The 71,458-nt window shown below is 41.3% G+C and overlaps 4 protein-coding genes across 5 annotated transcripts; 3 read left to right on the forward strand and 1 right to left on the reverse strand.

Annotated features, from left to right (window-relative positions):
- The first annotated feature begins 1,377 nt into the window (after positions 1–1,377).
- On the forward strand, positions 1,378–9,288 carry hmgn3 (high mobility group nucleosomal binding domain 3). Its single transcript, XM_061091726.1, has 6 exons — positions 1,378–1,548; positions 3,578–3,625; positions 3,897–3,920; positions 5,567–5,617; positions 6,017–6,112; positions 8,488–9,288. Exons 1-6 carry the CDS (start codon positions 1,534–1,536, stop codon positions 8,527–8,529), a joined length of 276 nt encoding a protein of 91 aa, XP_060947709.1. The 5' UTR covers positions 1,378–1,533; the 3' UTR covers positions 8,530–9,288.
- A 4,720-nt stretch (positions 9,289–14,008) lies between these two features.
- On the forward strand, positions 14,009–53,166 carry phip (pleckstrin homology domain interacting protein). Its single transcript, XM_061091505.1, has 40 exons — positions 14,009–14,138; positions 14,261–14,319; positions 14,403–14,432; positions 14,596–14,655; positions 17,922–18,072; positions 18,325–18,423; positions 18,714–18,874; positions 24,507–24,728; positions 26,263–26,363; positions 26,782–26,852; positions 27,368–27,468; positions 29,331–29,371; positions 29,836–29,934; positions 31,142–31,298; positions 31,746–31,880; positions 34,437–34,565; positions 34,734–34,959; positions 36,230–36,376; positions 37,848–38,031; positions 38,154–38,256; positions 38,632–38,769; positions 38,935–39,032; positions 39,163–39,370; positions 40,058–40,168; positions 40,448–40,555; positions 42,919–43,043; positions 44,142–44,224; positions 44,374–44,485; positions 45,851–45,912; positions 46,031–46,186; positions 46,977–47,097; positions 47,210–47,335; positions 47,575–47,650; positions 48,645–48,707; positions 48,801–48,953; positions 49,265–49,417; positions 49,873–50,081; positions 50,173–50,405; positions 50,558–50,704; positions 50,817–53,166. The coding sequence occupies exons 1-40, from the start codon at positions 14,099–14,101 to the stop codon at positions 51,527–51,529; spliced, it is 5,511 nt and encodes a 1,836-aa protein (XP_060947488.1). The 5' UTR covers positions 14,009–14,098; the 3' UTR covers positions 51,530–53,166.
- Positions 53,167–56,086: 2,920 nt separating this feature from the next.
- si:dkey-261l7.2 (uncharacterized protein LOC569751 homolog) lies at positions 56,087–58,579 on the forward strand. Of its 2 annotated transcripts, none has more exons than XM_061091292.1 (7): positions 56,087–56,212; positions 56,314–56,556; positions 56,700–56,789; positions 57,063–57,151; positions 57,653–57,813; positions 57,949–58,065; positions 58,164–58,579. In XM_061091292.1, exons 2-7 carry the CDS (start codon positions 56,432–56,434, stop codon positions 58,272–58,274), a joined length of 693 nt encoding a protein of 230 aa, XP_060947275.1. In that variant the 5' UTR covers positions 56,087–56,212; positions 56,314–56,431; the 3' UTR covers positions 58,275–58,579. The 2 variants fall into 2 exon arrangements, with proteins under 2 accessions (XP_060947275.1, XP_060947276.1); XM_061091293.1 differs by having other exon boundaries at positions 56,317–56,556.
- A 41-nt stretch (positions 58,580–58,620) lies between these two features.
- Positions 58,621–61,160, reverse strand: irak1bp1 (interleukin-1 receptor-associated kinase 1 binding protein 1). Its single transcript, XM_061090944.1, has 4 exons — positions 60,886–61,160; positions 60,049–60,130; positions 59,776–59,906; positions 58,621–58,858 (listed from the first exon to the last, which is right to left on the reverse strand). The coding sequence occupies exons 1-4, from the start codon at positions 61,158–61,160 to the stop codon at positions 58,621–58,623; spliced, it is 726 nt and encodes a 241-aa protein (XP_060946927.1).
- Positions 61,161–71,458: the final 10,298 nt, after the last annotated feature.

Here is a 71,458-nt window from a genome sequence, read left to right on the forward strand (position 1 = left end):
ATGTATTACCGCCAGTTGGTGTTAACTGATGTTAGGGACATATCTTCAGTTGTGTACCTTGGCGTCTCTTCTAAAACAGGGGCCAGAACAGGTTGATCAGGCCTGGGTGCATGTTCCTAGCATCTTGTGGCCCAGTTGGGATCTTTCCTCCTGATCCAGAGCCATTAGCTGCAGCCTTCTGCCCTGAGGGATGTTTCTTTTATGGTCTGGTGCAGGACTTGTCTGTGGATCCCACAGATCTTTGAGCAGCCTTATGGTGGATGTTGAAATGAAACCCCTGCAGCCAACCTCCATAAGGAAGACTATGTCTTTCCAACCACGTTGCCCTGCCTCAAATGCTATGTCTGCATACAGCTTGCCAAGGTAATAGTAGTAACATAATTTTTATAATAAAATCTGATTATTATCCATGTATCATCCATGTCAAATTTGACCTAAATAAGTGGTTTAAATTGGGGAAAGCATGATCACAAACTTGCAGATATTCTACTTTGAGTATATAAACCAGATCAAAACCACACCTATATAAACTTCCTCTCCAGTTCCAACACACCAGTTAAACGAAGTTCAAACATGTCATCATGTGGAGAAGTGGTTCGGCCATTGTGCTGATTATTGTTTTTTTTGCATTTTTTCTTTTTCTCTGTCCAATCTCACTAATGTTGTCATGTGTATGTATGATTTAAATTGTTTGTGTTTTGTGCATTTCATGTGCTATGTGCATGTACTGTGTGTTATTAACCATCAACCTGTCGGGGACTGCATGCTGAAAACTTGCCTGTGTGGCTAAATCTGTCACATTTAAATTTTGGACTTGTGTAGGCATATATATATATATAAAATACAAAATAATAAATATAAAGATAAAGTGTATTGATTGTATTGTTTTATTTATGTATCATGTTAATACTAGGACACTTGCCATCGATGCAGGCCTATGTGTATTCTGTGCAAATCATTATGAGTGTGTCATTACTGTAGTTCTTTGTGACAGAGAAACTTTACAGATACAATGGTTTTCTGGAGCTGCTCTCTGGCTGACATTGTGCCATTATGCCTGCTTTTCTGGTTCTTTGTGTTTTATTTAACAACATTCCTTCTTTCTCTCGTTCTGTCTGTCACAGTCTCTTCCTACATTACCCAGATCCACCGAGAGTCGGCCCTGGCTTCCATTGGCCCGTTTCCACTTTCCCTCTCAGCCATCCCAGCCTAGAGAGATCTGCGCACAAAGAGCGCGGAGCCAATCACGAGAAGCCTCTGACAAATCGCAACCAATAGCCGCGAAGCTTTCATTTACATAGTCGCGGGGAGAGCCAATGGGGAGTCAGCACAGGAGAGGATTTTGACTCCTCTACCCAATGGCTGTGGGAGGAATAGAGTTTTGGGGGAGTGCATATAATCAACATATTATCGAAGGTGCTTAGATATTGATCCTGTATTTCGAGGTAGTTCAAATTCACGTCTCTTGGACCTTCCGGCATCACCTTCAATTCTTCCCCCCCGCGACTGGTGGAGAATAATTCACGCGTAAAAATGCCGAAGAGAAAGGTGAGTGTGGCTTGTGCCATTTCTACTTAACTGTAGTTTTGTCCTGCTCTTGCATTTGAGGGGGAAATTTGCTGTGCGCGATTTTTATGGCGACGTCGAGGCAGGTGAGGTGACGCCAAAGTTTGAGGAAGCGTCTCTGGGTGCGCAGCGGCTCGGGCGGGTTTTACGCGTCGTTGCGCGCCTGTGAGATGTTTTATCAGAGACATTTCACCCGTTTCACATGATACTCGTCCCCGTGCTCGTGTCAATGGCCGTTCATGTTGTCGTTTCATCTGTCACTTCCCTATCCACCGTGCGCACTGGTGAAAGTCAGGGCGCCCCGCCGGACGGATGGATGCGTAAAGCTCGGAGGAGACGTGCGCAAAGCTATTCCTGCTGTGCGCCATCCACCCAGGCTCATATGAGATTTACACATTCCGAATTAATCTGTAAACAAGCAAGAATACCCCCCAAAAAAAAAAAAAAAAAAAAAAAAAAAAACGATCTCCACCTCCCTGTCTCGTTTACATTCTCCAGTACTGATGAGTGGTGCAGGCGCCAATTGAGCAGAGCCACATCCCGATGGAGAGAAAGGACTGAAAGAAAGAGGGGATCAGGGACAATCGCCTCGGTGTGAACAGGGGGGGCCGTGACACTGTCTAAACAGCGGCGCACGACGGGCTCGTGCATTGTGCCAGTGCACACACGGAAACGGGCTGTTCTGTCTAAAGAACAGCCTTTGTCTGCGCACATTCGCCCCTGAGGACAGAGAATGGGGGGGGCCTCCAGGGGTGGAGGTCGCCCACATGCAAATCATGCGATGGCCAACCTGCAGGCTCAAACAACATTGTGTGTGTGTGTGTGTGTGTGTGTGTGTGTGTGTGTGTGTGTGTGTGTGTGGTGTGTGTGTGTGTGTGTGTGTGTATGCGCGCGCCTGGGTGCGTGCCCGCGCCGTCCTTACCTGCCTGCAGCCTGAAAGTAGGTTCATGATCCAAATGAAACCTGACACCTCTCACTGTTTATTAATATCCAACCACTGCGTCCGAATCAATCCATGTTTATATTCATCTTGCTTACATGACCCCCCCCCCACCCTCATTTAAGCAAGATGTCTCCATTAAAATGGTAATCACACACCTTCATAAACTTCAACACCATCAGGTTATTATATGAAATTACAACTGGTACATAAACGATTACAAACATGGAGGAAAAAAATTTGATTTCATATTTGTGATTGTAGTCAATAATAAGCGTTACGATTCAGAGAACACCATATTTTATACAATTGGATTAATGAAATACTCTTACAGGCTTATTGACAATATAAGAACAAGCGCTATTGTTTGCTATTAATGTAAATTATATTGCGTTTTTTTGTTTTGTTTATTTTTATTATTTTACTATAGGCACACAACTTTGTTCGCTAAGTTTAGCAATACACAAAACAAGTGTCGTGGAGAGAGCTGCAATCAATAATTATTTTTTACTTTTAAAGACATTTTTTGTGGATTTGGTGGTTTATCACCAGTTTATAGACTGTCACAGAACAGTTTCCCCCAACACAGGCTGATGGATATTCTGTTTATTATCATAAAAGAGTCAGAAAAACACCACGTCTTAATAAAAGAGTCAGTGAGTTTTTGCTAAATACATGGATTGGATGGTTAATTGATTATCAAACAGTTTCAGATTAATTTGATGTTGGTAACTGATTGTTTAAGCTCAAGTCACGCCAATATTGTATCATCAGTATAAAGTGGGAATTAAATGTTTCAACTTCAACTTTTGACCTTCTTCCAAAGCCACACTGCCAAATGATTTAAAAAAAAAAATGTATTACATAGTTTCACAGAAATAATAAGTTATGCATGCTCCACTTAACAGAATAAACCCTAATGAAGCAAATCCAATTTCCATAATCACCCATTCTGAACTGTAGAGGGGAAATATCATGCTCCAAGTGTGTGTGTCTTATGGTTGGTGGCTTTGTGTTTGTGTGGCCTGCACACCCCGGTAACAGTCTCTCTATTTGTTTCATTAACTGCAGAATGAGGGTCCCGAGGGCAAGGATGCCTCCAAAGTCACAAAACAAGAGGTAAATGTTTTGGTGGTCTGTGTGCAGTGTGTGTGTTCCGACGTGTGTTTGTGTGCTATGGTTCCCCCCCCCCCCTTTAGACTCAGGGTGTGTGTGTGTGTGAGTGTGTTTGTGTGTGTACGACAATAGACACATGACAGGTTAATGATCAGGCTTGTAGCCGTCACCAAGAAGATCAGATCAGGTCGTAAAGGTACAACTGATATCTCTCTCTGCCACTCTGTCTCTCTCTCTCTCTCTGTGTCCCCTTGATCATCCCTTGCCCCTGCAGCCCAGAAGAAGGTCAGAAAGACTGGTGAGTTTCGTTCTCCCCGTCCTGTCTTCACCCCTGTCTCTGTCCTCTCCTTCCTCATCCCTGTGGGATAATAACTTGTCATATTACCAAAGCTCAGAGACAAGTCCTTAATCAGGTTATGGATTTGATCAGTGTAAATTACACATTACGACTTGTTTCTGACTTGGTATGTATGTCTTTTCAATGTTGTCCTGGTCCATTCTATATGTTTAACACCTTGTAACTGCAGTAGGTGGGGCTGCATGATTTATAAGGTAAAATCCTAAAAACAATAGAAAGCAGATTATTATGAATCAGTTCTTAGCTATGCTTTAAATACTCAGTAAGTAATCAAAACTGGCAACCTGGGTGAGATTATAAATATGTCACAAAGTCAGTTTTATGTAATGATGCAGCTCCATCGTACTGACCTTGTGTTTTATCTATGTAGTTCTTTGTGTGTTGACCTCATCCGTTCTGAATATTATTGCATGGGTTTGTGTATACTTAAAGAGTTTGACATTTTGGGAAAATGCTCTTATTCTCTTCACTACACAGCTAGCAGCAATTTAGCTTAGCTTATCTGCCTGGATACAGGGGAAATTGTTTCCGTCCCAAAGTATAAAAAAAAGATACACATCCCAACACTCCAAAAGAAAACCTATATATAACACATTATATATCTGCTTTGTTCTATATTGACAAAACACAAGTGTAAAATCGATAAGTCACTGATTGGTCTTGTTTAAGTGACCTGCTGAAAATCTAGGAAGTTACTAATGTGTTCCCATATTTTATTCTCCTGAACTCCTTATTTTAGTCTCTTTGTAACACCTATACATGAGATGGGCAAGAAGAAAAGAAGACTAAGATTGATTATGTCCCAAAATGTCAATGTGTATCCTCTACTATTTAAATATGTATTCAATAAATCTCTGCATGTTCCCTGATTTGATTTGATATTTCCTTCTGAGGTCAACTCACTTAATAATGTGACTTTCTTCTAGCAGTAAACAAGCACTGATAGCTTGTTTATAGGCTCCTCTCGGCTCTTTATGACACAAAGTATAGTCTTTCATTTGTTTTCCAGATTCTGATTCAGCGTAGGTGATTTCTTACTTGTATAGTTTTTTTATTCATCGTTTCATGTGCAGAGGGTCAGTGATTTCTACAGGAAAAAAAACTGAGATATTCTGAGAATGGACCACATGATTTGATTTTGTCACAGTAGCATCAGTGTTAGCTCGTGGCTCCGGGGTAACGTGGTCCGCACTCAGCAGCCTGGAAAAAGCTCTGCAGCAAAATGGCCTCGCACCGAATGGTGACAAGTTAAACTCCCGTCTGATATAGTCATTGCACGGTGGTCTGAGGTCAGTGCGCTTTTAGCAGTGGCAGATATTTTAAACTACTTAGACCAATAATATTGTCTGATCTCAGTGCTTTAAAGTACTGTATTCATCATTATTAACATTTACAGTGGGATCCAGTGCAGATATCCCCATCCTCTATCTGCCACCTGTAATGAATTAATAAGCATATATTACTGTATAATGGCCCTGTCAGTGTAGAGAGGAGAGGGAACAAAAGATTAATTAAATACTTTAATACTAGAATACTTTTCATAATGTGAGTTTGGTCAGTCCTAACTGGCTTGTGTAATTTTGTAGAAAGTTGCCCCACCCAAGCCTGAGACCAAGCCCAAGAAGGCCATCGTCAAGGTAAAGCACTCACACACACACACACCATAACTTAGCACCCTTCTTCAAGTCTTAATGTCGGCTGGCGTTACAAAACTATAATTTACAGCACCAACTGTCTAATTCCGACTCTTATTTATATGATTAGATTTATTTTAATGACTTGGACTCCCTGCTGGAGCATAATCCTCATTTGGTCTGCCCAGTTCTGTAATGAGAGGCAGCTCTGCAACAAGGAAAAGAACAAATACTTTCTAATACTCATTATAACTATGGAGGGAATTAGTTTTTCTTTGAAAAGTCTTTTAACAAATAATACAGTCAAAATATAAATTCAAATGAGGAGATCAAACATAAAACACAGTTTCTGACAATGTGTGTCATCATGAAGTGTTTGTTCTCCCTTTTTTTTACATGCAGAAGGCGATAGACGAGAAGGTGGTCAAGGCAAGGAAACCCACCAAGGGAAAGAAGGACGACAGCCCCGCCCATAACGGAGAGACCAAGACCAATGAGGTACATGGAAAAATTTGATTGGCAGTCAGAAGAGCACAAACCTCCGCCAAGGCACCTAGTTGTACAAACTGATAGACGTCAGTCCAGATTCATTTCATCAAGATTGCTGCATTATTTCTCGATAAATTCACAAAAAATGTCTCACAAGAAAGTGCAAAGAAAGTTATTCTGGATCAAATTCGCTCCAAAATAGTTAATTGGTTAGTAGTTTTTGCTTAATTTCACTTACAAAGAGACCAACCTCTTGGCGGAGGTAATAAAAAATAATCCTCCAGACTTAATGTTTTAATCAATCAGAGAACAAGAAAATAACAATCTTTACTCCCTTCTTTTGTCCATTTGTGTATAAACATGAACCACACCTATATGTCTCCATCACCCACTGCATATCCACATCTGTTCCATATCACTAATAATCTCTTTGCATTCACACCTATGAACGCTGACACACACACACGCACACACACAGATCTATGTGTCTCGTCCGTCTGTCAGCGTCACGTCCATCAGAAGCTCGGCTCCCTCCTTGATGTCAGTGAGAGGGCAGAGTGAGACAGTCAGAGTTAAGGGTATGGTCGAGTGCCTCTAATCCATTTTTGGTGTGTGTGTGTGTTTTTGACACTAACATACAGTATAACTCTTACTGACGTTGCACAATAACCGAGCAAACGTTTACCCAGTGTGTGCTTTGCAGTGCTGTGTGAATGGACAGAGAAAGAGAGAGAGTGAAGGAGAGAATGTCTGGCGTTTTCTGTGCTGTGTGCAGTGAAGTGGGCCAAGGACAACTTTTCACACACGAACACAGAGTTGTGACAAGGAAGGTGATTGGCTCACTGTGTTCATAGACAGCCGGCTCCACCAGTAGCCAGGCCGAGAAAACAGCCCGAACATGTTCACTCCAGTGAGATCGTGCACACACACACACATACGCACACAAGCAGGATTTTGCTTGGCTCGTTGCAATACTGTTGAATCCCGCTGAAACCAGAGGATTTATGGGATTCAGTGAGTTGACTCTCAGAGCTATAAGAAACTGCACTTATGTGGTGTGCAAGTGTGTATCTGTCAAACAAGCCAATCTTGTGAACATATGATTTTAGCCTGAAAAATATTCACCGAGAATCATTTCATCTAGCAACTTGAAGCGGATCTTAGTCTCACATTTAGGAGTCAGTTCAGTCTAATCCCAGATATATTTAGAAAAGGGCCACAACTGCTCAACCCATTTAAAAAGGACACTTCCCAGAAACGAGGTTGCAGACATTGTTAATATTCCACAGACCTCATTGTGTTACCATAACAGAACTTTTGTTGTCCATTCCATACCAATTTACACAACTTTCTTAGACCATGTCAGCTTTACTAAAATAAGACCATTCTAACACTAACACTGAAAACCCACATCATTGGACCACTCACGTACACTGGGTGTGCATGTGCCAGAGTAAACTATGATAACGCAGGTGTACACAGGAATTGTTTGAATAATGCACAACAACAAAAAAGATTTATAAACCTAAAGCGTTGACTTTATGTATTTCAATTACCTATTAAATGTCCATGTAACTTTAAGTTCAATGTGAATGGTCACATTTAATGAAGTGTTTTCTATCATGTTGAGTTAGTGTGAAGAAATCAAATAACTTGATAGTGATTTGAATAAATTAGTAAAACTTAAACATATATAATTTTGTATAATTTTATTAATAAGTTTGTGTTTAACTTTATGTATTAAGATAAACTTATGGATAGAGTTCATTTGACAGATAACGATATCTATAGCTGTTTAACCCTATCTCCAGTAGTTATGCTAAGCTAACAGGCTGCTGGCTCCAGCTTTCTCTCATACAAACACGAGACCTTCACACATCTCTAAACACACACCCCAAAATGCCAGTCTATTTCTTCAATGGCGCTCCAGAAACTCCCCCGACATATTTCTTTCCCTGAATCATTTCACAGAAGAATTGAGGTCAGATTTTAACTTGAAGAGGTCAGTTGCTGTGTTTTGCTGTTTGAAAACATCTGTCTTATCCAAGAAGCTGCCTTCCTAACCGAGTAATTTAATCGCTCGTCAACTCCGAAGAGCAGTAACGTTATTCAGACAACTCTGTGAAGAAGCTTCCAGCAACAGACCCATCAAACTAAAACCAAGTCCAGCCAAGCAGGTGGCAAGGTTATTCAGAGAGATCACCTTTCATCTTCTAGCTGATTTAGTTACATGCAGAATGAACCCACTGGGGATCTGAGCCTTGGCAGACCAAACCAAGCCAAGTTGTGGGTCGGTTTTTTTGAGGCTGTCCTCAGTGGCGTCTTCCTGTGGAGAGAACACGGTGAAACACTTCCTACCCTTACCTTCCTTTCCCTTCCTCCAGGAAACTGAAGCGGCAGAGGAGGCTAAGGAGGAGAAGGCGTAAAGACATGGACGCGTCCACCGACCCGTCCCCTCTGACTCCATGGCAGCAAAGCATCTTTTTTTACTGACGATTTTTGTACCATGCAGACATTTTTTTTAGACTTGTGATAGTAGAGACGGACAACCAGCAGCCCCCCGTCCCCCACATGTTCACACTCCTTTTTCAGCTCCTCCAACTACAGTATGTTTTTGCTCGATTCTCCTCCCTCCGTTCCGTATATCGCTAAACAGTTTTCCTCTCAGAAACGTGCAGACCGAATGAAATGGCTTGGTCCGACGTCTGCGTATGTTCTCCATTGTGCCTGAAGGTGGGCTGTAAACGCGACTGTTATGATCTTTAAACAAACTCTGCCTGTATTCATAGTTATTCTACTCCACAATAGATTATCATTTAATTTTGGATAAATTCGGCCTGATATGTAAAAGTGAGGATTAGAGGATTAGTTTGTTGGCAGAGCTTTAGAAACAAGGCCCATAGTCACCGTGGAGAACATCTGCAGCTTTTATTTTTCTTAAGAATCACCACCACTGTGTTTCACATAGCTCCTTTTGTATGTGTGTGCCGGCGTGAATGTGTTTGTGGGTCTCTGTGTTTGACTTTGTTCACTTTGCCCCCCCACCCCGGAACGCCTTGTCCCGCAGCAGAGTGACATAGCAATAATGAGTGGTGCTTCTGTTCTAGACGGCTTTATTGGCTTTGGACCCTCTAGTTTCAACCTGTTGGGAAAATATTTTGAGATTAAAGAAAAAGTTGATGTCTCATTGGATTTTTTTCATTTTTTCTGTGTCCCTCCTCTTATTGGTGAAAAAAACTATTTGTATGTGATGTGTGTTCAATTCTCAAGTTAGATAATTCTATGTAAGTTTTTGTTCTAACCCCTACTATACTGTAATTGTATACCTTCACCCATGCTGGTTTATGTAGTATGGAAAACTCAGGTAATCTGTGCAAAGGTCCACGCACATGTGCACATGGCATGTGTTCGTCATGAGTTTGAGAGTTCCCTTTCCACGTGTTCATGTTCAGAGTTTTTAAAAGCGACACAAAGCCACCGCTGTGTGTCTGTGTATATCTTTGTGCGTGTGTGTGAGGTCGCCAGGGGCACCAAGCTGTGTTAAATACAACTGCTGTGTCAGGAAGTGAAAGGTCAGCAATTGCCAGAGTGGCGGGACCCGATGAAACCATGTGGTCTGCTCATTGCGTGAAAAGCTGTCACTCACAGACACAGGCCAATGACAAGATCCTCTTTTTAAAACGTGGAGGTGTAGACTCATGTCTGAGTACCACTAATACAGTAGAGTCAAAAATAAAACCTACAACAGTACTATAACCATTTAAATAGGATTTTATAGCTCTATAGAAATGTTGAATACATATATAAACATATGTTTGTGTGTGTGTACTGGTAAAAAAATCCCACAAATATGATCTCACCTTTTAACGCATACATCATAACACTGACAGTCATGTGGAGCTACATTGATGATTACAATCTTTGTATACTAAAGAGGCAATAAGATGGTTACTGATAAAGGACAGTACAGGCAGGGTTGTTAAAACAAACTTAAACAAAGGCACAGCAGGTTCACAAAAAATATCAGCTTCTTATATCAATGTCGCTCAATTCTTGTGGCTTTTTTAGATCTTTAACACAAAGTAAATGGATTATTGTATCGAAACCAAATATCCAAAGCTTTCAGCTATTCTCATATTAAGTGTCAGAAATATGGGCCAGGTTGTATATTTATTTTGGTTCACACTTATTACACTAAAGATTTTGAAAATAGCAGATAATGCAGATGTCCTGGTGGACGATGCGTCTAATTAGACAAGCTCTATATAATTGTATCTGGTATATAATAATTAGTACATGTCTATCGTGGTTACAGAAGGCAAAGGTGTGGTGGACTGCACTTCTCTGAGTGTTCATAACCTTTGACTCCTCCATACCCCCCTGCTACGCTGAGTGCTACAGAGTGAGATTGCCTCCCTGTGGCCACGTCCGTCAGCACAATAACAACTATACCGACAATGAGTCAGGATGAAAGGTAAAATGGAAGAGATTGACTGGGCGCTGACAAAAATATCAGCCCTGGACCTATTTCACAAAAGTGTTTTATTCTTTCTTCAAGCCATAAAGTGTGTGAGGTATGTATTACAGATTGAAGATGGACTAAAAGGTACGAGAATCTGTCACGTCTACAGCTACAGGTGGTCAACTCCCCTTCAACTGGAGGGCTGCGGCAAGGGTTAAACTTTGTATAAATACGAACAAATTGTTTCATTATTATTACATTTTTGTCTGTCAATTATATATATGATTACACCTCAACCTTACTCCATTGAAGAAAGTGGCAAATTCAGCTCTACACGATATTATCACATTCAGCATAGTTAACCTAAGTTTTGTGGAAGGTCAGTAAACCTAAGTGAACGTGAAGAAATCTGAATATGCTTATCCCAAAGAAAACAACATATTTGACATGATAATTGTAATTGGTGTTACTACCGCATGATCCACATCATCTGTAGAGTTTCTGCCTCTCTGTTGTAATATCTGTGTTATTAATGGGTGTAACTGACTAAATTAACCCATAAATACAAAGCAGAACAGTCAATGTTAAATAACAACAACAAAAATTATGTCGGACACAGCACTGGTAATGATTTTTGCTAAGATGCATAGATCAACTGTCACCTAATCAAAACAGGAGACATGGAATGACATGTATGATGCGTAAATTGAATAGCCATTTTTAACATGCTGTTGCTCTTTAAAAACACTGAATTAAAGTTCTCTATGAGAGGAGCAGTAAGCAAGGGATAACTGATTTCCTAAGTGTGTCAGAATTGCACAGAATAAAAGCTTAAAGATTTATAAAAGTCAACATATAGTTACTGTATTTATGTGCAGGGCTCACTAACAAAAATGACAGAGGCCGAGAATTGACCTGTCATCTGCCCTTTTTTTTTTCATCTTTACCATCTTTTTAGCCTCAAACTGGCCTGTTTCCAGTGTTTTTTTTTTTACACTAGTGTCTTATTAAAATCACACTCTTACTCTATGCATACTAATACTGATGATGCAGAAGTGATCAGTCATATTGTCAATAAAACGTATCAGTCAGGTAAAATTCCAGGAAAACTACAAATGGCAAAAGTAGTTTCACTCCATGAAAAAGGAGGCAAATGTGCTTCAAGCCAAAATATAAATAATTCTACTGAAACGTACTTACTGTATATCCATCAGACTTATTGGAAGAGAAGTGGATGGAGGAAAGTTTTGGTATGGTCATGAAGGATGCCATGGTTTTCAGTGGACCTAACCTGAATTGGGACATAAATGGTAAATCATTTGAGTATCATGTGATAGGGTACTGCATGGTAGTATATTGGGCCCTTTATGTTTTCTATTAAATCATATTATACTCTCTTTTGTTATATATTACATTTTTGATATGCTGACAATTCAGTAATAATCTGTTAAGGATAGCATTTAAAGGCAAAACAGATGTTAAGGACACTCCACCTGATGATGATAATGCCCACACATGGTCAAAACGGAATATTATTTTTGATTCTAAAATTAATTTAGGAAGGTCACCAGATTGATCAAAGTTGGAGAGGTCCACATAAATTCTAAAGATAATATCACTTATCTAAGAGGTGAAAAGTGTAAACTGTCACCAACATAAATCCAAGAATTACACCCAGGAAAGCCGCCTTTCTGGACAGCTCAGTCTACTGGTGCTCAAGCTCAAAGTCATTTTGAATTTCCGGCCTTAACACAACAAGTGAAAAGCTCCAAATTAATTTATATGGGTTTTATTAAAGGTCCATCAACACAAACACATCTTGATCTAGCACATTTCAAAAAGCTTGTTTGATGGAGCAAAAAAATAATCAAATGCAGTAACATGTTACTCGCTTATAAATGTTTAAAAAGATGAGACCAAAATATTTAATTGTTACCACTAAAATACATAGCTGTTTAGCCAGAGGTACCTTGACGATAGCCTAATGGGCAGATACATTTCTATACAGTCTAGCTGTATTGTGGAATAATCTGCGTGTTTTACAGAGCAAATGTAACATGGTTATGATCAAATTGTTACACACCACTATGTCTCTTACAACTGTATTTTTCTAATTAAGAGAGATAATATGGAGCTGCCTTTCGATAATTACTTGCTATTTATATGTTGATTTTTCCTCCCCCCCCTGCTTGTGGTGTGTTGAGTGTTATTCTAGAGGACCACAGATGAAATAACCTTCTGAACTGATGTTGATTTTCAATCTATGTAATAACTGAAGCGAAGTGTTGATTAGATGTGAGGTGGAGAATCTAATTTTAGAATTCAACAGATGTTGCTAATAATTTAATAGCAAAGAACACTATTAGTTATGTCTTCACTGATGTCTTCTTTTAAAAAAGAAAAAGCAGTCTGGTTCAGTAAGATTAAAAGCTTGTTTTAAGGTGGTTAAATTATTTGTGAAATAGTTGTTTAAAGACACACACCTCCCTCACATTATTAATAATATCACAATATTAATTGATTGTCCAAAATAATTTTGGATTGAAATGTGTCTCGTGGACCTCAGAGGAAGTGTGCTGCCATGCCACCATTTCCTCTCTCATGATCTCTGATAGACCATCTCGCTTAGATGCCTCGTTGCCATTAAATCCCTGTAACTCACGAGGTTTCATTCATTAGGCTGCATTCCCCTTCTCCTTCTCCAACCCTTCCCCCATTTTACTGCCTGGCAGTATGTGGAGGAGAAATGGACGACTTCCCCACCGAACGGCTCCCTAAGCGAGAGGAGTGGGTGTGTTAGCGATGAAGACATCTTGTTCCACAGTAATAACACATTCATAACAAACAGAGCACAGCGAGGACACGGAGATAAAAGCACAGATCGGTGTGTTATTGAATCAAAAAAACAAACAGAGCTGAGACGGTGAGGTCGCTTATGGATCCCTCTCAGAACAGGAGCCATGTTTGACATCCGCGTTTCAAAAACACAGGAAATGGAGGCCGGCGGAATGAGCCTCGCGTCAACCCGCGGCCGAATGAAGTGTGTGCGGATATAAGTGTAATTAATAAACGTGTTAAATGTCCAGATGTGGAGCAGCGGCCATTCTGCAGCAGCAGCAGCAGCGTGTGGGCTCCTGTAGCAGGCTGCCATTTCTACCTCCCCTCCACACGCGGAGCACTCACACACACACAGTGTTCCTCCGCAGAGGGCTTGCGCTTTTTCCTCGTTTGAGGGGGAGGGGGGATTCAGGCGAATATGGCTCCAGTGAGACACTGACCGACGCTAAAATTCACAAAGAGGCTCAGTGAACGCTTGGACGCAATGGCCGTGGGTTATTCGTGAGAAGGAACGCGGGGCTCGTCTCGCTGGGTTGGCACTACTTGCTCGCTCGGCGGAGGCAGCGCGGCCGGGACTCGGTGCGAGCTGAATGGAGGCAGCCTCTTCCTGGTGGATAAACAGTGACAGCTACAGGGCAGAGCCACCGAGACCCAGCGCACAGGCTCCGGCGCTGCCCTGGCAAACAACACCCAACATGGCTTCAGACAGTGCACACGCCGCGCAGCTGACTTCTGGTGAGTAGAGGAGACCCCTACAACGTGTCACGGTTGTGTTTGAATCCCCCCTCCTCCTCCACTGTCCTCGGCGCCCTCTTCTAACGCAGCTCCCCGTCCCTCTTCTTCTCCCTCCGCACCAGAGCTCTACTTCCTAATAGCCCGGTTCCTAGAGGCTGGACCGTGTCAGAAAGCGGCCGAGGTTGGTGTTTCTCACATTTGTGGATCATTTATAACGTGTCCGACATTGTCACGGGGGTGTGATGTGTGTGTTTGTGTTTTCAGACCCTGATCCGGGAGGTGGAGGAGAAGGAGGTAAGCAGCCAGCAGCAGCGCGGGCAGAGAGGCGTCCTCCCCTGCACTGCTCTCTGTCATGTTGCTGTTCCCTTCTTCATTTCTCGTTTAAATCCTCGCAAAAATATCACACGACACATTTATGAAATTATGAGTCGTGCTCAAGCCTGTGTTCCCCCCCCAGCTGCTGCCCAGGAGACTGGACTGGACGGGGCAGGAGCACCCCGGGACCTACGAGAATTTGGTAAGGCTGCTCTATAACCGAGGAGAAAAAGTTTTTAGAGAGCAAAATAGAAATTGAATTTCCCGCAATTTTGAAATCAGGTGGTGGAGGAAGAAGGAGAAGATGGGTAGGTCTTCTGCAGGGTGAGCTGGACTGCAAGTGTACAAGGGGGAGGTTGGACACAGATGGGGGTCCCAGCCTCATGTGCACGAAGTTGTGTACCATGCATACCCACCTCAAAGGTTGTGGTAGTTGTGCGTGAGCAAAGTGTGTTGTGTGTGAATTGTGTGGTACGTCATGAGTGTTGTGGTGTAAGGAGCGCCAGGATCCGGAGGAGGGACTCCCTGCGCCACGAGCCAGAGAGAGAGGAGAGGAGATGGAGGCTCGCTCGTCCTGCAGGAGCCATCGTGTGTGTGCATGGGCTGAAAACACACAGGGGGGGGCAAAGAGTTAGAAAACAGCACTTTGTGTGTGTTGTGTTTTTTTTCTTGGAGGAGAGTATGAGCAGCATGTGCAGGGAGGCTGCAGCTGCTGTTTGCATGAGGAGGATCCATCGAGGTGTTTTGTGGAGAAGCTGCTGCTGGTGTGTGTCTCTGGCTCTGGTTGTGTTGTGAGGTTGTGTAGATCGGATCGCAGAGCTCTGGTGTGAGGAGGTAACGTGGAGCTCTTGTGTTTTCATTGACGCTGCTAATTGTCATGTAAACAAACGGGGCTCGCCTCCAAGCGCCGTTTTTTTTACGCATGGGGGCGTGGAGAGAATTAATCGTGGCATATATTTGTCCCTCAGCCTGTGTGTGGAAGTATAGTTTCCCCATGTTTGTTTAGATATTTAATAAGTTTAATTATAGCAGTTATATAAAGAGAACCACGTAGGGCCTATTTAATCCGCACAGACCTACGTTTTCATGGATTTGTCCTCCCTCATATCGAAAGGCAGACGGATGATAATGGCTTGCAGTGTGTGTTGATGTAAATCTATATTTTTAAGAAATGATCGACAGTGTCTTCATGCTTGTGTGCGTGTGTGTTTTCGCTCGCTCTCTTCCTGCCTGGCTCACTCCTCCTCCTCCTCCCATCCCCAGCCGTTCAGCCGGCCTCCTGTCCATTGTGCGTAATTCCCTCTATTAGAAAAAAATACTGCGGTGGATTTTTTGTTTTAATTATTAGAAGACATTTGAAGACAATCAGAAGAGGAAGGGAGTGTTTGGAGGCTGCAGTGGTTGCGTGTGAGCTCGTGTGGGGGTTTATATATCTGGGGCTGGCTCATAAGGAGCCTGGGCAGCCAGGAGGAATCAGTGATATTGTTATAATTAACAGTATTAATTGTGGCTAATTAATTAATGCGGATTAATTAGATATATCATTATTTGCATTTTGCATGTAAAATCGAGCAGGAGCACAACACACAAGCGAATGTAGGCCTATTTCTGAATGACACAAAAACATGTCATCATTATGACAATACATATATTAATATTAATCAATTAATCGATTAATTTGAATATTAATTATTAGCAAAAGTCAACAATTTTTTTGATTTTATTTTGTGTTATGAATCTATAGAACTGAAAATAAGGTTTTAGGTGAAATGTATGTATTTTAAAACGGGGGTATAGAAATGTGAGGTGATAGTTGTACGGTGTGTGTAGGGCCATGTGCGTTCTGGTGCTGCTGTTGTTGTGCTTGAGAGGGGGTTGGGGGAGGTTGGATTGGATGGGTGTTATCTATTACCCCTCTAAAGCAAGTAAAATGGAGCAAATTGTTGTTGCACATTACTCTGGTGATGTGTGTGTGTGTGTGTCGGTGTGTGTCATGGCTGTGTGTACCTGAGAGAGGTTGGTGCGCTGATATGTGATTAGAAACTCTGATCACGTCTCTGAAGGATGTTGAAAGCAATTAAGGGGTCATTAATTGTGTGTGTGTGTGTGTGTGTGTGTGTGTGTGTGTGTGTGTGTGTGTGTGTGCTCAGATAAAGGGATGGGGAAAGTGTGTGTGTGTGTGTGTGTGTGTGTGTGTGTGTGTGTGGACTAATTGTATAATTTCAAGCTATTTGACCCAGTTCAGATATTTAAATCAGATATGTCTGAAACAAAGCGGATTTCCACGTGTTTAATTTAAGTTATTAAATTTAAATAGTAATATAATAATAATAGTAATAGTAATAAACACAGTATTGCTGCACGTTGCATGTCTGGCTCTCTCATCCTGTGCCACCCAAGTCACTCAGGCCGTGTTTCTTCAGAAGTAAGCCATGCAGGAAGGTCCTGAACCTCACACGCACACTCTGTGTTTATAAGAGTGTTTCTTTCATTCTGCTTCATGCTTATGTTGCATGCCACGCCCCCCTCCTCTGCTGCTGTACTGCACTGTTATTAAACCGTGTCCATGTACATGTTTTGTTACAGATGCAGTCTGCATTTTTAATTGAATGAAAAAGTATGCAATTTGAATTTTTCGAAATTGTTCTTGCTCAGTTTATTTGCTTTGGAAAGAGGTTGTGACCTTGCTTCTTTTCTTTTTGCTTCTTTTAATAATGCTGGGGAAAAAAGGCAATTTAGTATTTAACACTAAATGTTATCCTTAACTGTAGAGGGAGATATGATTTGTTGTTACCATTGATCACTATTTCTCAGGAGTCAATGCATTTGTACAAAATGAAACCCCCACACACTCTCAGGGGAGCATTTGAATGCATCTGCACACTAATCCTGTACACACATTTTTTGCTTTTATATTGTGTTGTTGTTTTTACCAGGCTATACACATTATTGTTCATATGCTGACTGTCATATGTCGTCATATTTTTATCTTCATGTTAATTGTGTGTTTTCTAATTTCGTGAAATTTGAACAATATTTAGGTGCAGGTTGAAAACAACACCCCTGGGTTCTCTGCCTCCCTCTGCACTGTTTATTCTTATTTCTAGTGTTTCAATGTTTTTTTTAATCTGTGCTAAAGAAAATCCACTCTAATCTGCTCTAAATATTATTTTTTTGTTTTATTTTATTTTAAGATAACACCACTGATATAGTGTTAAATAGTTATCTTGATTTTTAGAGTTAGTGTAATTATGTGGCTTCATATAAATTCCCATTGGGAGCTTTTCTATTCCTTGCCACTGTCTGTCAGAGTCACTGCTGAGCAACACAAAAAGCATAGAGCTGTAAGTGTCAGGCTGCATATAGCTTGTACACATTTTTTTCAGTTTCTCTTTTAAAACACTGTCTTCCTCACCACTGACTGGTGATTTTGCTCCAAACGATGACCTGTGTGTGTTTTTTGCTCAGGTGAAGCTCAACCGACACATCAGTCCAGAGCACCTGCTGCAGGTCTGCTCTCGAGTCTGTCCGCTGCTGGAGGGGGAGGTCCCTGCCAGCGTGCCCGGACTCATCAGCCTTCTGGGAGCCGGCAGGCAGAATCTGCTCCGCACCAGCAAGAGTAAGCGTCTTTACAGTGCACGTGCACCTGAGAGGCTTTCACAAACACACATGTTAATCCCCCCTCTCAGGCAGATATTATCTTACCACGTATTTGAATAGACTAACGGATACAATCTTTCATGTGCGGCGGAAAATATAAGTGGAGCTGCATAAAGAAAAGATCCCACAGGCTATGAGACAAATAAGAGTCGGTATAATGTGTGTGTTTTAATGTATATAATTCGTTTTTTTATGCTTTTCCTCTCTCCAGGTTGCAAGCATGTTGTGTGGAAGGGCTCAGCACTGGCTGCCCTTCACTGCGGACGACCACCGGAGCCGCCAATCATCTACGGAAGCCCACCTAATATTGGTAAATAAGAAAAACCTTCAATTTAATAAAAGAAAAAATAACATTCATCCATTGTCTTCAATCTTTGTTTATTTTAACTCCTGTTTGTCAGACCTTTACATACTATGCAGTATCTTTGCTTGCCAAGGTCTCGTCTGACGGCAGCATTTGCCTCCTAACTGTGTTCACAGTGTGTTTTTGCTCATTCTCTTTTTCTTGTTTGAAACAAACATGTTTTTCATTAGGCACTCTCCTTTTTTAATGTTTAATTGTTGCCCTCACTGATGTTCACATCTTGTCTTGGCGTCCAGTGGAGACAAGCTTCAGCCGTCGACTAAATGGATCCTACCGGCTCCGGCAGCTGTTGCCCACTGCCGTGTACCAGCACATGAAGATGCACAAGAGGATCCTGGGACACCTGTCGTCCGTGTACTGTGTCACCTTCGACAGGACGGGACGACGCATCTTCACGGTAAGGCTGCAGGTTTTTTTAGTCTGTGTGTGTGTGTGTGTGTGCTGGTGGGACGCCTGTAACACACCTAAATTAGCAGGTCTACACAGGATTTTAAATGCAGTTAAAAAGGGAGGTGGAGTCTTTTCTTATTGCCAGTAGAGGAGTTTCCCTTTCTATTGAAAACAAATGTTTTGAGTCATGTTTGACGTCACCAATGCAACAGAAATATCACTTTCTTGTCAGTGTTGCATCTTGTACGATATAAAGAAAGAAATGTGGCTGCACGTTGTTTCCAAGATGGACAAAAAACATATTTCAATCCGGAGAGACATCATTTTGAGAATTAACTAATTTATTGCCATGTATGCACAACGAGAAATGAAAATTATGTGATACATATGAGAGTCCACACCCCTCGTGATTTCATCAAGTAGTACAGGAAACGTCCCGGGGCCTAAACACTGGTGGTGATTGGTGAGATCTAGAAAATGTTGAGGATCTGATGAGATTAGTGGTCTCAGTGGGACTTGACCAGGGCGCTGGATATGGAGACTGGGGGGGGGGGGATGGGGAAGAGGGGGTTCGCAGCCAATCACTGAAATGACAGAACAAATTAAAAGTTTGACAGCAACGACCCGATTGGTTGATGGAGATCGTAGCAAAATCTGATTTAGATTACAGTAAACATCCCACAGTCAGCTGATAAGAAAGAGCGAAAGAGAGTTGTGTGAATGAATGAGACATAGAGAAAGTCTTCAAGGTTCAAGGCCTTTTATGCGCCGACGCACACAAGTTCAATGTGCGTCATGATGTTGCGCCTAGACTGTCAAAATATAAAGGGGAGGAAGTGTTAACCCAGGTGTCTTGTTTCCATCACTGCCGGTTGGAGCCGATAAAAACCTGTTTCTACCGCAGAGTCATTTGACCCGGGAGTGAATGCTGGTTGTATCCATTCCCATCGCAGACAAAAGCCAGATGTTAGTGGGGTTTTGGACCAGTGGAAAAGGTGCCTCTGTGTGTTCTACCTGTTCAAAGGGACTTTCCTGACACTGTTGTGCGTTCGGCTCTGTGCTTGTTTAGACTCACCTCTTGTGCGTTATGTGTACGCGCCTGATTGTTACAAGCTGTCTTTTGCTTACCGAGATGACCAAGCACCTGTGGTCCCTGTTGTAACAGCACTGGCAGCATGTAATTACTGTTTACCTCACCGGGGTGGAGACACTTTTACTCTGTGACTCACAGGCTTAACTGAACGCAGGAGAAAGTTCAAATAACTTTATGATAATGATCGTGTTTTGAGGAACTGAAAGTGGGGGAAGCTGACCTTTGCCCTCTGGTTGCCTCTGGTAGATGCTGTATTTCCCTTTCCGTGCGGTCGTGTTTGTGAAACGGAACGGTTAACGTATTAACTATCCAACAAACAATGAGATAATCTTGATTTAATGTTTCGCTCCTTCTGTTTGGGTTCTCGAGTCAAACACTGCCTGCTGCTGTACACCATTTTCAGCATTCACTTCTTAAATATCTAAAAATGGCTGTCTGCTGAGAGGGAGCGTGGTCGGGGGGGTCGATTGACTCTCCCTGTCTCTCTTTTCTCTTTATCTCTCTTTCTTTTCTCTCTCCCCCTTGCCTTTTTCTGCACTGCTTTTCCTTTGTTCCTCTCTCTCTCTCTCCCCTCCTCCTCCTCTTCTTCTCTTTGCTATTTCCCATCATAACTGGAGAAAATGTTTCCTCTGAGGCGCTGGCTAAGTGCCAGAATTAAAATTCGTTCTTAGTCTCCCTCACTTTCTCCTTCTCCCTTTTCCCTTTCTCCTCTCGGCTCGTTTTTTCTCTCTCTCTCTTTCTCGCTGTCTCCTTTCATCACAAGATCATTTTTATTTATATATTTTCTTTATTTTTGGATCTCTTCCATCAGGCTTTGCTGCAGTGGCCATGGTTGGTAATTGATTATGTAGTTTAACTGAAACATTCTCTGTGATCATGTGTGATCAATGCATATAGGTTTGTTTAAGCCATATTGATTTGAGTAATATAGCTTTGGAAATGCTCGGAGCTCATTATCATAGCGACAGTGAAAGGACATATTAGACGAGCTGTTGTGGATTTTTTTGTCCAACTAACACATCTTCACATCCAACGCAACAAGGAAAGTTGCTGTAAAGTCTTTATCTTTTCCATATCATGCACCTCTCATGCCTGGCTCTCATTTGACCACGTCGGGTTTCGTGGCATCTTGGCACAGCTTTAGTTTGTCCTTGGGATTTCTCTGAATTGCTTATTGTTGTAATCAGTCCACAAAATAACAGTTCCAGTCACACTCCGTACAGTCTCCATGCTTAATAAAAAAATCTGATATGATTTAGATTTATAATCCACGAGGATGCTGCTGAAAGCAGGGCCTGTCTTTTAAAATGTTTTGCAGATATAAAAGGATGCATGTGTCGGCATGTTCTGTATCCAAATAGCTGTTATTTAAGCTGATGGTCTCATTAGAGCCTGATCTTTTGATTTGTCTGAAATTATTGATTTTGATGGAAAGCTTTTGCCCATGTATGGATTTTTATTTAAAGCTGTAAGGCTCCTTTTTGTTTCTAGAGCTTAAGGTGTAACTTTGGGTAGTCCAAAAAAATAACATGGGGGTTGTCTTCGATGAAAGATATCCAGTTTGAAAAAAATGTGGATGCAAAGCGACTGCCAAAGGAGGAAACAAGTCAAACTTGTTTGCTAAATAACGTCCCTCTGTACAGGCTTACACGTCACTGACGAAAAACTGTGTGAACGGTTAAACTTCAATCATTATGCTGTTAAGAAATAATTTTTCCACATACTGGCTCCTGGCTTCAAATTGTCCTGGGGGCTGAGTGAGTGTGTGTGTGTTGAGTGTGTGTTGAGTGTGTGTGTGTGTGTGTGTGTGTGTGTGTGTGTGTGTGTGTGTGTGTGTGTGTGTGTGTGTGTGTGTGTGTGTGTGTGTGTGTGTGTGTGTGTGTGTGTGTGTGTGTGTGTGTGTGTGTGTGTGTGTGTGTGTTCTGGCTCTGCTGTAGTGCCCACACAGTAAAGTGGCGACTCCTTTGTAAATTGTACCGAGCAGTTATGATTTAGTTTCTCACCATTTTCAGAACTTTTATAAACCACACAGTCAATGTTCAACGGAGAAAATAATCAGCAGATTAATCCATAATGAAAACAATCATTAGTGGCAGTCCTAGACAAAATCCTGCTTTTACATTTAATTAATTAGTAATAATAATATAGTCACAACGGACATATATATATATATATATATATATATATATATTAATTATACATTCATTATACATTTATTTTATATATATATACATAATTATACTTAATATTTTCCATGCAGGGCTTTTGCTTGTAATCGAGTACTCTTACATTTTGGTATTAGTATTTTTATTTTAGTAGATAATGTGAATAATTCATTCATTAATTATTGGAGGATAATAATACCTATTTTAATCATGATAAAATAACAAAGTGGTGACCCTACCTGATACTTGTTACCTGTTGGTTTGAGAAGTTATTTTTAGCTATTAATCAAGACACTGATGGTTCTGTAGAATCAGAAACACTTTAACTCCTGGTGAACTGGATCACAGCCGGACCACAGTCTCTACTCTGAGTCCCTGATGGCTGTTTTCTATTTCTATTTATTTGATCATAGGCAAAAATCTTCCATCTAGATTAAAGAATATTTCAGTAGCTGCCCCAACACAAAATCGCTTTTAGCTTTTACTCAATGTTTTATCATGTATTTGTCGCCTTGGTTTTTGAATGCGTTGCTTTTGTTCTCCCTTCTGTTCCTGCATTGCTTTTCATGACAGATTACTACATATAAATATTCTACTGAGATGACTTTCCCCCTCTAAAAGTTCCTTATTGCAAGAAATCCACAACAGCTTTTGTGGAGAATGAGACATCTTGTGAGTTCTCTCCTGAAGCCTCCGCCAATACACATTAGTCTTTCTCTACAGTTTGAGATGACTCTTATCTTCTTCACTGTAGCTCTGCGCTGGTCTGTCTGTCTCACAGCGGTGTGAAAAATACCCGTTTCTCAGTAGTGAGTCAGGCGGTTTGCTTTTTCTGATGTTTGCGTTTGTGTGCGTGTGTGTTTAAATGGTGAAAGACATTCAGTGTGCTCACCTGCCCACTGTAACTTCGTCATTGTTAAAAAAAGAAATGAAAGGTCGAGGTTGATGAAACATTTACGTGGTTGGAAGAGTTTGATTCCCTGTTCAACCAAATTTACGTAATTTGTATCCTGTATTCAAGCCAATAGGAACAAAATCAAATATAAAACAGTGTAAGTATGTGGTGTTAGTTTAAATCGTTAATGTATTTAATTTAACTTTCCACCACAGAGGAGCTGAGTTGCTCATTTTGTGTAGAAATGTGACTTTGTGTCTGATCTTTGAATCCTTGTAAAGGCATCTACAGAATTAAACACAATATAGTCACACCAAGGTAGTGATTTGCCTGTTAATTACCTCTGCCATGGAGGTTATGTTTTCATTAGTGTTATATCGTTTTCTTGTTTATTACTTGGCAGGATTATGCAAAAAATTGCTGGATCAATTACAAGGAAACTGAAATTGATTTTATCACTATCTTTACAATGCAAGAGGTTTTCATGGGAATAATTCATTGATCTTGCTCAAAGAAATCAGGCACATTAAGAGGAGTGGCTAGTGCATTGTAAACCTGCCTGTTTGGAATGGGCTTTTTGCCTGGCCATTGGTGAGGCTGGTTGCATCTTTCTTTCTAAAACTGTGAAAGTGACCTGCAGTAATGGAGCGGTGGCAGGTAAAGATCCTCAAACTGCGCCACCGCTGCTGCACAAACAGCCGTTAACTTGTATATTTGAAGTTCGGTGAAGCTCAAGTGCAGAACCCAGTTGCTGTTATCGTGAAAGCGCGGCTGTCATGATCGACAACAGCACTTTCTTTGATGACTCTTAGTTGCTGCTGTTGCAGAGCACTGTTGTTTATTAATAGTGAGTGGATCATGGGTACAAATCGCCCCACATTCGACAATGCACTTCCTTGGTCCCTAAACAACACATATGTTAAGTGTGAAGCTGATAAGATGAATGGTTCCCGATATATGCATCGCACAGTGAGAGAGACATTTCTGGAATTATTAGATTGCTAGAAGATATCTAGGAGTGTGTGGAATTTGGTGGAGCTTGATAGAATTTAAGGAGGACCGTTAGGCCTAATTGGAGGTATGTGCTCTACTGAGTGCCATTCTAGTGTTACTTATTAGGTTATGCATTGAAGGTGTTTACATGACAGTTGCAGTGTAACTCCGTTTACTGGTGTTAATCAAATCAGTCTAATGGTTTGATAATCTGGTGCCCTCGTGTCTATTGTCCTTTGTTGTAGCACCATAGACACACGCTAATTATTTATAATTACTTCTCTATTTGTGTATCTGAAAAGTCTACGTCTCATGTGTTTGTGTTCAGGTTCCTAGTCTGCAGCCTTGAGCGGCCGCGTGCTCCGATTTGTTTTAAAAGTCTTTTTGAACTCAACATGCTTTCAGCTTTCTAAGAAGAAGTGTGTCTCAGAAGCAGACACGCCACGTCTCACTATTAAAATTTCTTATACATATTATTACTAATCTTTCCCAGGGCTCAGACGACTGCCTTGTGAAGATCTGGGGGACAGACAGCGGGCGTCTGCTGGCGACGCTGCGTGGCCACGCCGCCGAGATCTCCGACATGGCCGTGAGCTACGAGAACACCATGATCGCCGCAGGTTCCTGTGACAAGACCATCAGAGTGTGGTGCTTACAGACCTGTGCCCCTTTGGCCGTCCTGGAGGGACATGCAGCATCTATCACCTCACTACAGGTAGGACGATTCACAGAGGATACGATTTTGCATGTGTGCTTATCTGTGTGTGTGTGTGTTTGCTTTGTACAAAAAGAGGATTTGAAAGCTCACGCTCTCATCCCTCCAGTTTGGATCGCTTTTAATGCAACTTCTTTTTGTCAGCATTTTGCATGTTTTTGATGATTTTTTTGCTGCCAAAATATCTTTGTACAATAGAGAGACACTAAAAGTATTTTGAGATTATGAGCAAATGAAACCTTAGTGCAGTCCACAGTCACTTTTGAATATTACGTAGATGAGGTGAAGAACAAAACTCCAACATATGGGCGATTGATGAAATGACTGATGGCTGATATCTAGTGTTATTTCTGGGAGCAGACTACTGTGCCATATGGGAACATAATGGTGTTAAAATATTGTGTATGTTGTTAATGGATACGGCAGGTGTTGTTTATTGTCAAAACTCCTATTAAAACATAACCAGACAATGGTTCAGTGTATTTATCAGCAGCTGTCTTTTGAAGGTTAAGCCATTTCCTGAAATAGATGGGTTATGTAGTTTTTAGTTAATGTCCTGGTTCAGGTTAATTTTTGCTAACCAGCACCCACCAAGCACTGTACCAGACCTGACCCATTACTCGGATTTACCCGACCGGTCACCCATGATTGAACACTTATGCTACACAAACAGTCACTCACATTAAATGCCTTATGGCCTCCTTGTCCTCCCGCTATGGTGGAATTGTTGTGGTCTTGGAAAATAATCTGTGAATTGTGCAGCACCTGCAGCTGTTAATTTGGTTTCTCACCGACGATGTGCCTAGCTTGTGGCTATCAAAAGCTAACACATTTTACAAGCTGCAGAGCCACTGAGAACATATTCACAACTGGCTATATTTGTCTTTTTGGCACCCACGTTGATGTACTAGTGCGTTCGCTGTCAGTAGTGAGCAGAGAGTTGAGCAGCGGGGGGTCAGAGGTGGTGTCATAGGCTTTCACTATAAAAACAAATCCTCCTGGCTGACTAGGCTTCCTATAAGCCGATTTAGATGTTAAAAATACTGCATCATTTTAATTTTCAATTTCTCCACAAAAAACATGCTTAAGTCGTCCCCGGCTGCCTGAGCATGTTCATTTAATTTGCATCTGTGCCCGTACCTATTCATTTGTATGAAAATATGTGATACCTGTTCCACAGTTTTTTGTAACCCTACCTAGAAAGGACTCTAACTGTAAATAGAGTATTTTTTCTCAATACATGCTAATATGCCACTTTTAGTTGCCGATTGAAATCTATGGTATATTGTAAAAAGCTATGTCAGTCTTTGCATAGTCAGCCTTGTCCTGTGAATTTATGCTGTTTTATCACACGGTGAGTTTGGGATGGCCTCTCTTTGTTCACTCTCTCACTCTCTTTCTCCCGACATTGTTAAAATGCTTCTTAAGCTCATGTTGGTTAGTTGTCCTTTTTTGTTTTGCTGCTGTAGTGTTTGTAGCATCATTAGAGTATCGACAGTGATCGACTTTAACCTCTCATTGGTTCTGTTTGCAGTTCTCTCCTCTGTGTTGTGGCTCCAAGCGTTACCTGTCGTCCACCGGAGCTGACGGAACCATCTGTTTCTGGCAGTGGGACGCACGCACGCTCAAGTTTGGGTGAGAAACGCAAACGTCCTTTCACAAAGTCACACCTGTACAAGTGCTATTCACACCTTTTAAAATGACAGCATGTTTGTTGCTTGGTGAAAAACATACTATTACTTACTTACTTTATTATCCTGTGTATTCAGTACATTATTTAGTTCGTATTAATCTCAACTGTGAATGGATTTTAGATGTTTTTGCAGTTTGCTACATGACTACTTTCACTTTCACTTTCAACTTTCTGTTATGTTGGATTTGACGCCGACATCTTGTCATAACACCTAGTGTGTAAATTAACTTCATGTTGCCAAGTAACAACAGGGACTACGTCCACACTGATATTCCAATATTAACCTGATTAAAACAAAAGTCTAAACAGCCTTTTCTGATTAAACCTTTTCACTGTTTCTGTTCTTGGGCGCACGTGTAGCCAGAGACCCAGTAAATTCACGGAGCGTTCCAGGCCTGGTGTCCAGATGATCTGCTCCTCCTTCAGTGCAGGTGAACACGACACGCTCTGATCTTCAGCGCACATGCCTCCACACCACAGCAGCACAGGGGAAGCAGAAGTGAAACAAAAGTGCACAATTAGCCCAGATTAAAGGAAGAGCTGCCACAGCACACAGCCACACCCAAGTGATGTGTGCTGCCTGTCAGTAAATGTAGAATAAGTGTCCTTCACAGTTGTTGGGAGTGTATTTATGTCTTGAGATGTTATCGGCCTTGAAACGCCTGATAAATGGCCTCCAGGTTTGCAGAGTTTGCCCTTGAAAATACATGAAACATTGCTGTTACTCATCCTTGAAGTGTATAATAACTATTGTGTATTCTTTTATTAATCTTAAATCCATTCATTATAATAAAATGCTGGAATGTATGGTCTCTTTGATGCTCCTGAAACAGGCATTAAACAGAAAAGAAGCGAAGGTACAGAAGTAATGAGTGAAAGGATTGTTTTGAATTGTAAATTAATGCATGTGTGCAATGAGCTAACAAAACTGCTGTATTGTATCCAGGTGGGATGTTCCTCGCCACAGGAAGCACGGATCACATCATCAGGGTGTACTACTTTGGCTCAGGCCAGCCAGAGAAGATCTCAGAACTTGAGTCGCACACAGTAAGTCAACAGAGACTGTATTTACAATAAGTTTAATTTAAAACTAATGTTAAAAGTTTCGTTCTATCCATTGGCCTTGTACATAACCTGTAAAACTTGATTTTCAGTCATCAGATTGTTCGTCAAAATGCCTGATATTTTCTCTTTTTAAGTGACCTAATTTGTATTAATTTAAGTCTTTCCCCTTTTACATTTATTATGAAGGAGGTTATAGCAATCCATTTAATACAAACAAATAAAAAAAAGGCGAAACAAAATGATCTGTACATAATTATATATATATATTTGTATATGTACATAAAACTCATGATATATTCTAATCGTGAGAATAAATTCTAATGAAAAAACACTGTAGGTGTATGAACAGTACTTTGAACTGTATCTCGTGATCAAAAAGCTTGTAAAAAGACATTTATGGGCCATTCTACCGAATTGGTTCAAAGTATGGTCCCCCAACAAGAAAAGCTATTTACAAAACAATTAAATATTCATGACATAGATTTTTACTAAGAATGTGTTATGGTCTATTTAAACCCAAGACATTAAATGAGATAGCGATAAGCTAAATATATACAAAATCATCATTTATAGGGTACTTTCTATTGCGAAGTAGCTGTCCCCAACCCTGACATCTAAATTTCAATTTCTGAAAATAACACCTTATCAATTTTTTAGATTTTTTTCAGTGATCTTATTTCAAAGATCTTTATGATTTAGTTCAAGCAGAACTTGGAAGATTTAGATTTATTGTAGGTTTAATTTTTAAATTAAAAAAGTATAGTCAAAAAATCATGTCCCCAGTTTTCATGTCACTACCGAAACACAAGAGTTTTAGTCCATTGGCTGAGCCTGGTTTTTAGCCACACCCCTGCATTTTTGAGCAGGCAGTGACACTGCATCCCTGTCCCTCCTGGCTCAATGGTAAGTAGCTAAAACCCATACTTTTGATGTAAATGTGTTCCAAAGTCTGAAAATCAGTGTGTAACCTTAAGAATTGTCACTACCGAAACACATATTATCTTCAATTAAGTAAACTTTTTGGGGTTTTATGCAAAGTATTGTGTTTTTATGTGTGTACACCTCTTCAAAGATGTGTATGCTAGCCATGTGCTAACTAGCATTCTTTAGCTATGCTCAAAATTAGCTAGTATTGTCACTACCGAAACAGTCACTACCGAAACAAATGGTAACGTTTCGGTAGTGACATGATCGTTTCGGTAGTGACATAATGGAATGGTAAGTAGTTCAATCCCATCAGTCACTACCGAAACACTGGATGTTTTGTAAAAAATTAAGTATATTGAGTTATCCACTAAAATGTTATGATACTGATTGGTTTAATGTATGTTCAATTTCATCAATCATCAACTCTGGAATCAATATGAGCAGTATTATGCATTTTAAAAATAAATATTGCATTTAGATTTTGACGAATTGTATAAATTGAACTTTGAAATTTGGTAAAAAATTCATTTTTATTGATTTAATTGTGAAAACCTTCAAGAAATATTTTTAAAAATACTCTTCAGAGAAAGGAAGGAAACACAATCTTAACAGGTTAATAATTATACTTTTTTTTCTAGTTTATTGCTATGTTTCGGTAGTGACAATTTTTGGGAGAGGAAAAACATTCCAACACAGTCTGAAAATACAACATAAAAATTGACGGTTCTTTTACTAGATATACGTACTTTAGATATGGTACAATATATATACGGAAAAAGTTTTGGAAATAAAACATACAAAATTTCAAAATATTTCCAACCTGACTTTGCACCAATTCGGTAGAATGGCCCTTATATGTAATATACAATCAAATAGAAATTTATTGTTATGACTCTTCTTTTTTTTTTCTCACCTAGGACAAAGTCGACAGCATCCAGTTTTCACATTGCAGTGACAGGTAGGTTTGCACAGGTTGTGCGTTAGAGTGAGCCATTTTTGTGTGTTTGTTTTAATGGAACCTTTGGCTGTAAGAATGTATCTTGATTGATCAGCAGAAATACGACTTACTATTCACTACATGCTCTAATACATGTTTCTCTCTCTCACACTGACACACAAATACACTTGAATATATCATGCAGTCACTGAGTGTAAATCTGTGTGCCTGTGTGGAGTTTGCAGAAAAACAAGCTCAGCTTTAATTCCCATGGGCTGCTGTAATCTCAGCAGTGAGGGAGGTAGACTGTCTATGCAGAGGGGAGCAGTGGAGGGGAGGGAGGGTACAATTAGTGTACACTGATGTGTGCACATGAAAGCAGCCATTATACAGCAGAAAGCTAAAATAGAACCAAGTGTTATTTTTACAGTTTATTTGCTGCATGATTATTTTTTCACAAATCTGTGTGTGTGCGTGTGTTGTAGGTTTGTGAGCGGCAGCAGGGATGGAACAGCACGAATCTGGCAGCTGCACCCTCAGGGCTGGAGAAGCATTCTGCTGGACATGCAGACCAAATTACCCGGGTACGTGTGTGTGTCTGTGTGTGTGTGTGTGTGTGTGTGTGTGTGTGTGTGTGTGTGTGTGTGTGTGTGTGTGTGTGTGTGTGTGTGTGTGTGTGTGTGTGTGTGTGTGTGTGTGTGTGTGTGTGTGTGTGTGTGTGTGTGTGTGTGTGTGTGTGTGTGTGGCTGTCAGAGTGTGGATCTTCCACCAGTGCTGTTGTGCTTGGAACTCAGAGCCCTGGGCTGGGATGGTCCTGCGGGTTACAACGTCAGACTAAAATTTTTCAAAAATCAATCAAAAAGTCCCAGACCTATTGTATTCAAGGAATCCTGGCTCATTTAGCAATTGTTACCAGAGACTTAAATCCCTTTGCGCCACCAACATTTTTCTTTCAATTACATCTGAATGTATTTATTCAGGAGTGGGTGAGATGCTTCATAATAGAGTAGAATAAATAATCGAGTAATGAAGAGAGACAACACCAACATGCTATTTTAATCTTTTAAAGCATGAATGAACTCAATGAATGTGAGACTATGATAATTAATGTAGATAACCTGTTTTTTTTATGGTATATGAATCTGTAGCTGGGATGTGATAGTTCTAATCAAGGTGAGATCATTTAATAATAAGTGAAAAATACATTCAGGCACAGTCTCATCTGGAAAGACTTAAAGTACAGAAAATATTTTGGATATTACCTTGGAGAATGAGGGCCACTTAAAGGGGAAACTAAATCAGAGATTTCGAAAGTAAAGTTATATTACGAGAATAAAGGTGTAATTTTAGGATATACGTGTAATCTGCGTTAAAAGGAAGCACAGGTTCTTCTTGCTGCTTTCTTAAAATTGTCTTTATTCTCATAATATTTAGACTTTTTTCCTCATTAAGTTACAGCTCTGTTTTCATAATGTATGTAGGAATGAATAACATTCTTAAGATTTTTTTTTCTAAAATATGGCCCTTATACGCCCTAATATGCTGATGTTCACAGTTTATAGCTTTATGTAGCCGCTCATGTTAGGAGTTTATTTTATAGAAATGGTTAAGCTGTCACGATTGGCTTGCTCCGGATGAATTATGTTAATAAAGGAATGAACAGGTGAATCCCTCATGTCAGTTTAACCGTTTGACTAATATCTCTTTGATTTGCTCTAATTTAATTTCTGCGTGTAGCGTAAGCAAAACTGATATCAACTCAAAAACATGCCATCAACATCCAACCCTCAGGAAGTACAACCCTCCTCCACTGGAAGACAAGGTGACCAAGCTGAAGGTTACCATGGTAGCGTGGGATCGCCACGACGGCACGGTGATCACAGCAGCCAACAATCTGACGCTGAAGGTTTGGAACTCCACAACGGGAAACCTGGTCCATGTCCTGATGGTATGCAGCGACTAAACACATTCAAACACAAACAGAGACACACAAGGAACAGGACAAAAGTAAACATATGCATGTATTTAAGATTAACTGCATAACCGCAGGGTTATTTGTCAATCTAACAAGTTTTACTTCCTTCGTACAGTTCACTTATGCTTTCCATGTGTTGCTGCTGAAATTAGATTTGACTAGTTTGAGTAGTAATTCACTTTTATGTCACTCAGCAGCAAACATTCTCGCTAGTCTACAGTTTCAAAATGCACTTAAACAGAGAGAGTCAAGCAAGTGAAACAAATTATGCAAATATTAAGTGTTGCACAATGTTAATGGGCTAAAACATATTAAATCACATTTACAGTCCTTTATTATAAAAACGGTATTGATTCCTCTTGAATCATCCTTATTTATTAAAATTGTCATAATCCGGACGTTCTTGTTGTTTATTGACAGGGTCACGAGGATGAGGTGTTCGTCCTGGAGCCACACCCCTTTGATCCCAGAATCCTGTTCTCAGCGGGGCATGATGGGAACTGTATTGTGTGGGACCTGGCCAAAGGGGCCAAGATCCGGTCCTACTTCAACATGGTAAGATTCTCACTGTTACTGTCTTTCTCACTCATCCTTGGCTATTCACACTGAAGGTAAAAAGTACCTTCTACACCAAAGTTAGAGTATATAAACACAATGTTGCATATTTTTCTCATAGACGGGAAAAACAACAACAATGAATATTTCTACTTTGACGTGTGTCATAGCATCATGTCTAAAGAGGTTGAATATTGTCTCACCAGGTTTCATCACTGATGACCTAGATCCGGAGCTGTAAAATATCCATGATTTTCAAAAGTTATTTAACCTGGGAATGAATTTCGATTGCACCCTTTCCTGCTAAAGACAGAAGCCAGATGTTAGAGGGTTTTCTGTCCAGGTCCCCTCTCTTGTGTGACATGTTATCATGTTTTTTTTATGCAGTGAATTAGCAAAAAGAAACTCGGGTTATCCTTGTTTGATTTTATGTTCTCTGGACTGCAGAGATATGTGGTTTTGATCAAAAATATTCCTTCCGTATTTGCTTCTTTCCCACCACACATTCTTTTCCGTTTGTTTCCCAGCGTCACTCTTTGTCTCAAATTCCTTCCTTCTCACCCCCCCGCCCCTCTGTGCTTTCTCTTTCTCTCTCTGCCGTCTCACTTTCTCACCTTCGTTATGGCATTTTCTTCCTCATTTAATTAATTATGCGTGGCCATGGGCATGAGTGAAATCATCCCACCACACTCATATATGCCGCTGTGCATATTTATCTAGTGTGTTAATTATCAAAGCCACCACTGTATTTCCTGCTTGTGTCTCTATGGTAACCAAGACCGGCATTAATCACAGCCTCAAAAAGAGTCACTCTGATCTGGTCAGTCGCCCAAATCCTTGTGATGAATACAGACAGTGAACAGCCTCTTCTCCTGAGATTTCTTAAACCTAAAGAAATAGTGTTGCATTTTAGGAAATAACTCCATTTGCTTTAGATAAGAAAATATACAATGCGCTCAAGGTGTGCAACGGATCATAAAATTTGTTTCGGCAAAGAAAGGGAGACAAATATAACTTTGCTTTCTATTTACTAAAGAACTTGAAGAACAATTAAGCAAGTGACCTTTGCAACATTTCAGATGTTCAATGTTTAAATAAAGTTCTAAACGATAATAATTGATATTTACTGGTTAAATTGACGTGTAATATGAACATTAGTGAATACAAAATAGTCTTTGTGTGTGTATTTCTCTGCCAGACAAATGTATTTCTCGTGGCCACATACCCCAGCGGGTTTGCCCTCCACCCTCCTTCCGTCATCAGTATATTTAACCAGGAAGCCAAAAAGCTCCAATACATGTGACTTTAGTGTAAGTGATGCATCCCGCCTCCTCCCAACAGCCCTCTCTGCAAAGCCATGCCTTGAAAAAAACACATGAGCGTGCACAGCCTCACAGCTTTATTTATTGATGGCTATTGGGAAGTGATGAGGGTTTTTAAAAAAATAGGATAAAAAGTATTTCAGGAACGTACCAATCCCACATTTAAGTGATGAGGGTGGGGCTTGTCCAATTCTTCTTCTGTTCACTTTAGTTCCAAACAGTGGGGGTAGATCCGTATGGATCCACCTTAAAAAATGAATCCACCAGCCCCTCTCAGCTGTAAGAATGAGAAATATGTTTTTGGTTTGAGAGGCTCTGTGTGCCAAACTATTTCGTACAAAGTGAGCTATGGACTACAAGACTTTATTTGTCATGTGCAGAACAATTACATCCAGCAGTTGCTCGCAATGGAATTCTCAGGTCACAGGCTCCCTCTAACCAGGCACACAAATATTTAGACAGAAAACCAAACAAGCAAAACAAAATATAGAATATAAAAACTAAAATAAATATATAAAATAAAGCTAATGTAATAAAATACTGTTGGTGGTAGTGTAGTAAGCACTGGTAGGTTGTATATTACACTGACAGTGAGAGTGGTAGTTGTCTTCTTTCTAACACCCAGCAAGTAAGTGATTTTCCAAAAATGCAGAACTATTCCTTTATCGGAGCATAGCCTGCCCACTGCATCCTGTATTCAACACACATCCTGCAATAAGGAAATCTGTTAAAGCGAGCATACACTGCTTATTCTTTTAAACACTGCTGTATCTGTTCAGCTGCGGTAGAAGGGGATTGAAAGTTCAGTCTTTCAGGTTTGGCACATGCAGAGTCTGTTAGATGAGTACGGGACAAAGATGTTTTCATCTTGTGTTTGAATGGAGCTGGAAGGAGGAAAAACCTACAGTTAAACTAAAAGCATCAGGCAGTTCATGGTCTGAACAGTTAGTTTCAGTTTCTAGCTTTCTACAGGTGATTCACCTGATTTTTTTGTATGAATGGATTTGACTTCTCTTTCTGCACATCACATGCTGACTATTTCATGATTGTTGCTAGACATGTGAAATATTACTTATCTGAAATGGATTTAACCCCAAAAAAAGACATGAAATTTATTTGAAAATCTTGTAAAGCCATCTTATACAACTACTAAAGGTGCCAGGAAGTGTAATGCTTTGATTTACAATGAACACTATATATTCTTCTCCTCTTCCCTCTGTTTCTCTGTGGATAGATTGAGGGCCAAGGACACGGGGCATTGTTTGACTGTAAATGTAGTCCAGATGGGCAGCATTTCGCAGCCACAGACTCCCATGGACACCTGCTCATCTTTGGCTTTGGCTCCAGCAGCAAGTACGACAAGGTAAGGCGACAGGATCACATACATAAAGATGAACCTATACCTGATCTTAAACAACAACTCAAGCACTGACAGATGCCCTCAGATCAGACATTGACAGATCGTCAATGACGTGATTAGCTATAAAATGTGCCGCCTAAATTGACCTTTTACACTTCACCTCTGCCTCAGATCGCGGACCAGATGTTCTTCCATACCGACTATCGGCCGCTGATCCGAGACGCCAACAATTACGTCCTGGATGAGCAGACACAGCAGGCACCACACTTAATGCCCCCTCCTTTCCTGGTGGATGTAGATGGAAACCCCCATCCGCCTAGATACCAGCGGCTGGTGCCGGGCAGGGAGGGCTGCAGGGACGAGCATCTGATCCCACAGATGGGTGTCACTTCTTCAGGTACGGCGGCTGAAATCTGACCCTCAGGAATACTGGTCTTCATGTTCTAGAGTCATGAAGTGGGATTTGGCATTCGCTTTCCTCTACGCTTCAGATCAGATTTTTACATTGACGGCTTATCACAGCCCGCCTGCCAGCCCAGTCCTAGTCCCTGTTCAAACCTGATATTACTATCTGTCTTGAGAGATCGAATCACCTGAGAGTGATCAACCCTAAGTTTTGTCTTTTCATACCTTGAGGTGCGTCCTGTGGCAACTCTTATTTCCCAGCTCTATTTGCAAAAAAATCATGTACTCATTCATGTTCACAAAGTGCTGTTGTTACTACCCATCTATGTTAGAGATAGATAGATAGATAGATAGATAGATAGATAGATAGATAGATAGATAGATAGATAGATAGATAGATAGATAGATAGATAGATAGATAGATAGATAGATAGATAGATAGATAGATAGATAGATAGATAGATAGATAGATAGATAGATAGATAGATAGATAGATAGATAGATAGATAGATAGATAGATAGATAGATAGATAGATAGATAGATAGATAGATAGATAGATAGATAGATAGATAGATAGATAGATAGATAGATAGATAGATAGATAGATAGATAGATAGATAGATAGATAGATAGATAGATAGATAGATAGATAGATAGATAGATAGATAGATAGATAGATAGTGGGTCAGAGTAGGTGATCCCTTATATGTGGCCCAGGATGCATTTGTGTTCCCAAAGCTAAAAATGTGGCCAAGACCGCCAGCTAATGTGGTTTGATAAGATCTCAGGACGCATTCAGGCCACATTTGGGTGCGTTCACACCTGTACTTAGTGCTGCCCACTTGTGGTAGGACCACTCAGGATGAATGTGGTGGAATACCAGACTGGAACGAGGTCAGAGACACTTCATAGCAGATCATACGGCTTACTTGTAGCTCAGTATGTTATCAGTTCTTAGAATCAACAATTCAAACCAGAATTAATGTTAGGTGGTCATATTAAAAGAAAGAGGGGACAATGGTGATGAGAAAACAGGAATCTTTACAGGCTCTCTGAAGCTTTTGCATTTTGTGCTGCTGTCGGCTCATAAAAGTCTCTCTGGATTTTGAAGGGACTCTACAGGATTTGGGGAAACCCCTACTTCCCTTGACTGTAATACCTGTTAGATTTCAAACTTATCTGATTTGACCAGATTCCTCTCTCTCTCTGTTTCTCTTTCCCCTTTTAACTCTCTGTCTTTTCCCCCATTCCTGTCTGTCAGGCCTGAACCAGGTGGTGAGCGAGCAGGCGGTGGATGGTTCCAGTCCTCTGGACACGATGATTCAGAGGCTGCAGCAGGAACAAGACCAAAGACGGGGAACAAACGATGCCCCTGCTCCGGGTGCTGTGAACAGCATGGCCAGTAGAGGTGGGGGCTATTGTCATGATGGGAAGGTCATGTTGTTTGTTGTGTGAGCAGAGTTTTAATGCGATTTACGTGCAATACAAATGAGAATTTTTCACCTCTTTGGAATAGCAAAGTTATAATTTAAGGCAATTCATTGTCTAAGTTGAGGTAAAACTATTGTAGCAGTATACACACGGGTTAATATCAGGCAAGTGCTATGTACATCCAGATATGATTAATTTGTACAATTAACTGCATAAAAATAACATGACTTAAAACATTTATAATATCCACTTATTTATCATAGTCATACTTTATAATTGCTTTCCAACTCTTTATTTATAATTAGTGTGTTGTCAAATTAAAATGGTTTTTCCTATGAAATATGCAAAAGCCAATTTAACAAAACAAGCATTGTGATTAACACAGGAAACCTGAAAAGTTCAGTGAGGAACATTTAAACAGAGTTGGTGAACACAGAGAACTGTGAGTTTGGGATTTGCTCCAAAGTTGGCTAACCCACATACAAACACAGTGTTGATTCAAGTCACCCATGTGTCTGTGGCTCTGTTCATCCATTCTCACACACTCACAGACACAATGTGAAGTAAATACATTTAACTGACTTCATTTAAAAGAGAGAGACTGTCTTCTTAGTGATAAAATCACAAGTATCTTTATTGACTCTGTGCTTTGTTTAGAATCATTATTTTTCTCCTCTTTCTTTTTGTCTCTCGCTCAGTCTCTGTTAGTGCTGAAAGAGAGAACCCATTACTGACAAGTCAATCAACAGAAGAGTGATCAATAACTATCTGGTTTAATGATTAATGGTTTTTGGGCCTTTTCACACCTGAAAGTGTTGATTTCATAATTTACATTTGATCCAGTTAGTTTTGGTTTTACATTGTAATGAATTAACTAAAAAAGTGTTTTCACACTGCAAACAAACCAAGACAAGGTTCCTTCTAATATGGGCTGAGACCACCTTTTTTGGTATGTTGGTCTGGACTTTGGTTCTAGGTACCTTTCACACGAGTTACTGTGGTTCAGATAAAAAAAAAAAAATGGTTCCACCTTCTCAAATGCAAGGATTTAATGCTTTTCTCAGTTTTACGTACGTGACTGTAACCTGAATATCATAGGGTTACTATTTTGCTTTGCTTGAGGAAAAGTTCATATTTTACACTATTGTCTGACATTTTATAGGCATATATAAATCGAAAATGATAGATCATTTGTTTCAGGACAAGACGACTCGATGTAGAGCTAAAAATATCCATTCACACAATCTTTAGATGATTTGTGTTCTCTATTATTATTTATTACAATGTAGTTCTATCAAATGCTGCACCTACTCGAAACATCATCCAAAAAGTAATCCTTTCTACCGATGGAAACATGGCAGAAAAGAAGGCGTCTCCTTTTAATACTTTTTCCAGATCAACAAACTAAATTGGTGCTTTTCTCTTCCTTTGACATGACTTTTCCACAGGATCGGTGGGTTCGCCGATGGAAGTTCACTCCCCACCCAACGTGGGTCTGCGTCGCAGCGGCCAGATCGAGGGTGTACGCCAGATGCACAGCAACGCCCCGCGCAGCCAGATGGCCACAGAGGGAGACCTGGTGGCCTGGAGTCGCAGGGTGCTGGTACCTGAGCTGGAGGACGCCTCTGTTGGGTAAAACGCACACAGATGCATACAATACTGAAAAAGTCAGACTTTGGAGGGGAACGCCTCATGTGTTCCCTGGTGGTGGTACCTTTCATGCCCATCAAACCTATGTGTGTGTGATTATGCAGGAGGCAGATAACCTGGCGTGAGGCTAAAGGGGAGGAGGAAATCAATATTTATCAGTCAGAGAGGAGGAGACGCACCATCCACTCTCTCCCCAAGGAGAGCAGGGTAAGTGATTTACCACTTTCTCATACGCACGCACACACATACACACACTCACACACACACACAGATGTTATTGTTTTACAAATCATTTTTTAATCAAATTTTAATTTTCTCCTTAAAACATTTAATTGATGGCTTCACTTTTCTGAAACACAGAATTTCAGCAAAGTCAGTTTCAATCCAGACTATGGTCCAGTTCAAGTACTGGACCATTAGCACATTCGCATACAGGCAAATATTTATTTAAAAAATATATCTGTGCAAATACATAACCTCAATATAGTTTTAATCAAGTTTTATTATTTCCTCCATTTCTTGCAAACCTCTGTCACAGATTAATTATTCTTTTTCCTGTCTTCCCTGTTCTCCGTTGTGCAGGTTCATCCCACATCTGAGTGTGTCGTAGACGAGGGGAGGAAGAGTCAGGGTAACCATGGTTATCAAACCCGTGCTGCCATGGAGGAGACGAGTCGGCAGAGCGCTGAGGGCGCAGACGACGATGACAGCACCTCAGAGGTAGATACACTGCTTCGACAGCCTGGTTTGGGATCTGTGGTTAAACTGTCTCAAATTCTAACTGTTTATTTACTATTTTACTATTTACTACAAAACTGATCATTGTATTATGTGCGAAGTGTTTTATTAGATCTATTAAAGTTAAATGATTGTGTGTTTTTCCAGGGAGAGGTTGAGGTACGTCAAATCAACGGCCATTCCTCAGAGGAGGAGAAGGAGGAGGAGCAAAAAGAGCCCTGGCCAGATGACCACAGTAGTTCAAGGTAAGACACATAAAGAATATCACAAATTTTAATCTTATCATCTATCTCCTGCGTACATGCACGTTCCATATGCAAATGAAAACACAAGCACATCTGGTTGTTTTATCTTTGTCCTGTGATGTATTTGCAGCGACTACTCCAGCGATTACTCGGACTGGACGGCAGATGCGGGCATCAACCTTGAACCGCCCAAGAAGAGCGTTAGGGTAAAAAAGAAGAGCAGCAGCTCTGAGGAGGAAGGAGAGAAGAAGAGGGATGGGAAGAAAGAGAGGAAGAAAGACAAACCAGACAAAGACGACGCATTACCAAAGAAGAAGCAGCCAAAGGAAAAGAGGAAGGTTGGAACAAAATTTTATTTTCCTCCTTCTGGCAACAGGAAGAATACGTGTGTGATACAATAAAGAGCCGTCAGCTTTTGAGCCATCACAAGTAACTATTTTAACTTAAACTTATTTTAAGATATTTGTTCACTACGATCGGACCATTCAGTGTAATTCTATTAGGTTAGTATAATATATACCATATTCTATATACTATATACATACATACAAAATGTTACGACAATATATCGCAATACTATATTAACTACAATGTTCAATTCAAGAAGAAACACAATGGAAGTGGTTGGAAAGGGGTAATTCAAAATAGTTGATGGTATGTGTTGTTTCTTCACTCGTACACAGTCATGTACCTTTACCTTTTTTCCCCTTTCCAACTTTTTTTTGCTCTGAATCAAATGGTTTATTGTCACGATTCATGTCGTAGCTGGTTGACCTGGTTCTAGACAAAAATTTAGTTTCATTATTTATTATTTATTATTACTGTTTTGGTGTGAGTGTGTGTGTTTGAGAGACTTATCTATTTCCTTTTTTGTCCACATTTGTATATGTAATATGATAAGATGTATTTGCAAAGTACTAAGTATATATGTATAACAGGAAGTATTTAGTAATGTATAGAAAAAATGTATCACATTTTTTGAATGATCTGTTATTGAGTATTTGACACATATGTGTGTCTTTCAGAGGACTGAGTCTGAGGAGCAGGGCCTGACGCTGGAGGAGTGGCTTCCCTCTGCTTGGATCACAGACACGGTCCCCCGGAGATGTCCTTACATACCCCAGATGGGAGACGAGGTACGAGCAGCCAGTCTCTGTTACAATGTCCTCGACTCATGTTTGCTCACACCAAAAACACAGGCTCATGTTTTACATAACAACAAGATTAGAAGTGTACAGCAAAGACAGTGCCCCCATGAGGCTATGATGGTCATGACATGTTTGGGGCCTGACATTGCCATGCCCAGGAGCTAAAACATCTCAAATATGTTGCCATTTGTTTTATATTATGATAGCCTCTCAGTAAAATGTCTGGGTGTCATTGCATGTCTGAAAGCAGCTTGTGTGTGTGCGCAGATATACTACTTCCGACAGGGACACGAAGCCTATGTGGAGATGGCCAAACAGAAGAAGATTTACAGCATCAATCCTAAGAAGCAGCCGTGGCACAAGATGGAGCTTCGGGTAAGGAGCAGTTTGACAGAGACGGATATAAGAGTCTCTGAAGAGAGACGCCGCTCTTACATCTTATGTATCTGTAGATTTATAGTGTCTCTTTACCCGTCTACCCACAACCACTGAGGAGGAGCTTATAATAAACATCACAGTGCAAAAATCACTCCAGGCTTCACACAGAGCAACTATACTTGGACAGTTAAGACGATACAGTGTCACTCATTAAGAACACAAATTAAAGATCACAGGGAAAAACTTGAAACTGAATCTTGAAAACCTGTCTGATAGATATGCAGCCAATACTTGATGTCGGATCCAGTTTCTTGATGTGACATTCAGGTTCTGTAGTATTGTCGGTGACATTTCTTTTGTAGCGCTGCTGAATTTCCAAAATAATGAATAGAAAGACCATTGGTAATACCTGCCACCTTCTTGCCCCTACCTTAATCATAACCATCACAACTGCATAGTCCCAATTCTAAACCTAATCTAATGCTCATTCAAACCTGTACATTAAAAATGTCCTCACTGTGTCAGGTCTAATCAAAGCCTGTATATAAAGATGGCCGACGGGTCTCCACCTCCTCCCACCATCCAGATATGAAGCAAAAAACATCCTGTCTGCGCACACGTGTTTTAGGGATGGAGGTTCGGTAGACAGGTCTCATAAACACAAGCGCTTGACCAGTCATGGGTCACTCTTAGCTGTCTATAGTGACATTTTAACCCGTGTTTATAGCATTTAAAATATAATAATAAAATACTATATCATAAATATAACAGCTTGAACCAACACATTGTGTTAAGCACTACCTTAAATAATCGAAACCATATCTGGGGAAATATTTTACATATACTTTGACTTCTCAGTTTGGCTGATGTACCATCAGCTAACATGGAGGTGACGAGACGTATTCTGCAGCCAGCCACCAGGTGGTCTACCAAGATGCCTTGTGTTTACTTAACGGGAGCTTTTATATTGTCCATCTTTATAAAAACTGTACTCACACAGATACAAGCTCTTAACAGTACTTCTTCTGTATCCCAGACACTCGTCTAGTTTCACTCTCACATGGACTTGAATCCTTTTTTCTGTCCTAAAAATGTGTTTCCACTAAAAGAGAAATGTCTGCTGAGTACAGACAGTTTCATCCCTGTATGTGAAACTGTCTCTGAAACACCATCGAAACACTTTCTTAAAAGCAACAACTTATTGGATTGTGTTATACTTGTTGTGTTTTTCATTTATTTTCCACGAGGAAGGAGAAATAGCAATTTCAGTGCAGATGGCAGACCTCAATGCATCGCAGGCCCAGTGTGCATCTTTGGGATTGTGTTGCCTGTAGCTTGTGAAATGCAGCGTCCTCTTCTATATCATTCTTGTGCTTTTAACAACACGGCAAATCACCTGTCTCCTGTATCACTTTTGTCAGCTGGAAAAACCTGGTTAAACGTAGCATTAACCAACAAAAACCACACTAATAAGACAATCTATCAATAATAATGATAACTAGAGGATTGTTATTATTCCCAACTGTGCTCTAATCTTGTGCATTTGTCACCACGACTTGCAGACAGTGATAAGACATGATGTGAAAAATACAGTTGACAAAGATCATATGAAAATGCTAATCCCCTGAACCTTTTTGAAGAAAGTGTGAAGGGGAATGGAGGATAGTTATTGGAAGAACAGCCAAACATGCAAACAGAAAAACTCTCCAATTACAGTAGTAGGATAAAGGTTTCAAAATGACAAAGTGCTTTACAAAGACAGATTATGCAAGAAGATAAAATCCAAAACGTAACCAAATGACAAACTGTTCATAATTTTAGCCATACCAATAAAAATATTCCATTCAATAAAGATTGAGATAGATTTAACAGAAGATCCTGAGTTTACTTATCTGACATCTCAAGGCAGATCCAGAGCTGAGGGCCTTGAGCAGTCAAAGCCTGGATCTCAGGCAGCAATTGGTCTCAAAGGGGGTTAGTAGACTGGAGATAGTGTACAAGCAGGAGTCTTCAAAAAACAAAACAAGCAGTAAAATCTTAAAATCAATTCTAAAACTCACAGGTAAGCAGTGACAAGGATCAAGGATTGGTGTCATGTGGCCACTTCTGCTGGTGCTTGTTAAAAGCCTGGCAGCAGAGTTTTGTAAAAGCTGTAATCTTTGTATGTTTCCCCTTGCTGATATCAGAGTAAAGTGCAGTGCAGTAATCAAGCCTGTATCTGATAAAATAGAAGGTGAGAAGTAGTGCAATGAACTATGGTTACCCTAACAGCTTCCACCAGGTTATATAGTACATCTTTCTTCAGAAGAAACTGCGTGTGTTCATTTGCTCTATTTATTCTTTTTGCTTGTGGTTTTCAGGAGCAGGAGTTAATGAAGATAGTTGGCATCAAGTACGAGGTTGGCCTACCCACACTGTGCTGTCTTAAACTTTCCTTCCTGGACCCTGACACAGGCAGACTCACTGGAGGATCCTTCTCATTGAAGTAAGCATCTCGCTTTGTCTCCACACTGTCTCCACGCGCCTCAGCCTCAGTTGTTTAATGACACTGCAAATCAAACAGGAGACACATCTGAAGTTTCAACATGAAGTGATGACACTTGTTAGACGGTACATATGCTGGTCCACTCTGTGCCATATCTCGGACTAATATTAACCTCTTAATTCACACATTCATTTCGACAATTTGTCTAAAACTCTCATTTCCAGTGCTCAGAGCTCAAAGCTAAGTGTTCTCTTTTGTTTAAATTTGACCTCATTTCCTAAACTGATTATCATCTTGACTACAGCCCAAATTGATACGGATATTAGTTTGCAAAAAGAGTTCCTGATACCGATATATCAGCTGATGTATATTTATTAGGAAAGAATTTGGGAATAATTCCAAAGATGTCATTATGAAAACCTTATAACACAGAACTATAATAACAACATTCACATTCTCCTGCATTGTTTATTTTGTAGAATAAAAGTTTTCATATCAGCAAACATAAACGCTGATACCCATATGTCGATGAAAGGCTGTTATCGGCTAATATTAAGATTAAGATACATTTTATTTATCCCTCACACATGCACAGACATGCACAGGCACACTCCTGCAAGGGGAAATTTAACCTCTGCTTTTAACCTATCTGGTGCCAGACACACAGAGCAGTGGGCAGCCGTGTACGGCGCCCGGGGAGCAGATGTTAGGGGAGTAAGGTGCCTTGCTCAGGGGCACTAGACAGGGTAGGGAGAATCCTCTTGGATTTTCGGACAGATCAATCCAGGTCCGCCTTTTTGTTGTTTCTTCGTGGAGTCGAACCAGAGACGAACCAGAGACCTTTTCTGCCCATAGTCCAAGTTTCTGCCACTAGTCCACCGCCTCTATTATTGTTTAACTAATATATAGGTCAGGCTCTACCCTTGATTCAAGAAAAGACAGGATCGACATTGAATTAACTAATTTGACATTGTTAAATACGGAATGTTTGAGAATATTAAACTATTCTTCTTTAAACTCTGTGTTCCTGATCTCTTTTGCACTGTTAATACGGATGTTGTCATTGCTTTCTTCTAATTTGTGAACATTTCTCTTTAGATACCATGACATGCCTGATGTAATCGACTTCCTGGTGTTGCGGCCGCAGTATGACAATGCCAGAAATAGACAGTGGAGTATAGGTAAGCAGCTTTTGTCTCTGCACCCTGACAAACCACAAACATGTGCATTATTTAAAGCACAAAGAAAGTCCACATTTGTTTTCTAGCTCAATTCATAAACTCACCTTCTTTTCTGAAAACAGCTAAACATCCCTGTGATGTCTGTGTAGGTGACAGGTTTCGGTCAGTGATAGATGATGCATGGTGGTTTGGGACCATTGAGAGCCAGGAGCCCTTCCAGACCGAGTATCCTGACAGCCTGTTCCAGTGCTACAATGTCTGGTATGTACACATCCTGGGATTGATTCACTCTATTAGTTGTAGGGGTTCGGGTCAAATCCCATTAAAAGTACAGAACACAACCTCTTTTCCATTTCAATACCATCAAACCAAGCATCTGTTTGACTGCTTTACCCCCACATGACAAACATAGGCAGAAGGGGTAAGGAAAATAATGTACTGTGTCACGTTGTGATTTGCCTTCAAGAGTGATAATGATACAGATTTTTGACACAGTTGTAGCCCTGCAAATTATTGCCCTAAAATGTTTTCAGCCACTGGAAACAACACAATAAAATGCAATGTGATGAAAATGTAAATGCACTCCGAGTCCCTATTCAGACCTGGTATTACCATCTGTCCTGAGTGATCAGATTACAAGTGGATCAGCGCTAAGCACACAATGAACCAAACGACACACACTGACACACCTGCAAACACATTGGACACATCTGTAAACTCACTGGGTAAAACCAACATCATTCTGGTCTTAGCAAACCAAGCCTGGAAGTGAGATCCGATCACAAGTGGTCACAGGAGACACATTCCTGTTAGGATCAGGTGTGAACACACAAACTTAACGCTGTCTCCTTGTGGTTCGATGTCTCAGGACGGATGTTAATATCAGGTGTGAACAGGGAAATACAGAACATAAATATGGATAGAAATCTTGAATTTTAATCTTTTACAATCATTAATTTTGTTTTATGCACACTGATGCAGCACTAATTTAGTTAAATTAGAAACCTAATAATATAACTACTCCAAAGTCCCATGACTTTAAAATCCTTTGGTGAGATTATTTTGTAGGAATCATTTTGTCTCAGCTCCACCTTTGCCCAGTGTACAGGTGGTTTCTGGGTACAAAGAGTGTCTTGATTTCAAGGCCTGACTTTCCACAGAGGACTAATGCAATAAGACATCTCAATTAAAATGTTTTACATTTAACAGGAGTAAGTCTGCTTGAACAAATCCATTAGAATGCAGACAAATAGCGGCCTGTGATGTTACCGCCATTACCTCATTATCTGTATAAACACTTTGTAGCTCTTTGTAGATCCTGGACGACATTTTTTAATTGTTGATACTTACAATGACGCTAACTAACGCTGCCCTTTGTTTTGTATCGATCGACTTTCACTGAAAGTTGCAAGACGTTCAAAATTTAAACATTTATCGCCATGTTATCTGTTGAGAGTTGTTTTTTTTCTCTCTCAACGCTGATCACAGATTATTTGAAAAACCTTGTCAGACAATGAAATCCGCATTAGGTTGTGGGAGAGGAAGGATGATACGTAAAATGGTTAAGAAATGACAAGACGAAGATGTGAATGTCGTTGATTCATATCACAACTATTTCTCATCCAGCTGGGACAATGGAGACACGGAGAAGATGAGTCCTTGGGATATGGAGATGATCCCTGATGACGGTGGGTTATCTAAAACACACCCACAGACACTCAGACGTACACACAATACAAGCAAAACTGAACAATTTCTTTCCTAAAAAAATAAAATTCTGAAAGGTTTACAATCTTCTTTTTGTAGCCACGTTCCCTGACGAGTTGGGCCTGAGCGTCCCCCTGGTAGAAGACGAGCAGAAGGAGCTGCTTTACGTCCCTATGGAGGGAGAATGGGGCTCCAACACACGCATAGACGAGTGTGAACGCATCATCAAAGCCATCGACCAGCTCTGCACGCTCGGTATGACATCGCCAAGCGCCCTGCAATTTCTACCGTCTGCTTATAGGGATGTGAAGTGAAGCCTCAGGGCCCATTCCTCGTAAAGAGGTGACTCCTCACAGCATGAGTCACGGCTCTGAGCCCATCAACACAGCCTCAGATCACCATACGTTAAAAGGAATAGGCTGCTTGCACATTGAGCCAGGCATTGAGGCACTTGCTCAAACCTCTTAAGTGATGTAATCTTCATATTATGCACAGCCTCAAGTGTGGCAAAACTCCCAATTGAAGAAAGCTGGTGTTAGGGCTCCCTCTAGTGATAGTTTGTGGAAAAGACATACATTTGCGAACATTTGGCTCAAGTAATCCTTCTAGATCTCTCCCTGTTACCCGTGTGCCTCATGCTGCAGCTGGCACAGGCAGGATAATAATTAAGGTGCATTTTGAACATCAAAATGTAAGGTAGGAATATTTTAAAAAGGTAGGAAAAATGGATAAAAGTTAATATTGCTACTGTAATGTTTGAGAGTAATTTTTTAGATCTTGATGATAATCTGGCATATTTAGGGGACTGATATTTATGAGTGTGTAGAATTTGTTGCTGATCCCAATGAGAATCTTGATCTCGTGAATTTAAGTGTAGCTGTACAAGGGGACTGTTGGGCCTTGGTGGAGGTATGAGCTCTCTTAACACCCCTCTAGTCCTAAAACTGGTTTGTACTGTAAACTCAGCGGTTATAGCTGATGTGTCCCAGTAATAATCCTCTCTTCACATGTGTTTTCTCCACGTATCCCACTTGCCAACCCTCAGATGTAGCGGCGCCATTTGCCTTTCCAGTGGACCACCAGGCTTACCCCACGTACTGCACAGTAGTGGCCTATGTCACTGACCTCAGCACCATGCGCGAAAGGCTGGTGAACCGCTTCTACAGGTAACATCCATTAAGTTGTGTTTTAATAAAAGAGACGGCAGAAGATACAGACTTTGTGTATGGTAGAAAGAGAATTTTGAACACGCTCTGTAAATGTGTGTTTTCCTCCCAGACGACTCTCCTCTCTGATGTGGGAGATTCGTTACATTGAACACAACGCGCAAACATTCAACGAGCCTGGATCCTTCATCGTCACTACCGCCAAGTTCGTCTCTGACCTCATGCTGCAATTTATTAAGTGAGTGTGTTAAATGTGTATCTTTCACTCACAACCCTGCCTTTTGTTTCAGAAGAAAATGTTATCGACGACAAAAGGGGGACATGTTCTCTGCCCAGAGTCGATCAACAAGATGTTTATCTGTTAAAAAGAAAAAGAAAAATGCTATTTGACATAATTTATTTTGTGAACAATTTTCCATGTCTCACAACATTTGATCTGTCAGTTGAGAATTTTTTCTCTTTTTTTCTCTTATTCAGGGACCAAAGTCTGACTGACCTCATGCCCCTGTACAGAACTATGAAGAAGTCAACTTTCTCTGACTCTGAAGACGAGGTGTGTTTTCGTTTGAACATAGTTTTTTTATCTTTAGACTGAAGATCTAAAGGTCCCTGTTTCAATCCCTGGTACCGGCAGCTGATGAGCTGTCACTCCTTCAGCATTTATGTTCCTAAGAGTCTTGGACGATGTTTATCTGAAATGGATCTTTAGACCCTCTGGTTATCGAGACCATATCAAAACAAAGTTCTGCTCATCACTCAACGTCCCCCGAGCGTGTACAACTTCTGCTCCTACTTTTAGGTGCTTGGTTTTAGAGACAACATACATGTAGTAAATCACTACTTTGGATATGACTATTTCTTCACTACTGGATTGTTTCAGTTTTTTTCTCTGGTTGGCTTTGACTTAAGCTACTGTCGGACATGAAGTTAACTCCAGATATTCTCCTGAAACTATCAGGAGGGAATGGATGTGGGAATCACAGCATCAGAGGCTCTAGAGATTTTCCTGCCAGCCTCTGTATAAAAAGTCCAGATAATGTCGGATGTGAGCAGAATACAGCAGGATTATTCACAGAATTCCCCACGAGGGCACGGGCACGTTGAGGATGTTTCTAACAAGCGACAGAGGCAAAACTGTACCAGCAATTTTCCTGTTGTTGTGAACTCTGAACTGGACAATCTGTTTTATTTGTGAAAGGCAAATTCTGGAGAAAGTCTGGACCCCATTGTCTGGAAATTCTCTGGAGTTCAGGTCTGAGTTCACCTTGGATAACATCAGTGCTCTTGAGTTGTGCTGCCATTTTGTGCCAGGACAGTTGCTTTCACTGGAATTGTATATTTAAACAGAACAGAAGTCAAGCAGTCAGATTCTGGTTTTTGGCTTCATTGAAGGGGACAGAACACATAATGTGATTTGAGCTTTCAGTAGATTTACTTCCAAGTCTCCTGGCTGGTTTATGAAATAATGATATGCTGTCTTTTAGTCCAGAGCAGCCGATAATAAAATAAAATTGGTCACATGATTATTCTCCCTTTTTCTTGTGTAGGATGATGAGGAGGAGGAGGATGAAGATACTAATACTCCTGGAACGTCCACACGAAACCTCAAGGTAGAATATCTTACAGCATCTCACGATCCTGGACATTCCACCCTGCTTTCTGAAAACCAGCTACTTCATTCTGTTTTGTCCTTCTCTCTGTAGGGACGTACACCGATGCAGCGCCGACTGCGAACCCGACCTCCTTCCTACGACCCTCATGCATGGAAGGGGCGCTGTAAGGAGCTGCTGGACCTGCTCTTTCAGTGTGAAGACTCCGAGCCCTTCAGAGAACCCGTGGACCTACAGGAATACCCGGTACATAACGCAACAGTCGTCCTTTAAATAACTTTATTATGGCGCAGACATGGGAACTCAACAAAAAACAAAGCCCTTTTGCCTATGATCACAGTTGAGCTGAATTTGCATTTTCACTCCCAGAGTGGTGGTATTTGAGGTGAAATGACAGTTTGGTGTAAAGAAGTGTAAAAATGCTTCTCCTTTCTGTAACTGAAATGAAAACCCATTGAGTGGAATAGTTTTCTTATTCACAGAAGAAGGGTGCAATTCCTTTGCTGCTCGTTTTTTCTCATTACTGTCTATCCTGTTCACATCACTGCTTCTCTCAGGATTACCTGCAAATAGTTGAGTCTCCAATGGATTTCGGAACCGTAATCAACACCTTAACAGAAGGAAAGTACCAGTCTCCCATCCAGCTCTGCAAAGACGTGCGGCTCATTTTCAGCAATTCCAAAGCGTACACGCCCAGTAAGAAGTCTCGGGTGAGAAATGCACACACGCACACACACTAACACACACACACACACACACACACACACACACCAGCACACACACACACACACACACACACACACACACACACACACACACACACACACACACACAGACACACACACACACACACAAACACACACAGACACACACACACACACACACACACACACACACATCTCTAACATCTGCATTCTGAATGTAATTATATCATACTATACTTAATATCAAAAGCAAATAAAATTTTGTAGAGAATACATCGCAAAGTTTGTTTTCTAAAAAAAAAAAAATCCCAACTCAGTAATTTAAATCATAAAAACTAAACCTAAGAGTAAGTCAAATCCCACTAAAACACACACACACACACTCACACACTCACACACAATTCAAGCATTTCTGATTTACAAGTTCAACAATTGATTTTTATCCTTTACCGCCTTTTCAGATCTACAGTATGAGTCTGAGGCTTTCTGCTCTGTTTGAGGAGCATGTCAGCTCCATCTTGGCTGATTACAAGGCGATCCACGGCCTGACAGGGAAACTGACCAGACAGGGCACGGACAGACAGACGCGACACACGCCAGACAGACAGACGAGGCACGCCATGAAGAGGAGGAGGAGGAGCGAGTCTCCCACAAGCAGCACTGCATCCAGGTAGTAGGAAGGACATGTATCTCTTTGATTGTAGCTCTCTCGGTGCATTGGATTTGATAGTTTGTCTCCTCTCCTCCCCTGCTGCGTTTAGCCCAGAGAGGAAGAGACGTGTATCATCTAGGGTGACGGCAAAAAGGGAGCCGTCACCCGCTCCACCACGCAGTTCCTCCCTGAGACAGAGCGTTCCACAGAAGCAGACGCCCCAGCTGGTCAACGGGAAGGCAGATACACCGGCTGCCGGGCGAACGCGCAGCGCAGCACGCCATTCTGCACATTCTCCGCCCGCCGCCTCCTCATCGCATAATTCCACAAGCAACAAAACAGGTGAGAGCGTACTGTAATAGCGTAGAGCTTAGCATCACGTGATCAACCCAGGGCTGCTGAGAAATGTCATTTGTGAAGGATAACAGGGAATTTTCTACAACTATCTAAACAATTTATAATGATATTTACTTAAAATTCTCGTCCACCTTCAGAGTCGACGCGTTCGCTGAGGACTCATCACTCCTCGTCAGCTTCAACGCCACCGGTCTCTGAAAAGGCGACTCCCACTCCAGCTGCAGAAAGTAGCATTGGAGGAAGCACCCGGCGGAAACTCAGGACCCCTGTACGACACACGCCTGGTAAGAGATGGTACCTCTTCGGTGTGATGCGTTATGATTAAAGTTAAAAATTAAATATTTAGTGTCACCTTCCTGTTACTAATTACTTTGTGACTGGATGTCCTCTCCTCAGGCTCTGTTGTCAGCCCTTCACCTCAGAACACAACCCACCTGAATGGTCACAGTAGTCATGTGACCCTCGGCATGGGGAAGAGGGGGCGGAGGTCCAGAACAGACCCACCGGTGAGTCCTCCAGAGGTCACAACACCGCAGAGCCCATCTAGACCTCAAGATCGCCCCCCTGGCAAGAAGAGAGGCCGGAAGAGCAAGCAGGAGCTGGAGGAGATGAGAAGGAGCAGTAACCGCAGGAGCTCCACCCCCGATGAGGAGCTCGACCACTCCACAGAAGACGAAGGCGGAGCATCTTCTGCACAGGAAACATCTGTGCTGTCAGACTCTGGCACGCCATCGACGCCTAGAAGGCGTGGGCGGCCCAGATTGGTACGAACTGATGAATCAACTCCTCCCGCCGAGTCACCGGAGCCCTCACCGCTGAGGAGGAGCAGCAGAAGAGCCAATGAGGAGGTGACCGCTCCTCCACAGACTGCCCCTCAACGATCCAATCGCAGGCATTCACCAGAGGAGGAGGAGGAGGGTGATGGTGAAGGGGGGTCCATGCGCACACGTAACCAGGGGCGACGGTCAGCCTTCTACATGGAGGAGGACTCTGAGGAGGAGCAGAGGCAGCTGCTGTTTGAGGACTCATCGATCACCTTCGGCACCTCCTCGAAGGGACGCGTCCGCAAGCTGACAGAGAAGGCCAAAGCCAACCTGATTGGCTGGTAACAGAACACACAGGCAGGAAGTGAGGAGGAGGCCGACTGCCCTGACGTCTGTGCAGCTGATGAGTAGGGGGCTATCTAGGAAGTCATGTTGCTGTTGTATGCATTTCTGTGCACGTTCGTGTGTGTGTGTGTATCTGAACGGCCACTGGCTCAGCTGCTGCTATTCGAAGCTGTGACCACGGAGAGACACAACAGCGCAGTGGTCTGTCCAATTCTACTTCCTCACAGCCCAGTGAGCACATCACTATGGCAACCAGTGGCTTTCAGCATGTTCTTCTGGTCGAGCTCCTCTGACGTTACTGGTCCATGTTGGATCCGACAAGACGCTCGTCGACCCCCGTGTCGGTGGGGTCGTGACCTGCCTCTGTCCAGTGATCGACTCTTTGCCCCGGTCTCACCTGAAACACTGCTGGGTGTCACAGCCTGGACGGAGTTTCAGTACTTGAAGAGGTCCCGAAGAGATGGATGCATCTCGTCTCTTTACTATTTCAGAGAAACTTTTCAAGTGTCTCAGCTAGGAGGAAAAAAGTCGCCCGCTGAATTTAAATTGTTCGGTCTGTGATGGATGACAGACCGAGCACCGGCTGACAACATCTTTCGCCCCTGTCATCATTGTTCCTGTTCTTTTTTTTTGTTTTATACAACCCTTTCTTGGCTTTTTCTAAGATTTGTACGTAACGATCGGCTCTCTGTTTTGGAAGTCTTACACATTGGCTGACCTGAGCGTGTCTGTCTGTGCTAAAATACCAAATGGTGTACCTGTATAGGTACTGTAGATCCGCAGGCTCTGTTTACTATTGGGGTGTGTGTGAGTTTTGTTTTGCTTGTTAGAAAGAGGAGGCATCGCTTTTTTTCCCGGAAGCTGTTTTTACTGTGAGGAGGTGAAAAAGGATGCAAGGGTGAAAGGGTTCATTTTAGATCACGTTTCAATGCGTCCTCAACATTAGCAATACCTTGTGCCTTTATGTCTTTGGAGTGTGTGCGTGCGTGTGTGTGTGTATGAGCCTGCTTGGCCTCTGCCCTGCAAAGTACATGTGCCTGTATGTGTGTGAAACTATGTTGTGTGCGCAACTGAAGGAGTGTGTGTGTTTTTATAACACAACTGAGTGTGTCACTTCCACCTTCAGTGTACAAACAGTGGCATACAGTTTGATCGTTGTGAAACCTCTCAAAGAAAATGTATTTATAGCAGTTTGAAAAAAAAGAAGACTTTACTCTCGTTGTGAACATACCATTATTCATGTCAGTATATTATCCTATAACCAACCTATTGTCAGTTTATACCTAAGGTACAGTGAGCGGAGCTGTGGGCGACTAGCTTTGAGATGCACTTACCACAGAGCGGTTATCAATGCAGTCGTAGGGAGCGAGGAACCCTGTGTATTTTAAAACTGTTAACATATAAAAAGGAACTTTTTAAAAGGTTGATATGTTTCTATGGAGATCATGTGCGTGCACACACACACACACACACACAAAATTATGTCTCGCATGTTTTAGCACTTTCTCATCAACTGGATGGAGCCAGATCAAACCGATGGGGACTGAATTTGGATGGAAAGAGAGAGAGAAAGAGAGAGAGAGAGAAAGACAAGTCTTGTATCTTTCTGATGGTGTGCCTTCGCTACTAAAGGAGAAAGCGAGGATATAATATCCTCGCTTTCTCCTTTTTGGGGCCTTTTTGTCTTTGCTTTCTTAATCCCCCCCCCGGACTTCCTGGTTCCGCTCGTTGCCGGGTTCAGTGAATCACACTGGACCTTCAGGCTGGTGTGGGAGGCGGAGGAAAGACAGAACTATGAACAGTCATACAGGAGACAAACATATTATGTCTCTCTCTCTCTCTCTCTCTGTGGACACCGCATGGACTGAATTTCTACAGATGGCGTCATCTGCTCCACTTGTAACATAATTTCTGTTTCCTCCCCAGCACAGGACAAGTGAATGCTGAAATGTGACACTTGTGGGGGTTGACTGGGGGAAACTCGGTGGTAGCATCTCCACACATCTGATTGATTTCACGTCTTCCTTGTCGCATATTATTCAACGTTTATCTCATCTGTTTATCATTGTTTTTGTTGATGCCAAATTCTGTGTTTGGGCACTGAACTTTTAGAACAAGGCTTTTGAATGTTTTTAGTTTAACTGTCTCTACTGTGAGTGTGTCGAGCTCGTGTGTCAAAGGTTTCTCCCACTGTGTCCACTCCATAAGAGGACAACGTTGAAGTGGCTGGATCTGTGGACTGATACCGCTGGACTGGTTGTTCTACACTCTGCCGCAATTATCTGACGTTCAAAACTTACATTTTATTATTTTCCGGTCACGTTTCACTGACACTTTGTTTATATTGTGTATATGAAGAGCTTTATTCCATGACCTACAACAGATACATTGTCTCCCATGACTCTTTACATCAAAGTTAATGTTATTGTTGTTTTTTGTTTTGTTTTTTTAAGTTAGGAAGCTAATCATTTTGCCCATAAAAGTATTTCCTTTGTGGGCAGCAATTTTGTTGATTTTAAGTGTTTTTTAATGACTGTCATCATAAAATCAATCTATTGCCTCCTCATAGGTAAATTACATATATGCAGAATTTATCATGATGATTAGAGTTTGGAACAAACTTTTCTACACTGTCTTCTCAAAGCTGAAATATGAGCTCACTTGTAAACATGTTTACATGCGCAGGTCTGCAGTTTATAAACACAGCTCATGAGAATCCCGGGTGTTTGAGGATATTGACAAGTATCTAGACATTTAGTAATTAGCCATGATTTGTTTTGGCTTTGGCCTGCTATGTAAGAGCATTGTATCCCATGTTAATAATGAGATAAGGAGGGATGAGCAGTACATCTGCTAAATCCCCACTGAAATTCAGTCAAATTATGAAAGAGTTCATCATATGAAAATGGACATTGATCTTTTTTAGTCTACTGCCGTCTGCTCCTTTGAATCAAAGCACCCACATTGCCTGTATTTTTTGAAAAGTAAAAGTAAAAGAGCTGATTGAGTGTTGCTGCCCAGGTGACCTGAACCAGGTTAGTGATTATTTTAAACCTCTAATCATTACAAAGGGGCCTTAAAATCAAGTTCCTGGTTATAAGCCAGAAATGTTTTATTAATTTATTCTTATGCTCTCAGACACACATGTAGTCTGTAGTTCTTCACAGAGTGGACCTCATTTGGTGTTTTCCACCTTGACTCAGCTCCTCAGATCAGCTCTCTTACTTTTACCAGACCCCCTCAACTGTGTTTTGATGCTAATGTACACATGCATCCATTCACCTCGGGCCTGTGCTCAATGTGTGGCACAGTTGTGCAGTTTGTGGCCTCTGACCAGTCACCACAGTCTAAGGTCAGAGGTTAAAGGTCATAGTGTGTGTGCATATGTGTGTGTGTGCGTGTATGAAGTGGCTGCATGTGAGCCACTGGGAAGCATTTTTGGGACGTTTTTTTAAGTTTTAAAGGGACGTGGGCTGGAAAAGCAGAGAACAGGAAGGGAAGGGGTCTATTTCACACAAACTGAGTGACCAGGATGTCTTTGTCAGTTTGGATACTTTTTATATATAAAAGAATTCATGCAAAAAAGAAGCATAAAGCTAGAATGTATGTGTAGGGGAGTACTGCTGTCCTGTTAGTTAATACCAATATTTTAAGTAAATAAAAAGTTGTGTTTCCATATCTACTTTTACTTCCTGTTTATTTTTTGACAATATTTCAAAAATACATATTTTCTAAGATATAAATTAATTGTATTTAAATAAGCAAGCGCTAAAGTTTTGCTCTGCCTTCGGACAGACAACAGTGAGTGGTGTGAGGCATTGTGTTTTCAGGTTGTCTATCTGGGAACAGGATATCTTGAGAATGCCTTCAGGGATTTTTTAAAAACTTGTAACAAACGTCTACTTTGACTCATGGATGTACTAATCAGATTTTGGTGGGAAAGGATAAAGTCACTGTGACCACTTTTTGCCTCACTTGGATCCAAGTGAAGTCAAAAGTTACAGTGATCTTATAAAACACATTTTTGGTTGTGTGAATGCAACTTTACAGGAACAGCTGGAGGGAACGTTTTTTTTCAAATTTTGCACAACTATTAACTTATTTTTGGCCTCTTAAAGATGATTTCTCAAGTTTGCCTTGAGGGAAATTCTTCATATTTTCTCAATTTGACTAACTCATTAAATTTCAGAGGCCAAAGGAAGAGGTCATGGTGACCTCATATTGATGTGGGGAAAACAATATGCAAACTGAAACTGCATTGGTTGGAGGAGACAAACAATTTTTAGGAAGAAAAGTTAAAATTGGGATCTTTAAAGAAAAGCAGATTTTACTTCAAGATAAAATAAAGTTAAATGTAGCAGTGCTATAACAGAACTTATTTAAAAAAAATCAACAGACTTCATTAACTACAAACTCTGCCATCTAGTGTTACCAAATCGTCACTGGGTCTCAAACAACCGCGGGTTCGACTCCGACCTGACGTGTCGTGCCGCTAAAGGTCCGCGAGTGGGTCCGTGGGCTGCTGTGATTGGTCAGATGGCACCGGCGCGTGATGGGGACAGAAATGTAGATAAACAGGTGGAGGTTTATGTAAATAACAAGAGGAGCGAAAGTGTTTGTTCTGCTTCCTGTGCCACAATGTGTGGAGGGTAGCAGGAGGAGACACTGTGGATTTAACACGAGGTAAGAGACACGACTACGGATGCTTCCTGGTTTATTTCCTCTAAGTGTTTGCAGCAGCATGTGTTGTTTGTCTACTTTGAAACCTCCATGTTGATCCTCAGCAGACGTGCTGCCCCTTCACGCCGGGACGAGCTGTCAATCACAGGAGGGTCTCCGCTCATTCAGCTCGGCCCCGCATCCTCCTGACGCGCGCGGCCGTGTGTCGGGAGCGCGCTCACCATGCCCCAGATGTCGGCCGCCACCGTGCTGCAGGTCGCGCTCCTGCTGTCCGCCGTGCCCGCGCAGTACCTCATCTCCCAGTGGAGCGGCTCGTCCGCGGTGCAGCGCTACCACGCCACCACGCGGTAGGTGCGATCCCTCCGCGGAGAGAAGCAGGTCCCCTCTGTGCGTCAGTCCGCTGCACTGTGACGTCACTGCACAGCTGTGATGTGAGGGTATGTGAAGGAAGCATCAAACTGTTGTGTGATTCTGTGGTTTCACTTTTCAGGTTGCTGAGGATTTGGAAAGAGTGGAGAGGCTCGTACCTCAATGGCTCTGCGTGGATGGACTGGGCAAACCAACACATGTCTTATGTCATGTGAGTGTAGCAACTGTGATAAACATGTGCTGTTTATTTATTTTTTTACTTTAGATAACTGTTATACTGACGTAGGAACCCGTAGCATTCTAATTTACATTGGTGAGCAGGATGCAACGTCCTTTTGCTGTGTGTGGCCTGAATGACATTAAAGTAAATATTGATCTTTATTCTCTGTTTTCGTTTTCATTCAAGCAGGAAGTGAACTCTGTTTCAAGTTATTGTAGGAGTGTTTTCATGCTGAGACTGACTATAGTTCTGCTTTTCCTAAAGGTCTCTGGTTGGTTTGGAACAGGAGGAAACAAGTGCCTCGCCTCCAGTAGAGTCTCTGCTTTATGGCAACGACCAGGGCTTCTTTGGAGGTTTGTCTCTAGATATTTATACAGTATTTGGCAAATTGGGGTTTGTAGAAATATCCAGAGAGTCTATGAATCACTTGTCATCTTAAATCTTGTTAGCATCAGTAAGCACAAGACAGTTTGGAATGATGCTATGTGGATGCAATGATTTAAAAGTAAAGTGTAAAGTGGTCTTTCCTTGCCTAAGCCACTTTCCTTCACCAAGTTTAGTGTGAATCAGTTCAGTACTTTGACACAATCTTACACAAACAAACCAACATATAGTAAAACAAACCTCAGTAGCAGACGTTTGTGTGTATTTGTATTTCAAAATAGGCTTTATTAAGTCTTATTGCTCATACAAAACTATAAATATATAATAAACGTACAAAAATCTGAAACATATCTTATGCGATGCTACCCTGACTATCTTCAAGAACATGTTTTAATTAGCTCCTATGTTCAAGTGAAAATTCGTCTCACACCATTCTCTCTATTTTATTTTTTTTGTCTTCATTTCTTCAGCATCCACGATAGTGCGCAGCCCCCGGCCTCCGTTTGTGTTTCTACGAGTGGGCGAGGTGGTGCTGGAGAGGAAGGGTCACATGGTCGGGGTGGTGGTGAGCTGGGACCCTGAACTGCAAGCCCCTGCAGAGTGGATCAAGAGGATGTATTCTGGCCCTGAGGTTAGCAGCTGAAACTTTTACTCCCCACCTCTCCATGATGTTCTGTTGGACACACACTTTGTTGACAACCTAAAACTCAGCCAGTTGAAGGAGTTCTGTGAATGTGTGTGTGTGTGTGTGTGTGTGTGTGTGCAGGGCACCACAGCAGAGAAGACACCCCATTACAAGGTACTGTTCAGCGGACCTGGACCCACCTCCCTGCTAATTGCATATTTGCCTCAGACACAACTGGAGCGTATCACTGGGATGAAGGTAAGAACTGGAAACGCAGTACTGGAATTTACAACATACACGCACACACAATCAGACACACTAAACCTTGTCCTGGACTCACTGTTTGATGTTTCCAGCCGGACATCCCCACCTTGGAGAATTACTTCTCAGATTTTGATGGCGAGCGCTTCATCATGCAGCCCTGGCTCAGAGAGCTCTTCCCTGAAGACGAGGTCAGCGACCCCTGACTGCTTGCTCTCAAAGATCAGATCCAACCAGCTGAGGCGTTCATTTCTAATCCGAGGCCGATCACAGAGCTTGGTTTCAGGTGTTATGATCAAATTTAGAATTTAAATCTCTTTCAATCGTTTTGAAAAGACATAATTGAATGTTTGGCGTGTTAAAGGGAAAAGATACTGACGATAAATACTTGAGATGTGACCAATTATTTAGAAAATCAGCTGTTTATATATTTTTTTCAATGTACATGACAGTGTTGGCTACTGCACCTTGAATCGACTGCAACTATGCAATAAAAAGTGTTAAAGTGTGACAGTGAGCTCTTTGGTTTCCTGAGTGAATGACAAGTGTCTTTTAGAAATTTTTCCTGCTTCTGTCTTTGAGGCTGAAGTAGACGGACACCCGCGAGGAGGCTGTGATTGTGGGTAGAGAGCTGTGTCCTCTGCCTCCATTCTCCTCATCCTCATTCCTCCAGTCCCTTGTCTCGTCCTCTCTGACCAGCAAAGGGTTTCCCAGCATTTGTCCCAGCAGCTGACTGATTTCCCTGGCCTTCTGCTGAGCATTATCAACTGCAGATACACACACTCGCTTCCTGAAACACATACAAATTCACACTTCTGATTAGGGTTGCAAAATTCCGGGAATATTCAAACTTGGAAACTTTCCATGGGAATTAACGGGAATTAACGGGAATAAACTGGAAATGTTGTAGGTAATTTATACTAACTGTATTTGCCTTGTCATATACATACAAAAATATAAACATTTTGTTTTGTCATAGGGCAAACTTTGGGCACTTGACTTAATATGCTTCTGCATCGTTGTGTCCTTCTTAACACAGGTCTTTGCACAGTATTTGCTAATGTACACAGCCTTTCCTTCTACATTGGATGGGGTGAAATGCCTCCACACATGAGATAGTGCATGTGGCATTGTTCTGTAGAATAAGATGAAAAAAAGGTTTGTAAAAAAACACTAATGCAATGCCAGAGAAATAAATAGTTAGCCAAACAATGTCTGTAAAAATATTTTACATTTGATGGATAAATTAATGGAAATAGGCTAGATGAACAGATGAACAATCCTCAATCAGCATGCTAATATGTTTTCCCCAGTAATATCATCGAAACTTACCTGACTAGTCCTGCACACTACAGCACGCCTCAATAGCCCTGCTGTAGAGTGCAGGATGCTGGGAAATATCTATGCATGTGACGGAAGAATGCACAGTGGAGGGTTGAAATTCAACGTGCAGCGTGTGCTGCATTCCATACATCTTTAAAATAGAGTTTTGAATGATGTTTTTATTGCTCAGCGTTTAATTCGCTTATTTATTTTTTTTTCAAAATTCCCAAAGTTCCCGAGCTTAACTTCCCATGGAAAGTTTCCGGAAATTTACCGGAAACTTTCTGCCCCTTTGCAACCCTACTTCTGATGCAACAAGCTAAATGTAATGAATTCAAGAAGTCTTAGAGGTGCTGAGGAGACGTGTGCTGGGTTCTTTCCTACCTCAGTTGACCCAGGCACTCTGCACTGTGGTAGAACTTTGGCGTTCCCACATGGACACTCTTGTCCAGCTTCTCCAGCAGGACACTGCAAAACTGCTCCATCTTCTCAAAGTCTGAGAAGGTGACCACGACCTATGGGAACATTTTATTACACTGTCAGATACAGCTTAACAAACAAAAAACATATGATGTTGGGTCAATTATAAATGCACAGCATCATAACAGTTTTCTAATCATTAGTGGCCAATACTAATACAAATAATAAATACTGCACCTCTGCATCCATGCGATACAGGTCCTCCTCCCTGGAGAGAAGCCTCCTCACTGAAGAATCCGTCTCACTGATGCCATGCTGTCTTGGCAGAATTAATAAAGATACATTTATTATATAATATACTGATTGTACTAATAAAACTGTACGCTAAGACGTAATTGAAATGAGCTGCTGCACTTCAAAATCTGAAAAACTTGAGTACAACTACTTTTCCTAGAAATAAGAGCAGGGCAATAAAACAATAACAATAGTAATTGCAAAATAAGTTTCACCAATAAGAATATTACAAAGTTGTGTGTATGTACGTATATGTGTGTAGTTTATATTGCTTATGCATTGTGTGTAAGCACAGAGAGGAGGTATAACACATAGTTAGTCCAGTTAGTGTTTACCCTGACCCCCCCCCCCCAAACAACTCAAGTTCTAGAACTATTTTGATTGTACTTGAGTAATATAGTCCCTCTGTAACTAGAGAGGCTAATTATTACATCAAAGACTAATTAGAGGCTCTTAGATGTTTCAGTGATTATTACTGAGGAGAGTAGAGAGCTACTGAGTACTGGCACTACCTGTGGTGGAAAGTACTTCTACTCAACTACAGTACTCTTGCAATTTGTTATTTACTTCTACCACCACTGGCTAAAGCTGATTCAGTGTTAGCATTAGCCTACATTTAATAAATAGAGCATCACAACAGCTTAATCGACTTTAAAGCCGGATGTATTAGCTCGTCACCATCTGTCAGCCCTGTAGCCTCTGTGTAAACTCCATGTAGCATCTAGCTAGCATTAGCCTCCTGTGACTCATTACTTGTACTGGTAACTGTAGTGTTTTTACCTGAGAGACTGTAAAATGTACTCGAGTCTCCGCGACACGCTGCCGGTCACCTCGGTCACTGACTCCTTGATGCTGCCCACACTCACCCGGACAGAGGCTCTGTCCGCCGGGCAACACACCTCCGCTGTGCCGGTCACCTGGAGCTCCCTCATACGGTTACCGGGACTCTGTCGGTTCACTGTTCGCACATCCGGACCCTGCTCCTTCTCGTTACCGGCAAAATCACGACCTGCAGCCGGTTGCACCGCTGCGAAGCCTCGGTTCAGAATGTCCATGGTTGGAGACGGGACAACCAACTTCCCGCTGCTATGGCAATGGACGAAATGCCCGTTGGGATATGTAGGCCACTTCCGCCAAAGAACTACAAAGGCTTTATACTTCAGCACAAGTTTTGAGCAAAAATAAATTTGATAGAATATTTAACACTTATTTCCATAATGGGAAAAATACCAGCACCATCAACAACAACAACAATAGTGATATTAATAATTTTAGAATTAATTATGTTTAGTGTACAGCGCGTCCTATTTAATTGTGAGTGATATAGAGTCTTTGGAAAGTGTCAAATTTATGTTAATTCTCATTTTTTCCCTAAATGTCTTCAATGTCCATAATTTCATATTTCTGTGTTTTGTTCATGAACATCACTAATAAAAAAACTAAAGTTAAACAAAAAATAATACATGCTTTTAAGTTTAAATTTATACAGGATTATAAATATCATTTTATTCAGTTTCAATTTCCTAAAAGTGTATATATATATATATATATATATATATATATATATATATATATATATCTTTATTTTTCTGATGAACCCTGAATGTGGCGCTCGTGATCACGTGGTTAGTCTCACCTGTGTCACGTTGTTCTGACTACTGCGTCATCACGCTCGCGCGAAGTGAATCTCTCGTTTCCTAGTGGCATTTACATTGCAATCACAGGTAAAGTTGCCAATTTCAAATAAAAAAATATTTTGACTTCGTAGGTTGACGTCAGTATCTCAGCACCTCGCTTTTGTCTGTAGTTTTTCTCCAGCTGCTAGCTTAATTCGGCATGCTAGCGCAGGAGCTAAGTAGCTAATTACACCTGCTCAAGACACACAATGCTAACCAAACACAGCTGTAACAACACATAAGAGCTCTATCACTAGTTAACCAGTAATACCAATTATACAGGTTTACTCATCGGTATGACTCAGTGGGCGTTAAATATGACTGAAGTCATCACTTATGTTGTTCATTATTTAATCTGACAAGTCAAAGGTATGGTTAGAAATGTTTTTTATACTGCTTATTCACAAAGTAGATTTAATTGACATGTTTCTCTAGACATTAAATCCTGCCAGTTTAATGATTTGTGTCAAATTTATTTTGTTGTGAACAATTGAATTTAAATAGTTTTGTTTGTGGTGTGGTCCTCAAGGACCAGATTATGTCATATAGTGACACTAAACTTCATGTGTGTACCTAACTGAACGCACTGTATCTCCACCTCGCAGTAAACATGTAGCCTTCCTATAAATACTATCAATTTGAATCCAAATATGGACTTTTGGTGAGTATTCAGAGGATGTATGGTGGTAGCAGATTCCTTTAGTTTAATTTAATTGAGTTCTGCTTTTTACCAGAACTGTAACCTGTCTTAATATACTCCCAGCCCTTCATAATAACTTTCTGCACTTCCATACTGTGCCCGAGAGAGATCCACGCTCTGCAAATATAAAAGGACACGTTCAAATTAAGAAACAACTTCACAGCACAAGCAAACTCAGAAAACATCTCTCAATTTGAAGCACAGTTGTGTGAATTGGGTATTTTTCAAGTATAAATTAAGTAGCGTAAGTCAGTTTCTCTGCTTGGTCAGCAAGTGGCGACAAAGTATAACAGTGATCAAACTGGCAGCACATAAGGGATGGGGCCTTCAGAGACGGAACAGACTCCCAGTTAAATTATGTAAATATGTTTGACATAATCAATCAAGAATTTTAACTATGATTATCAGCAAATTTAATTAAAATAATTCTTGCAGCAAGAAGAAGAGACAAAGATTCGTTTGGTAATACTTCTTGTATTTGGTTTATGGCTAATTATCAATTACTTAAAGGGTATATTAGGTAACTACAATATCAGTTTGCACAATTTTTATATATATATATATATATATATATAAATTGGATGATTAGTGAGCCTACTTTTAAAGAGCTTGAGCAATGGATAAATAAAAACATAGTAGTCAAATGAAATACAAGAGACAAAAGAAAACACTTTTAAGTGTATAAAGTTTATCTTGAAAATATTTGTTTTCCTTGTGGAAAAGACAAAATGAAATATTACATTGCATCATTAGATGGTGTATCTCTTTAGAATCTGTTATGGGCAGTGTGTAGGCCAGTCTGTCTCTGTACCGGGAACCTTGCATGTGTACCATTCTTTCATTTTTCAAGGACATTTGGGAACAGCAGAGATTTGATCCAATTCTGGACGCTGGTTTCTTCAAACGCTAAAGTTTGTTTGGTCTCCCTGGAGTCTTAAACTGTGAAATGTGCTTTATAATCACAACCTAAAAATACAAGGCAGTATTTGTTGTTATTGTCTCTGGTTTCACCGGTCCCCCGGTAGGCTCTGTGAAACCCTAGATCTGATGCGCCGCTTCGGCCAAGAAAGATGCAGCGCCCTACAATAGACTATTTTCATACGGGGGAGAGTGAGGACGATAAGGAGACCTTTAGTGTTCTAATCTCCGAGGAAGTCCAAACCATTTTCCTTCAGTGGCCTACAAACCATCAGCCCATTTTCACCCATCTTCCAGCGATCTGTTGTTTTAATCACCGTTTCTCCCGCTCCATCTCTCCAACTTCTCACACTCACAACGATTTCAGATCCCTACAGAAACATAGCTGCTCGCTGTGATGTGGTTAATGAAAATGGCAGTATGTTATTTGCTCAGTTTTTTTGATCCTCACAAGGTTGGTGACCACTTACATAAACAGAAATTCATTTAAGTATTAAAAGCGTTAATTCTTCTTTTTCACCCAGTGTTTATATAATACTGACTGTGATGTCTGCCATGACATAATGTTATAAAGATTTATGCAAACCCCCAAAAAACTGTTGATTGTGTAAATACAAAGATGGGTAATCTGAATTTAGGAGCATTTGGCCTCCGTTGTGTCCCTGGTTGTTGGGTGAAAAGGGTCTGGGGCCCCACAGATGGAGACTGTGGCCACTTAGGGGAAAAAGATTTGACTGTAATGGTCTCCAAATCTGTTGATGTGTCTCTCCCTCTCTCTTGCTCTCTCAGATGAAGTAATAAAGTTAGCCGTGTTGGAGGCCCTCCATGTCTCTCCATAGACCACAATCAAGGCCCGTGCAGTTTTATTGCAGTTTTATTTTCATATTGTCCAAGAAATCTCCAGACTCCCTCCTGCGCCCGTTGCCATAAATCGTATATCTTGACTGTATTTCTTCCACTCTGCGTTTTGTATTTATGGGTGAAGGCGATAAAACATGCAGCATGCACTCTGTGTGTCCGCAGCTGTCATCTGTCTAAGACTTTATTGTGTAAAGGGAAAAAAGTCAAGTTTCTTTTTTTCCCTTAATTTCCCTTCGAAATTCTCCCTCCATGTTTAAAAACAGATGCTGATAGAAATGAGAGAAAACTTAAAATGTAGATTGTCATTGTTTATGTCTCCAGACTTTTCTGATGAACAGTTTTATAGGTTATAAAAGCAACAGTTTTCAGCTGTGTTTAACAATGAGCTCAGGTGGTGATCATTGCTTCATCAGCAGGAGGTAATCTGAATTTATGAGCTCGGTCAACTCACAACTTCAGATGGAACATTTTATTCATATTCTCCTGTATTAATCTTTTACATTGTCATCATCCTGTGTTGGCGTTGCCTTCAAGGTTTGAAGAGAAGTTGGAACGACTGTAAAACAAGTCGTGGGAAGGGTCAACCATTCCTGCACAACCAGCACACTATTGTGGAAAAGGGAAGAATAGCACCAAACATGATGGTGTCATGGTTGTATCAGTGTGTTCCTTTGTGTCCCTATTTGCACGGAAGGAGTGTGGATGAATAAGCCTGTCCAGGTGATGTTGAGCATGGCCCATGACTACATCTCTAGTCCTGACTGCGGAGTTGAGGAAATCCTGGGGTTTCAAGTTCACCTTTCAGGTAAGTCTGATTCTTCCAACATTTTAGGTAAGTTAGTGTTGTACCAGAATGGCCCAACATTCCCCTTTAATTTAATCAAGCCACACCAACTTGCTAAAAAATGCCTGATTTTGAAAATTTAGTTTGATCTAGATCCATGAATTTTTCTCCGGGCGACACGGGAAAATATCCAAAAACGCCTGTTCTAACATTGTTAAAGTAAATAAGAATTCCTTCTGTTAGGATCCATACCAAGATTTAATGGGTTCTTTCTTGGCCCATGTCCCATCCTTTTTCATGGAAACGTTTTCAGTAGTTTCTGCGTAATCCTGCTGACAAACAAACAAATAAACCAAGGGAAGCCCAGACAGTGGTGAAAATGACCTTGGCAGAGGTAATTATATTTCGCTCTATTGTTTTACCCATGTGATGGTCTTGGGATGTGTTTCAAGCTGTTTTAGTAGGCAAACAAAACATAATTAGTCCAAGGTCACAACGTCACAGAGTATTCCCTCAAATTTGGTACTTGATTTGAAAATCACTTCTTTCTCAGATCATTACATGATGATGCTGAGGGCCATATGAGAAAAATAACTTAAATAGATGAATGTTGAGATATTATTGGATGGGGTTGTATGATTCATAAAACCCTGCATTACAAATAAGTGACCAATAAGTACACAGACTGGGTGCTCGTAGGTCCTGAGAGACGAGCCATGAGGCCAGTTCGCTGCTGACTTCTCTGCATGTCAGTATATTATCAGAGGTATTTTCTCATGCTGTCACTCAGCTCCACAGCGTCCATCTCTGTAAACAGCTCATAGTCAAATAAACAGTTGTGTCCACATACCCCTCTGCTCCCATCAGTGAGCACTTTGTACCAGCCCACATTCTGACATGTCATGTGTGTAGATTAGAATAGTTTTTTAACAACTGCAACCGGCAAAGCTATAACAGCATTAATGAAATGATTACATTTCTCAGCATTTATGATGAATGCCGCACCTTTCCTGTTTAAATCCATTTGTGGTCTCTTTTACGGTTCACTGATGAGAGGTTTCTATGTTAGGCCTACATATATGTGCATATACATCCACACACCCGCTGCACAGAACAATTTGGGGCTGAACCTGTTGTAAAGACCTCATAAAGACTCAACATCTGTTTATTGCAATGCATGCCAGAAGATTCTGCAGCTCAGACACCCACCCAGATAAATACCCACCCACTTAAACACATGCATAGAGAGGTCTGCCTGTTTTAATTACTGTGTCCAGGCATACACACAGGTGCCGACGCGAGGAAGTGCCCCAAACAATAATAACGAGATGTGTATGTGAGTTGCAGAAACAAGGGATTTTGAGATCCTTGATGTATTGGTGATGCTTTTGCATGTTTCGGATCTCAGCCAGGTCAACAGGTGTGTGTTGATTTGTGTTTCATTAGCTTTGTTGGTATTACATTTGCGTTGTGGTGGCTGATAATTAAAAAACAACCTCTTATGCTTCTCTCCAGCTCACTTTATCTTTTCGTTTCCCTCGTTTAAATACATTTTATGCATCCTAATCTCGACCATTTCCACCTCTTTCGCTCCCAGTTTGTCTTTTCCTGGAGATCTGTGTTTTTTAAGGCCTGGTTGAGTTTCAGGGCTCCATTAAAAGTTCAAAGGCAGCGTTTACTACTGTAACTGGAGCTAGTCTGCGCTGAGGCTTTTCACTAATGAGTACACAGCATACACACACACACAGAAAATACTTATACCCACACTCAGACACACAACAACACATGTTCCCCTCATGGAGGCCGCAGCGACATTCCCCTCAAAGTCCGTTGTTACTGCAGGATCCGTGTCCTACTGAGTGCCAAAGATCTATCACAGATTTAACAATCCTTTCAGCACCCTGTCCCCGTTTGTTCCCCTCTTTTCACTTCTCCCTCTCCTCTCTTCCAAACAACACATCAGACTGCCTTCCTGACAGATGAACTGGGAAATGTGATTTTTATAATACCATCAACATCAGCTCTCTCTGACAGCCAGTTATATTTCGTGAGAAAACGCTTTTTATGTTTTTCTTTGTATGTAGAGGTTGGGGAGCATGTCACAAATACATGCTTACATATACATACATCCCTGATTACAAAAAATACTCAGTTCAGTTAATGTGGCTTTTGAGAAAAACATTTAATTAAATTTTGTTTTAATGTCATTATTTTTCTTATGTAGGGTTTGTTCACACTCTGTCACACTGTGGCTGTCGCAGTAACACTCTTTTATACCTTTAAGCCCTCACTTCCTCACTTGCATCTTGGTTTCATGTCCCACTCTTTATGGCCCCACATCACTTACCGTTATCAAGTTTCTTACACATACTGTGTGCCTGTGATCCTATATGACGTGCCGACCGTCTGTTCTTGTCTGCGTGTCTTAGTTGTCAAGTGTATGTATACTCTAGCTTTAACGTGGACATGCTCCCACAGTGCATAGAGACCTTTACAGACAAGAAAATAACCAGAGAATTCGTTAATGGTTTCACGACACCACTTTCCACAAACCTTTTATAACAAATTAGAATTTAATAATGTTTGTTGAGACTTTGGAGTTCTGCCGAGTTTGACCTTCCCCTCCGCTGTGTCCGCGGATGTCTGACATTCCAGAGTAAACACAAAAACAAACAGCCCAGACTGCAAGGCCTGGGATTAGACTGGTGGTATAGACATATTTCCACATGCCAAGCTCTGTGTGTGTGTGTGTCCGTGTGTGTGTGTTTGTGTGTGTGTGTCCGTGTGTGTGTGTGTCCGTGTGTGTGTGTGTGTGCGTGTGTGCATGTGCGTGTGTGTTAGGGTGATTTGACTTACTCTAAGGTTTAGTTTTTATGATTTAAATTACTGAGTTGGGACTTTGCTGTTATTTTTTTTTTTTTTAGAAAATATACTTTGCGATGTATTCTCTTACTCAATTTTATTTGCTTTTGATAGTAAGTATAGTATAATATAATTACATTCAGAAAGCAGATGTGAGATGCTGCTCATTGCAAATCAAGACTGTTGTTAAATTTACAGACAGCAATTTTGTTTTCAACGTATCCTTAACTCATTCAAAGTTATGATTATTTGGTTTAAAGCTGCAAAAATAAAGGGGACTAGATTCCACAGAATTTAGCTAAGTTACTGCAGCTCCATATGACCCCAAGTAAGACATTTTCTCATGACTGGTTTTGAACCGAGCTTGGCAATAACAATGCTGGTACTTCCTGCAAGCTCACAGGGCCGTACAAATCTCCAACATAGCGACCCAATTATAAAAACTACATATACCCCTCATGGTTATTTTTTAATGTGTTTAAAATCTGGTTAAGAGAATTTAGTTAAGCGTTTAACAATTTCAAGATTTCATTACTAATTCAGATGTGTGTAAGTGTGTGTTTGGAACAGAAGCTGAAGCTGATGGACTCAGGCCAGAGGGGCAGGGTAATGGGGTTCAGAAACTCAAAACGCCAAACGTTTATTATTTACTCGTTTGCAGCGGACCTGCCTTCAGGGGAGAATCTCCATCAGTGACCCTTGGCCCCCAACTCACAGCTCCCTCCATTCTTCAACTCCCTCCTTCCCGATACCTTCTCTCTTCTCCTGTCTCCCGTCTGTGGTCCGAAATGTTGAAAGGAGAATAAAAGAATACAATGGAACAATATCTGAGGTCATCTGAGCTGAGGCTGCCTTTCCGGGAACAGCGGAGGTTTCTGAGGCAATATTCTTTTTATTCTTTCATTATGGCAGAGAATCAGGGACGAGTGAAAAACATACTTCCCAGCTTCTTTTTATCCAAGAACAGATCCAGGGCGATAAAAGTGGATGCTTCAAAACTTTACGGCTTACCACTCTCACTCCTTCCCTTTCGCCATTCAGACCCATCGTCCCTCACTCTCCCCCTCTCTTCCTTCCCCTCCATCATTCTTCTTACCTCTGGGGAGCGGCAGGAGTCTGCTGCCTGTTGGCAATGTGGATAATAAACACCCCAACCCACGGCCGTCCTGCACCTTGGGGCAGGAAACTCCATACAGACGCACCTGCATGGGCTACCATGACAACAAGGACCATCTGTCCGTCAAACCAGTGACTGAAAGAACCTGTCCTAAGTAAATGCGAGAGGATAAACACACATACGCACTCACAGTTGCCTGGTGGACCTGGGTCAAGGGTTAAAGAACCCCATTTCCTGTCCAGACAGACGAGGGCCAAACACCCCTCCTCTCACTTCCACTCCTTTCCTTTCTTCCTTGTTTCTCCTGCTCCCCCCTTCTCTGGTGGTTTCTCTCTATCTGAGCTTGATATTCATTGTACTGCATTTTTGTGTGTGTTTTTGATTGTGATTGATGCAGTGTGCGTAATGGCAGCCGCGGCTTAGCTGCCTTAGCTCATCCTAGCGATTATTAGCCAAGCAGCCCTTTTCTCACAGGAGCTCTCAACTGCCGACTGAAAGGCTGATTTAATAACGCAATGGAGTAAGCTAATCTCTGAAAAGTTACCATGTTTTTTTTTTTTTTTTTTTTTTACAGACTACTCTCAAGAGCTTCATTAAAAGGGCATGCTCTTATGTTACACAGATCTGAAAAGGCTTTGGCCAAAGATTCCTGTTAGTCACTATTGAAACCAGCTTCTCTAAAATAATTTGTGCTCTGTATTAAATCATCACACTACAGAAAAACTCTTCGGTCCTTTTGAGGGCTTTTCAGAGCACACATGGCCAAATATATCTCGATATGCTTTCATGCAATTGAACTACTCCATGTATACGTAAATTATCTTATTACCAAGACCCATCCCTCGCTAGGGAGACAAACCGGAGCACGCCTTGTATGTTTTTCAAGCATTAAGAATATATTTGACTGCAATTCTGCCCATGTCTGCATCGGAGCGAGCCTCTGTGGTGCGGCGGTGCTCTGGTAATAGCCTGTGTGCTGTGCTGAGATTAATGTGAGGACTTATTGATGTAATGATGGAGCCATGAAAGAGCACTCTGGGCCGTGGTTTGGGCCCAACACATGAGCCTAATGGACTCTGTGTGTATGTTTGTGTGCATGCGTTACATCTGTGTGTGTGTGTGTGTGTGTGTGTGTGTGTGTGTGGTTTTGGGCTGAAACACATGAGATTAATTGAGAGGCTTTGCGTTCAGAAGAAGGGACCTCCACAATTGAGTCTGTGTATTTCTTTGAGATTGTGTTGCATGTATGAAATACCTGACTTCAGGTGTGTGTTGAAATGTTGGTGTGTCTTTACATGTGTGTCTGACAAACCGTATGACCTCAGACTTCTCTCTGTACTTGCGACGTGGTTCTCAGCTGCCAAGCGCTTTAGGGGCAGAGCAGCTCATACAGACCCTGCGGGACAGCGGGGTTGGAGGCAGCATAGAGGGAGGCTGAGTAAATACGATGTGGTACCCTCACAACTAGTGCCCTGCGGTGTGTGTCTGTGTGCGGGGGGTGTATCTATGTCCTCACAGATTCTCCGGTAAGGCCCAGCAGGTGCTGACAGGACCCCCTTCATCTCTCCACTCCCCCTACAAACCCTGTTTTCTCTGTATATGTGTATAAATGAATATATATGTGTGTGTGCGTGTCATTGCCAACAGGCTTGATCTACTCAGTGTGGGTCGGATGTTGAAGTGATTGACAGCAGAACAGTCACAGGGGCGATTGAGAGCAGTTGTGGGAAGAGAGGGACCTTACAGCCTTGCTGCTTTCAGCCCTGAGGGTGAGAGCGAGACAAATACAGAGAGAGAGGGAGAGGGAGAGAGGGGGATCAGAGAGTCTAAACAGATACAAAACAGAGCTGGGGAACAAATGAATGAATGACGTCCTGCATATTTGAGTCTTACAGGAGCCCGTTTGTTGGTTTAAGAAACACAGACAAGATAAAAATTAACTGAATTAATAGTGGTCTTTGTAATCACCCTGACTATTCACTGATCTCATGGGTGGGAAACCATGGGGACCACAGAGGTTTATGGGAAACGGTACATACACTGGGAGTGATGTCATACATAGGAGACAGACCAAGCTCTCCCGGACTGATACGGTGAAGGGAGGACAAATATGGGCTGCAAGATCAAAAATGCTAAAGACTCCTCATCCAAGCTGAACTGTGATTTCTCTCAGGCCCTTCATATTCCCCTTAGTTCTTGTTAGTTCATGCTCAAAGAACTCAATGTAGGCATCGCCATCTTTCTAAAACATTTCATAGATTAAAAATATAATTTGGCTCGTGGTTCATTGATTAAGTTGTGTGCCATTAATCATCGTGTTAATCAACAATCACTGTCAACAACTGTCTTGCAATCACTCTGGTCTCTGCAATATCTCATTTTATTATATAGTGTCTAATAAAACTGAAAAATCTCCTCATTTAAAAATCAAGCCG

The sequence above is a fragment of the Limanda limanda genome, chromosome 18 (genome assembly GCF_963576545.1).
Source record: "Limanda limanda chromosome 18, fLimLim1.1, whole genome shotgun sequence".
In the NCBI taxonomy this organism is placed as follows: Eukaryota; Metazoa; Chordata; class Actinopteri; order Pleuronectiformes; family Pleuronectidae; genus Limanda; species Limanda limanda.

Coding starts and splice junctions, on each gene's coding strand:
- hmgn3 (XM_061091726.1), top strand. Junction 3,626..3,896: donor CCAAAGTCACAAAACAAGAG/GTAAATGTTTTG, acceptor TTGCCCCTGCAG/CCCAGAAGAAGGTCAGAAAG. Junction 5,618..6,016: donor CCAAGAAGGCCATCGTCAAG/GTAAAGCACTCA, acceptor TTTTACATGCAG/AAGGCGATAGACGAGAAGGT.
- phip (XM_061091505.1), top strand. CDS start 14,099: ATGGCTTCAGACAGTGCACACGCCGCGCAGCTGACTTCTG. Junction 18,424..18,713: donor CGGAAGCCCACCTAATATTG/GTAAATAAGAAA, acceptor CTTGGCGTCCAG/TGGAGACAAGCTTCAGCCGT. Junction 50,705..50,816: donor CCCTGTACGACACACGCCTG/GTAAGAGATGGT, acceptor TCCTCTCCTCAG/GCTCTGTTGTCAGCCCTTCA.
- si:dkey-261l7.2 (XM_061091292.1), top strand. CDS start 56,432: ATGCCCCAGATGTCGGCCGCCACCGTGCTGCAGGTCGCGCTCCTGCTG. Junction 57,814..57,948: donor GGATGTATTCTGGCCCTGAG/GTTAGCAGCTGA, acceptor GTGTGTGTGCAG/GGCACCACAGCAGAGAAGAC. Junction 58,066..58,163: donor AGCGTATCACTGGGATGAAG/GTAAGAACTGGA, acceptor TGATGTTTCCAG/CCGGACATCCCCACCTTGGA.
- irak1bp1 (XM_061090944.1), bottom strand. CDS start 61,160: ATGGACATTCTGAACCGAGGCTTCGCAGCGGTGCAACCGGCTGCAGGT. Junction 59,907..60,048: donor TGTATCGCATGGATGCAGAG/GTGCAGTATTTA, acceptor ATGTTCCCATAG/GTCGTGGTCACCTTCTCAGA. Junction 58,859..59,775: donor GAGTGCCTGGGTCAACTGAG/GTAGGAAAGAAC, acceptor TATGTGTTTCAG/GAAGCGAGTGTGTGTATCTG.